This window comes from Phoca vitulina, unplaced genomic scaffold, assembly GCF_004348235.1.
Source record: "Phoca vitulina isolate PV1807 unplaced genomic scaffold, GSC_HSeal_1.0 scaffold54, whole genome shotgun sequence".
NCBI classification, from domain to species: domain Eukaryota; kingdom Metazoa; phylum Chordata; class Mammalia; order Carnivora; family Phocidae; genus Phoca; species Phoca vitulina.
The window spans coordinates 10,854,362-10,926,450 of record NW_022589757.1 but is presented as its reverse complement, the minus strand read 5'-3'; the positions used below and the strand labels follow the sequence as shown (position 1 = coordinate 10,926,450).

The window sequence follows — 72,089 nt, the reverse complement described above, 5'->3', positions numbered from 1 at the left end:
CCTCTGTCCCTACCCCCACTCATGTGCCGCACTCTCTCTCTCTAAAATAAATAATAAGTAAATCCTAAAGGGAAAAAAAAAGAACCTATAGATTTCTACTGGCAAGCTATTCCATATGAACATAGTATTCTATGTTTTCTGGCTCTCTTTAATGCTTTATTAAGGTTTTTAAGCTGATTTTTAGGACTCTTGAGTACGGAAATAATGACAGATGTATTTAAAGATACATTTACAAGAGTATTGTGAATATTTAGAAACTATGTGTTCAATAATAAAGGAATGGTTAAAAATTTGCAAATACTTTGAAGTATGCGTTAACAGAACATTGCCTCAAAAAAAAAAACATACTTTTGGGGTGCCTGGGTGGCTCAGTTGGTTAAGCGTCTGACTTAGCTCAGGTCATGATCCTGGGGTTCTGGGATCAAGCCCTACATCAGGCTCCCTGTTCGGCAGGGAGCCTGCTTTTCCCTCTTCCTCTGCCCCTCCCCACTGCTTGTGCTCCCCCCACCTCAAATAAATAAATAAAATCTTAAAAAAAAACCCCCAAAAACAAAACAAAAAAAACATACTTTCAAAGAATCTTTAATGACATGAGAAAATATTCTTGCTATAATATTACATCATTAGTTAATGAGATTACAGAGACTTCAATTCTCTTTATTATGTATTTTTGGGTATATTCCAAGTTCTCTAAAATGAACATGCTTGATTTTTGTGATAACTGTGTTTTTCTTTTAAAAAGTTGGTGGAGACAAATAAGGTTTGCATTTGCCATCTGACTATTCAGGAACATTGGGAAAATGGTTTCTGACTCATCTGATGAGCCCATCAGGCAAGAAACGATAATGCATACGAAAATTTCCTAGTTTGACTGCCTGCCTGCCCCATCTGTTGGCACTCCTCACAGTTTGTTAGGCTACCTGACTCCCTCAGCTAAGCATGAACCAATGTAATTTCACACATTGGCTTTTTCATGTAACAAATATTTAATAATCTGCTGCTATGTGCAAAGCGCTCTATTAGAGTCGTTGAAGACAAAGGGTCAAGTTAAAAAACCTCAGTCCCAAAGGGGCTCAGCATGGCATATTCAGACCCCAAGGGCTGCCTGGCTGTCAGGCCCGCCTCTGTGCCAACTCTCAAGTCTTCTCGGCTCCACGCGTTCCAGACTTTTTTCACCTTCCTCATGCTGTTCCCTCATTTGGAATTGCTTTCCTTCCTCGTCCACCTAAAAAATGCGACCTCACACATCTGTGAGGGCTTTTCCGACCCTCCCACTTTCTCTGACGTTCTGCCAGCACTTCTGATGTGGCTCACATTTGGCATATTTTTTGCACATTCTTGTCTTTTTAGTCATTTTTCTAAAAAAAGGCTGACTGAGAGAAATGAAAGGTTCAAGAAGTAGTGGACTGTCCTCTGGGATCAGAAATAATGGTGCTTGAAAGATGGGCGTCCACAGTCAGAGGATGAGTTATTTTAGTTCATTGAATCAATGGAACAATTCCAGATGGTAATTGCATCCAGGTATGATCTCAAGAATGGGTAGCTGAATGAAATGGAATTAGCCATCACTGAGTTATCAAGACACTAGGACACTCCAATGTTAGAAGGGTTATCCACTATGGATGTTGAAGACTTCCAAGATGATGCCCATTTACCAAGTAGTCTAAGAATGTGAGCATGCAAAGTAAGCAGATGTCAGAGATAGAATAACTCTCAAAAGTGGAGCGATACTTCAAGGACAGGGAAGGCCTGGAAGTGCTCTTGGGAATGAGGAAGAGATTAACCTTGCCCACCCCCCTTTAGGTACATCAGCTGCAGAAATGGCTAACCCTCACAACTAGGCTGCGGTGGTCTTAGACCAGAACCAGGCCTTCATTATGACTAAGGGATTGAGATAACGTTCCATGAATAAGGGATGCAAAGAAGCTACAAGGTATGGGAGGGAAAGAAACAGTAGAGTAATATGGGGATGAGGGTTTGGGGGGAATCTATTTTGGTTACTGGCCAATTTAGTCAACACTGTGATTGATGCCTAGCATGATTGCACAGCTATAGAGTTGTTCCCTGTAACTCTGTGTTGCGTGGTCCCTGAGTCTCAAGCACAGAGCAGAGGTCTGGATGCTGAGTCTGGGACATTTAAAGCTTTAGATGGTCAGTTGTGCACCTTATCTCTTAGAAATGTTAGGCTGATGTGGGCTGAAGCTTGGTAAATGAAGAATTTCATAGGGAAGAATTTCCTCACTCATCCATTTGACAAACCGAATAAATATGTTCCAGGCAATGTGAGATACTTAGGGCACAGAGATGAATAAGAAAGGATCATTATCTTTGTGTCTGTGAAAAGTTTAGTGTAAGAGTGTGATGAGTGGACACAATGGAGTATTGTGGAGGGTTGCATGGGAGCGCACGGAGGGGCACATGCCCTGTTGGAGAAGATCAAGGAAAGCTTCTTGATTGAGGTCTTCACCGAAACTCAGGAGATGATTTGGATTTAGGCCAAGCTGGGCAGAGTGGAGGTGCTGGGAGCGGAGGGAGAAAAATGGGGGACAGTAAGCAAAACAAAAGCACACAGGCCAAGAGGCTTAGAAGAAGGGGCCTGTGTGTAGGGAGCTGAGAATTTGGGGGTGAAATGGCTGATGGCTGGAGGAAGCATTTGCAGATGAGTCAGGTGCCCTGTAAGCCAAGTCTGGTCTTTTCTGTGAGGGTTCTGGTGTCATCAAGGATTTTTAAGTCAGGGAATGACATGATGAAATCATCATTTTAAAAAGTTCATTTGGTGGTGATGTGGAGCATGAACTGGAACTTTCCTTTCTAATCACTCACAATAATTGGCACTGTAATCATAGCACTTCCTGTGGCCTGCTTTATATTAAGATATTTGTGTAACCTGTCTTCTCTACTATTTTATGAGCTCCCAGTGCCAGGGAGCCTATTTTATTCAAAGGCATAATATTCCCTCCCATCACTTAGCATGTTCTTGGATCTACTAGTTTCTCAGTGAGTGTTCATGTGAAGATTAATATACTCTCTTGTAGACAATTATCTTTCATATTTTATCCTTGTTTCCTTCTTCCCCTGTCCTTATTAATGCCCCACACTCAGAAACCAACGTGGTCTGTTCTAGATAGGGGACCCAAAATCAAGTTAGATAATTTGGCAAAGATGTTTTTCTTTAATTTTGAATTTATGTATATAAAAAGTCTGCAGGGCGCCTGGGTGGCTCAGTTGGTTAAGCAACTACCTTCGGCTCAGGTCATGATCCTGGAGTCCCGGGATCGAGTCCCACATCGGGCTCCCTGCTCAGCGGGGAGTCTACTTCTCCCTCTGACCCTCCTCCTTCTCATGCTCTGTCTCTCATTGTCTCTCTCACAAATAAATAAAATCTTAAAAAAAAAAAAAAAAAAAAAAGTCTGCAAAAAGTAAGATACATTTAGTATATATTATTGCCTTCATCAAAAGGAAATTATATAAAATTGGACTGCTTTGGAAAGCCCAAATGGACAGTGTCTATGCTTTTATCCATCAGGCACTTGGAGAGAATGTAATGAAGTCATCCGTTTTGCTTGCAGGACAACAGTGGCTTGACATCAGGAAGAGGGAAGTAAGTGGGTTCTCTGGAGCTGATCTGCTAAGACTCCTGAGAATAATTCTGAGAAAAGGCTTAGCCTCTGCCTGAAAAATGGAGGCAAGGCGAGCACCCTGACACGTAGCAGCAGCAGTGAAAACAACCGATGATACGAGGTGGAGAGAAAGGAAGGAAAGGGAAGATCTACTTGAGTAGGGCTACTGGCTCGCAGCCAGGCTCCCATGAAGTGGTGATGGCAGGGAGGGGCGGAGGGTATGCAAGGGAATCTAAAGATTGAGGCCATTTGGGGCGCCTGGGTGGTTCAGGCGGTTAAGCGTCTGCCTTCAGCTCAAGTCATGATCCCAGGGTGCTGGGATCGAGCCCCGCGTCCGGCTCCCTACTCAGTGGAGAGCCTGCTTCTCCTTCTCCTTCTGCCTGCCATTCCCCCTACTTGTGAGCTCTCTCTCTCTCTCTCTGAAAAATGAATGAATAAAATCTTAAAAAAAAAAAAAGGGATTGAGGCCATTTGTAGTGACTGGGAAGCAACAGGACAGGCTCAGGTGGTGGGGCATAGGATGGGAGATATCACCATCCCCTAAACGAGATTTCAGGAGAGAGCAAAGGGCTTGGACAAGGTAGGAAGTTCCCAGGGTGTGGGAGAAAGGATGCAGAGTGGTGTGGGGGGTTGGTGAGGCATAGGGCTGGTAGGAACAGCAGAAACCCCATCTTCACTTTATCCATGGGTTCTTGTGGCCCAGGGGCAATTACATTGTGACACAGAAACTAGAAGAACAGAAGGGAATTTGGTTATTGTTATATTTGTATCTAATTTGTATCTAGAATTCCATCATGGCTGATAGCATAATAGGAAGCTTGTGCTCATTCTCCTGTATGAGAGAGCTGAGGTTTACTTCTAGCTTCTAGAATGGAGGTTTTAATACTAACAATAGCCAACATTTACTGAGCTGTTACTCTGTGCCAGGTGTCACATGTAATTATCCCAACAACTTTCAAGTAGATACATCCTTTTACAGATGAGAAACTGAGGTCCAGAAAGATTTATTAACAGCTTGGAATGGTTGAGTCAAGACTTCAACCCTGACCTATGGGTGTCTGAACATGGCTCCTAAAGGCTGGGTTCTGTTTTGCCTTTTGTGCTCACATAGTCAGGAGTGGTCTCTGTCCTGTCCTGCTCCATGTGGGCTTTGTTGTGTGCAAGGTGCTCTGACTTGAGACACAGGTTTTCGCTGGCTTCTCGAGGTGGGAAAGGAGAAGGCCTGGGATGCACTCAGCAGAGGTTCTGACTCGCATTGTCCTGAGGGGATCCCGTACCTCTGGGGACGGGAAATGGGCAGGGAGAGAAAATGGGAGGGTTTTGAGAGGAAACAATGAGAAAATCCCAGGTTGTAACTGTTCTCCCTGTAAGTGGTGTTCCCATAAACCCATCTAACTGTAGGGAACCCCTATCTTCATCTTGTCAAACTACCCCCGAACACACACACTCATTGCAAAATATTGATTGATGGCATTGTGTGAAATGTGAAGGCATGGAAGGGTTTTAAGCAGGAGAGTTTAAATTTTTATGTTTAAAAATAATCACTCTGGAAAAAAAAAAAATCACTCTCTCAGGCTGAGAGAAAAGCAACTCAAGATTTCTTAGAACCAACTCCTTTCCCATTCTCTGTCATCCAGGGTAAGGTGAGAGAGGAAGAACAAGTTCAATACCTCCTTCCTTCTACTGTCCCTTTGTTCAAGTTCCAAGATTTCCCAGAAAGCTTCTCTCCTTGCTCATTTCATCACCTTACCTGTCTCATTCTGGAATCTCAGCCGACTTTACCTTTACTGTGCACCCGCCCTATGGCCCTTAGGAACTTAACAGAAGGCTCAATGCAACAGTAAGCCATGCACTTGTATGGATGTGTCATTAGGTAAATATCTTGTATCAGTGGTTTTAATAAAGTTTTAATAATCAGTGGTGTTAATATCCTAATCAGTGGAAGCATCTTGGTGCATAGTGCTTCAGTGGAGACAAGAAGGGGGATTTTACCCATAGGTTGTTGGGAGAAGATTTTTTTTTTTTTTGAGATGTTTCTTTATCTTATTGATGACTCCTCAGGATAAACATAGCAAGAATAGGGGCGCCTGGGTGGCTTAGTGGTTAAGTGTCTGCCTTTGGCTCAGGTCATGATCCCAGGGTCCTGGGATTGAGCCCCGCATGGGGCTCCCTGCTCGGTGGGGAGCCTGCTTCTCCCTCTCCCACTCCCCCTGCTTGTGTTCCCTCTCTCGCTATGTCTCTCTCTGTCAAATAAATAAATACAATCTTTAAAAAAAAACATAGCAAGGATAGAAGCTAATGCACATGTGTACTCTTTATCTCATGCCTTTCACTATTCCAAGCACATGGATCAGTTATTCCTCAGTGCATCCTTCTGAAGTAGGTGCTATTACTGCCCCATTTTACAGGTAAATAAATGGAGGCATAGCATCTAAATTAAATAACTTGCCCAAGATCCTTGGATAATAAATACTCTTGACCACTATGTCATGCAAAGAATGTGCCAATGTCAAGCAAGTTTTAGATATATATAATATTATATTACTTAATATAATAGAAATACACTTTAATATATAAAATACTATATATATTTAAATATAGTAGTAAAACCACATAACATATGATCTCTTTCTTAACAGATTTTTAGTGTACAATACAGTATTGTTGGCTATAGGCATAATGTTGTATAGCAGATCTTTAGAGTCTATTCATCCTGCATAATTGAAATTCTATATGGGTTGACTAGCAACTTCCCATTTCCCCCAGTCCCGCCCTGACAACCACAATTCTATTATTTGTTTCCATGAGTTTGACTATTTGAAATTCCCTCTTATAAGTGAAATCCTGCAGTATTTGTCCTCCTGTGGCTGGCTTATTTCACTTAGCATAATGTCCTCAAAGTTCATTCATGTTGTTGTGTATTGTAGGATTCCCTTCCTTTTTAAGGCTGAATAGGATTTCATTGTATGTATCACCACATTTTATTTAATTTATTTATTTATTTAAGATCATTTATTTATTTATTTATTTTTTAACAGAGAGAGAGAGACAGCAAGAGAGGGCACACAAGCAGGGAGAGTGGGAAAGGGAGAAGCAGGCTTCCCACCGAGAAGGGAGCCCGATGTGGGACTCGATCCCAGGACCCTGGGATCATGACCTGAGCCAAAGGCAGACGCTTAATGACTGAGCCACCCAGGCGCCCTGTATGTACCACATTTTAAAAATCCACTTATTGGGGTGCCTTGATGGCACAGTCAGTTGAGTGACTGATGCTTGGTTTCAGCTCAGGTCATGAACTCAGGCAAGGTTGAGAGATTGGCCCCGCCTTCGGCTTTGCACTCAGCACTGAGTCTGCTCAAGATTCTCTCTCCTCTACCCCGCCCCTCCCCCGCTCTCAAAATAAATAAAGATTTTCTTTATTTATTTTGAGAGAGGGAGCGTGAGTGGAGGGGAGGGGCAGAGGGAGAGGGTTCTGAGCAGGGAGCTGGACCTGGGCTCGATCCCAGGACCCCTAGATCACGATCTGAGCCAAAGGCAGACACTTAACTAACTGAGCCACCCAGGCTCCCCAATAAGTAAATCTTAAAAAAAAGAAATTTAGGGGGGCACCTGGGTGGCTCAGTTGTTAAGCATCTGCCTTCGGCTCAGGTCATGATCCCAGAGTCCTGGGATCGAGCCCTACATTGGGCTCCCTCTCCCACTCCCCCTGCTTGTGTTCCCTCTCTTGCTGTGTCTCTCTCTGTCAAATAAATAAATAAAACCTTAAAAAAAAAAGAAATCTACTTAACTGCGGATGGACATTTAAGTTGTTTTTAGTTTGGCAATTGTAAATAGTGCTGCATTGGACCCCAGGGTGCCAATAGCTCTTCGAGATATGAAGAAGTGTATGAAAAAGTGCTCAACATCACTGCTAATGCAAATCAAAACCACAATAAAAAAGAACCACAATGAAATATCATCTCACACGCATTAGGATGGCTACTATCAGAAAACCTCCAAGGACCAGTGCTGGTAAGGCTGTGGAGACACTGGAACCCTGTACGTGACTGGAGGGAACGCAAAATGTGCAGCCAATGTGGAACAAAGCGTGGAGGGTCTTCAAAAAATTAAAAATAGGACTACCATATGATCTAGCCATCCCACTTGTGCGTGTTTGTTCAAGCAAGGTATTTTCAGGTGAGTTTAATGTTGTCCAAGTCTGTAGAGCTTTAACCACCTGGGTGGAGTTATTTCAGCTTTGCTCACCCCACTTGCTTTTCAAAGAAAACTGCATGAACACAGCAGAGGACTCAGAAATTCTTGAGTCACATCATAAGTATGGACCACGCTGAAGTAAAACATTGTGTTAAAATACTGGAGGAACCTGAAAGTTATGTAGATGTTTTAGGAGAAATTAATGTTCCGGAAAGACACTGGCTGGTGTCCAAACATAGTCTTATCACCTATGGGTGTGTCCCTGGCCCTTATTATCATAATTATTTCCTGTTTCACTTTGTTCTCACTCACCTGAGATGAGTCACTCTGATAACTCAGAAATTTTCCATTACTGCCAGAAGGCTCAAGTCAGGGATGGGAGGAACTGAACTCTGAAACAGACTTCAAAAGGAAACCTGTTGCTGAAACTTCAAACTTTGTTCCAAGGAGAAAGTCAGTAATGAAATCCTCTGAAAATAATCCAGTGCTACACCGTCTCAGGAATCCCACCGGATCGGGATTCTCTCCCACCAAGCCCACACCAGAGTTTGTTAGGTGCGGTGACCATTACAGTGCTGATTATGGTGTGAAAGGTCTCAACACAGTCCACTCAAACTTTCTGCTCACTGTTGCAGTGGTGTGATAGAGTTGGACTGATGCTACTCGTACAAATCAACAATTTGAACCTGTTGCTAGAACTTTAGAGCTGGGGTGGAAGGGGTCTCACAGGTCATCTGAGTAAACTGATCGTTTCCGTCGGGGTGATGTAGGCAATAAACATTTATTTCTCACAGTTCTGGAGGCTGGTGAGTCTAAAGTGCTGGGCAGTGATCTGGTAAGGACCCTCTTCCTGGTTTGCAGATGGCCCTTTTTTTGTGACCTAATGACCCAATTGCCTCCCAAAGCCTCCATTTCCAAATAGCATTACTTTGGAGATTAGAGTGTCAACACATGAATTTCGGGGGTGAGAAAAACATTCAGTCCACGTCCGCGATGGTAGATTTATTATTTTTTTTAATTTTAGAAGTGGAGTCCTGTTTTTAACTAATACTTTAAAGTTTTCTTTTTTTTAAATTTATTTATTTGACAGAGAAAGAGACAGTGGGAGACAGAGAGAGAGGAACACAAACAGGGGGAGTGGGAGAGGGAGAAGCAGGCTTCCCATTGAGCAGGGAGCCCAATGCGGAGCTCGATCCCATCATGACCTGAGCCAAAGGCAGATGCTTAACGACTGAGCCACCCAGGCACCCCTAAATAAGACTTTAAATGGACTCCAAATATACAAAGCTCACAATTTAATTTGCCTGCCTTGCCTACTCTCTCCTGAGTGGCCTGCAGAAGCACACATATCAAACACAGTATGAGGACCTCTGATCTAGTTTAAAACTCTCATCGTACAAATGAGAGGACTGAGACTCAGGGAAGAGCCCCGACATGTCTAAAGTCATTCGTTGTGTTAGTGGCAAAGCTGTGGCCATGCATGTGACTGCTTAGGAAATGGAAATTCCATTTTTCCAGTTATCTTGGTCAAACATATTGTCATCACCCTTTATTCTTCTCTTACATCAACAACGGCTTTCAAAATATATCCAGAATCAGACCATCTTTTGCCTCGACTGTGCTGACTTTGAGCCTAGTTGCCATCATCTTTCTTCCGCAATAGCATTGCAACTCACCACTCTGCTTCCATCTGATCCCACCTGCCCCCTGCCTTCTAGCTTCGCTCAGCAGACCAACCAAATCAGTCCTTTTAAAAACACTGTATTTAATTGAATCTGAGATGCCACCAAGTTAAGATGCATCATTATCGCGCCCCGCTGCCCCGCGAGGCCACCGCAACCACAGCCTGCCCGCCGCCCGGTTTTGGTAGTGCCCCCTCTCGCCCCCACTGCAGAGAAACTGCTCCTTTGGGACACCTCGGGAAGAAGTACCGTTTAACTGCTTCCCAGAATGCCGAGGACTCGTTTTTAGCTTTGTGTTTGCTTTATGGCGGGAGCGGAGCTAAGGAGCTGCCCTGCTCACCTGCACCGCGCTGCGGGCCTCGCCGGCCGGCCACACATTTTATTCTGTTCTGTTGAAGGTGCCATTTTAAATGTTATTTTTATACTTTTTTTGTAGGTGAACTTAAGCTCTGTAACTTACATCTGGAATGTTAGGATCGGCACGGCCAGCTGCCGGCCGAGCTGCCTGGTGGAGTTGGCCCCTGGTCTTTTCAGGTAATTTTCATATTAAAAAAAAGGAAAAAAACCTCATAAAAAGAAAAAAACAAAACAAAACAAACAAACAAAAAGATGCATCATTATCTTACATGTCATTGAGAAAGAAACGTTTCCAGGCATGTAATGATATAATGCTCTCCATCACTTACAAGTTTTGCTTTTTCCTTTGTACTTCACTCTAGAAAAACTACCCTGCCCTCTTAAGGCTGGGTTAGGTGCTCCACCTACGGACTCTCACAACTTCTACTTCTCTTTCACTTAATACTGTATTCTAATGAACTGTTTACTTGTCTGTCTTCTTATAGTATGCTAAGGTACTTGAGGGCAAGAATTGTGCCTCATTTATTTATTTATTTATTTATTATTATTTTTTTTTATGGTTTTTATTTATTTTTTTTAAGATTTTATTTATTCATTTATTAGAGAGTGAGCGAGAAACAGCATGAAAGGGGAGAGGGTCAGAGGGAGAAGCAGGCTCCCCGCTGAGCCAGGAGCCCGATGCGGGACTTGATCCCAGGACTCCGGGATTATGACCTGAGCCGAAGGCAGTCGCTTAACCAACTGAGCCACCCAGGTGCCCTGTGCCTCATTTATTATAGGATCTTTACAGTGCTAGTGTTACAGGATTTCTTCTTTAGTGTCTGTGGTTCTTGGTCATGCCACTTTGAAGAATGAAAAGGTAGACCAGATGAAGAGTGGTGGGCAGCAATGCAAGGTTTATTGAGCATTGGTAAAGTTTACTGAGTAATAGTACAAAGCTCCTGAAGAGGGAGGGGACCCGAGAGGGTTGCCACCTGAGTTTCTGAGTCTAGGGGTCTTTATGGGCTTGTTGGTGGGAACTGTTTTAATCTGATTAACCCTCCATGTGCCTGTCACTCAATCAGGTGATCTATCTATCATGTGGGAAAGGGTGGAAGGCTCCTTCCAGGGTGGTGTAATATCATTTTGAGGGTGGTTTCCTCTTAGGGCAAGGGACCCTGTCCTTGCCTGCCTTTCTTCCAACTATCATTCATTGCTAGTACATAGCAAGTGATCAATTAATATTTGTTAAGTGAATGAATGTTATATAGGCTGATTGGATTGTCAATGTCTAGCATTGTATGAATACCTTAGCCCCCCAAAACTTTATTTACTGCTTATATCAGCAGTTATTCTGTCAAAGTTAGGCTAACTAAAAAAGTTAGGGGCACTATCATGTAGGGTGACTGTCTTCCTGGACAAACTACTATGGTTGGTTATCCTATCATCATAATATAGCACATACCTTTCTAATTTTATCATCATCCTGTGGAGCTTCTGTATTTGTGCTTGCATATATTTAAGAGTTTGAAAACAAACTTTGTGCCCCTGAACATGCTTAAAACTTTTTCTCCTTAAAATTAGGCTTTTTATTTTTAAGTACACATGATAAACTACAGTCATCTTTGACTCCCAAGATGGTTCCTTCTACATAATTACTGTTTTCAGTTTGCATGTAGCTTTTGGGTCTTCATTTATGCACGTAGGTGCATATTTACAAAAACAAACTTATGGAAATATACAGTATTATTCTAGGGGTACTTATTTCCAAATCTATTATGCAAATTGCCTTTAAATTTTAAAATTCATTTTTAATGAGAATTCTATGGCATTTATCATATATAATTAAATGCAACTAAATATAAAGGACAAACCAGCATGGCTAAGGACCCACTTAAATGTATTTAAATTCTGAACAGTCTGGACACTAAAAAAATATATAGATTCTGAAAAAGAGATCAGGAAGTCCAAGTATTAATGTAAAAATAAGTTATATACTTGGAACCTGGGAGGAGAATGTCTTTTTTTTTTTTTTAAGTGATCTCTATACTTAGCATGGGGCTTGAACTCCCTACCCTGAATTCGAGAGTCAGATGCTTTACCCACTGAGCCAGCCAGGCACCCCAAGGAGAATGTCTTTCTCTCTTTCTTTCTTTCTTTCTTTCTTTCTTTCTTTCTTTCTTTCTTTTCTTCTTTCTTTTAAGAAATCTCTATACCCAGTGTGGAGCTCGAACTCCCCACTCTGAGATCAAGAGTCAAATGCTCCGCTGACTGAGCCAGCCAGGTGCCCCAAGGAGAATGTCTTTTTAAAAAATATTTATTTATTTATTTATTTGAGAGAGAGAGCAAGAGCGAGAGAGAGAGCACAAGCAAAGGGTGAGGGGTAGAGGGAGAAGCAGAGTCCCCACTGAGCAGGGAGTCTGATGTGGGGCTCGATCCCAGGACCCTGGGATCATGACCTGAGCTGAAGGCAGATGCTTATCTGACTGAACCACCCAGGCGTCCCAAGGAGAATGTCTTTTTTTTTTTTTTTTAAAGATTTTATTTATTTATTTGACAGAGAGAGACACAGCGAGAGAGGGAACACAAACAGGGGGAGTGAGAGGGGGAGAAGCAGGCTTCCCGCTGAGCAGGGAGCCAGATGCGGGGCTCGATCCCAGGACCCTGGGATCATGACCTGAGCCGAAGGCAGACGCTTAACGACTGAGCCACCCAGGCGCCCCGGAGAATGTCTTTTTAAACCATATCCTTCTATAGAGAAATTCAGGCAATTTTGTAATGCTGTTCTTTGGTTCTAAGCAACATAAATAAATTTGACTCACTTAAGACATAAGGCAATTCCCTGAAGGGGACGGATACTGTAGAGTCTGTAGACATGATGGAAAGTTGGAAAACCAGGCTTAGGAACATCTGCTGTCTCAGTGTTGCTGCTGCAATACATGTCCTCCAAACACATTTTCAATCCTTTCAGTCACAAATCTCCATGTACAAAGTCCTGGAGGAAAAAAAAAATCTCATTATTCTGACTTGTGTCATAAATCCACCTCTTAGCTTGGTGTGTGTTTATGTGTGTGTGTGTGTGAGAGAGAGAGAGAGAGAGAGGTCAGGGGAGAGAGATAGAGGATAGTGTGGTAGGGTAGAGTGACAAGGGAAACTTAATTTACAGTCCCATCAAGATTATACACAACGGAGAGCATCCTTTCTGTAAAAGAAATGAGTTGTTGTCAGGAAGAGGGAAAATATGCTGGGTGGCCAAAATTTTCAACAATTGTCTCTGTGGAAATAATGTACCCTTAAGCAAAATTTTTCCAGATATTCAAAATGCTCAGCATATGCTTGATTCATGCAGTTATGATAATTTTTCTAGAAGGGAAAGTAACTTTTGCCTAATAAAGAGGTGCCCACATATTCTCCACCCGATAATGACCCATTTATCTATGTAACATATATTTATTGAACAAAAAATCTATGTATCAGGCATGGTTTTATGTGTGGTGACAGTGGTGGAGACTACATTCTAGTGGGTGACTTAGCAAAATGTAACTAGACCCACATGACCATTTCAGATAATAAATCAGGATAAGAGCAATGGGGATATTTTAGATGTAGGGATCAGAAACGACCTCAATGGAGGTGACATTTCAGGGGAGAATTAAATGATATAAAAGATCATGGCAAGCAAAACTTGGGGAATGCTCCAACGGGTGAGAACAGTAAGTACAATAGTGAGGAGCAGGAAAAGCTTGGCGTGTGAAGGAAATCCGATTATGCCACCCTGAAATGGGCTACTTTGGCATAAGGATTATTTTGAGCTGAAGGCAATTGAAAAACAGCAGATGCAGGAAAAGCTGTCTATCCTCCCGCTTTGTGTCTAAGACAGGGTATACATTTCTCTGTGAAAGTGTACCCCTCCCCATTCCAAACCAGAAAGAAGAGGACTCTAATCACTAGAAACAATCTTATTGCCAAAGCTGTGTGAGCTTGAGTCTGCATAACAAATCTTACTAAAATAACCCTTATCTTATTCTATCATATATTTAACTTCCTGCAATTTACCAGCCCTTGAAGACTAAGCCATTTTCTTTGTCTTGTCACTTCTCCATAGTTCATTGCTTTTTGTTAAAATAGTATATAGCCCCTTGTTCTACCTGTATCCGCCCCCCTACTCTAAAGGCTTCCGTATGTATCCATAATAAATATTTTCTCTTGTTAATCTGTCCTTTGTCAGTTTGTGGGACCCCAGGCACTACACATAAGAGAGTAGAGGGACAGTTAAACCAATATTTACTCAGAACCTTTTGTATGCTAGGTACTGTGCTCAAGGCTGAGAATACAGTGGAGACAAGGCACAGTCTAATGGGAACTAGGGACATTTTGGATAGATTTGAATATTATGTATCTATACACATTAGACATGTTGATGCTACTATATTATTAATGAGATGATAATAGTCCTAAAAATAAGGTCTGTTATTTAAAGCATGCCTCAGTGTGTCAGATTCTGTGACATTATGTTTCTTATCTTACTTAGTTCTCATAATAACCATGTGAGATATTGACCACTGGCCCCATTTGATATATGAAGAAATTAAGAATTGGCTCAAGCAACTTGCTCATGATCAAACATCTAATGATTAGAATGGATGCATATCTAATTCTAAAGTCTTAATTCTTTCCACTACACTGTGTTTCTGATATCTCTTTTGTAATGCTGTATATATTTCCAAACATTCCTTGGATATTGATAAATAAAAATTATGTAAACTAGATACATGGTCAAAATCAATGACTCCAGTGCTTCAATTTAAAAAGCATAACAAGCAATAAAGATTGTATGTTGAGAAAAAAAAAAAAAAAAAAAAAGAGAGTAGAGGGAAAAGTGATTTTCCTCCCATACACATGTTTAGGTCACTGCAAGAAGAGCAAGGAGGATGGAGCCAGGTGAGAGAACAGGAGAGGGGCAAGAGATGAGATCAGCATATTATACTAGTCACTAGAGCATGAAAGCCTTATATGGAGTCTAGAATCTATTCTAAGTGGGTGCAGAAGCTATTGATGATTTTCAAGTAGGGAAGTTTATGTTTTACGGCAGCCAAAGGGAGAATGGAATTCAGAGGGCGAGGGTGGAAGCAGGGAGACTATTGCTTTCGTCCAGATGAGAAATGAAGGGTGGGGGCTTGGGCTCCCATGGCAGCTGTGAAGGTATTGAAGAGTCAGTTTCTATTCCTAAGTTATGAAGTACCCAGATCCTGTTGGCAGATTGGATGGAGGGAATGAGTGAAAGAAAGGAACCAAGAATCACTACTATGTTTTTGGCTTGAGCAACTCAGAAAATGAGATGGAAATAATTGGAGAGAGGCAGAGTTTTGGTGTGGGAAACAGAGATTTTGGCTATGGTAAATTTTAGGTGCCTTGTGGACATTCAAGGGAAGCTGTTGGTTGGATGTCCAAATCTGGGGCCTCGAGGAGAAATAAATCTTGGTGCTCACTGTACAGTTGGTGATTAAATCCATGGCCTGGGTAAGTTTTGGGGAGAGTGTAGGTACAGAGAGAAGAGAGCTCAGAACCAAACCACATTCAAAGGAAGAAAGACACAGCCAAGAGGGGCTGGGAAAATGGGCTTTGGAGAACTTTGAAGAGAAAGAAGTATGAAATAGACATTTGGACGATAGGGAAAGTGAATTTACTAGGGCACAAAGTGAGATTGCTCCACAATGCTAAGAACCCCGTTGAGACCTGTGGCCATGATTTTAAAGTTAGAAACAGTCAGCATTGCTGTGTGTTAGTTAATTGAACCACTTTTGGCTGTCTGGGTGCAGGTGCTAGGTAGGTAGAGATTGGGTTTTCACCAGATCCAAGTTTTGCTTCCAACTAAGAAAAATAAAGAGGGGGGTGGGGCAGTTGATGGTGCGATCAAGGAGTGATCATGATGATGAACCGTAAGAGTACAAGCTAGAGAAACGGGTAAGAAGGAGGGTAAACCTGGACAGTGAAAATGCTGGAGTATTGACTCCAGTGGATTTCTGGGGAGGCTGAAGGCTTCCTGAGGGGAGCAGGAAATCTGGAGATTTGGAAAAGTGGTGATCTGAGAATAGGACGGCTGGAGCAAGATTTCAGAGACAGGACATAATCATCTGAGACGAAGAAGTCAAGGACCTGAGAGGCTAAATTGTTGGTTGGCTCATATACTTGGCTATGGAGTCACCAAGATTGGTGACAGCAGTTGTGCTAATGAGGGACATAGAAAACCAGGAGCTTTAAAACCTCAAAGAATAAGGGTGAGCAATGGGAGGTTGATGGATGGTTGTGAAACTAAGAGGTAGTGGAGTCTAGATTCCAGTGGCATGTTCTTTAAAGAGTTGATTTTTTGTGGGAGCAGAGAGGGGAACCAAATCCAGGCATTGTGGTATATTGAATGTGGAAAAAAAATCTCACTCACTTGAGAAGGATCCAGGAGTAGCAGTATATCCACAGGTGCTGCTGGGAGCACACAGAGTAGGGGACGCTCAGAGAAGTATTGGAAAAAAGGGGATTTTTGCCATTGACATCTGTGAGTTCCACAGGACGTAGTAGAAAAGTTTGGGTGCTTCAGGAAGATTGGACCAGTCAGGTAGTACAGCCTTGTATGGGGAGAAGAGTCTGGTGATGATGGATGATCTCTGGAAACCAGACTGTCATGAGTCACTAAGGTAAATAGAGAGGTGAGGCAGACTGACATTGGTCCTGGTGATCTTAGGAGAGGCTGGCCAATCAGACCATGTACAGCTTCTTTCTCTGGTTTGGACTCCTAGGTAGTTCAGGATGGTAAGCCTATGGGAGGATCCTTCTCACCAGGAGCTCCAAATATTCCCTAACCCCCCAGCCTTCTGGTGTTCTTTACCCACAAGGTGTCCTCATGCCTCACCATCCTGATCACCCTCTTCTGATTACATTCCACTTTATCAGTATCATTGTTAGGATGTGTTTCCTAGAACAGAATATGAGATTCTGAATGTAGATGGGGAAGTACAAAGTGCCCTTAATGTGCTACCTCTTCTGTTTTAGGTGCTATTCTTATATTCATCTACCTATTCATGTTTCTCAGGTCATGGTGAACAATCATTCTGGGAAAGGTTCCCCTTATCCTCTCAGAAACTGCTATTGTGTCAATTCTTCCTACAATCCTACACTTATAGAATCATATAAGTTCTTGAGCAAGATGGGTTCAAGATATCATTCAAGCTAACACATTTTTTTTTTTTTTTTTTAAAGATTTTATTTATTTATTTGACAGAGAGAGACATAGCGAGAGCAGGAACACAAGCAGGGGGAGTGGGAGAGAGAGAAGCAGGCCTCCCGCAGAGCAGGGAGCCCGATGTGGGACTCGATCCCAGGACCCTGGGATCATGACCTGAGCCGAAGGCAGACACTTAACGACTGAGCCACCCAGGCGCCCTCAAGCTAACACATTTTTTTAAGAAAGATTTTATCTACTTATTTTTGAGAGAGATGAGAGAGAGAGCAGGAGTGGGGGGAGGGGCAGGGGGGGGAAGCAGACTCCCCACTGAGGAGGGAGCCTGATGGTGGGGCTCTATCCCAGGACCCAGGGATCATGAACTGAGCCAAAGGCAGACGCTTAACTGAGCCACCCAGGTGCCCCACTAACACATTTTATAGATGGGAAACAGACTTCTACTTAGAGTAAATGATGAGTATGATTTGATATTCTGAATCAAATACTTAGCTGGTTTAGAAAAACAAAGGATTAATGAAATCACTTGCAACTGTCTCAGTTTAGGACTATGAATCTAAACCTCTTTCTCTTGGATGAATTTGAGCTATTCTTCAGGGCAAAGGGACATTTTCCTGATGGTAGAGGGATTTACCTTTGCACAGTGGGATTTCCTGGCAGCCTTGAGAACTCAGGTGCCTGACCAGGAATCGGGGCGCTGGTCCCACCACTTTACAGAAGGTGACCTGCCTTGGCATTGTGCTTTATTTCCTCTACCGTCTTAGCATTTTTTTTTTTTTTTAAGATTTTATTTATTTATTTATTTGAGACAGAGAGAGAGAGAGAAACAGCATGAGAGGGGATAGGGTCAGAGGGAGAAGCAGGCTCCCTGCCGAGCCGGGAGCCCGATGCGGGACTCGATCCCAGGACTCCGGGATCATGACCTGAGCCGAAGGCAGTCGCTTAACCAACTGAGCCACCCAGGCACCCCGTCTTAGCATTTTTATCTGCAAGTTAACAGTTAGACAGTCCTGGATTTCATTCTGTCTTTTAAAAATTGTCCCATTCAGCAAAGTACTTCTTTTTCCACCTAATGCGAATTTTAATTTTTTTTTTATTTTAAAGATTTTTATTTATTTATTTGTCAGAGAGAGAGAGAGAGAGCGAACAAGCAGGGGGTGCCACAGACAGAGGGAGAAGCAGGGTCCCTGCTGAGCAAGGAGCCTGATGTGGGATTCCATCCCAAGGCCTGGGATCATGACCTGAGCTGAAGGCAGCCACTAACGCAGGCATCCTGCGACTTTTAGTTTTTGTCAGGTACCCTGAGTATATGCCCTGGCCCCTACTCTGTCCCACATGGCCTAACCTGGTCTATTACACACATTTGGTTAAAGCCTACTGCTCATAATTGCTGCTTGTGTGATCACAAAACCAAGTTACAGACTGTACTATAGATGTCACCTAACTTTAATAACATTAAATAAGAAAACATGCTTAAAATGAATTTAATGTGTCTGTGCCAACTTTAAATAATAAACACTAATTTTGAGAAAATCATTGTCAACTTAGGCTGGTTTTGTGAGCCCCGCCTTTTGTTGCATAAGAACAAGAAAGACAGCAATAAATGGAAAGTCGTCTAAATTGCTAAGAATCAACTTCTTAAATTAAGAACTATAGTGGTAGGATGATTTATGTACCTGGGTTTATTGAAAACAAACACTGCTTCTTCCTCTTATTTCTCTGTAGAGGAATTTAGATAAAATCCATTTTAAAAAAAAGATTTTATTTTTAAGTAATCTCTACACCCAATGCGGGAGTTGAACACACAATCCCGAGATTAAGAGCTGTACACTCCATTGACCGAGCCAGCCAGGCACCACTAAAATCAGTGTTTTAATAGTTTCTAATAGTTTCTTTGTCACACAAGGATGACAACCTACTTAGTGAACATCCAATACCCTTCCATCCATTCCCTACTTTAGCTGGTGTGGAATCAGCTGAACCTAGATTTCAATCATGGTCATGCCATGCCCTAATTTTTTTTTTTTTTTTAAGATTTTATTCATTTGACAAGAGAGAGACACAGCGAGAGAGGGAACACAAGCAGGGGGAGTGGGAGAGGGAGAAGCAGGCTTCCTGCAGAGCAGGGAGCCCAACGCGGGGCTCGATCCCAAGACCCCGGGATCATGACCTGAGCCGAAGACAGTTAACCGACTGAGCCACCCAGGTGCCCCACCATACAGTAATTTTATGTTATTTAAATTCTTTGAGCCTCAGTTTTCTTTCTTTCTTTTTATTTCTTTCTTTCTTTCTTTTTCTTTTTCTTTCTCTCTTTCTTTCTTTCTTTCCTATGTAAGCTCTATGCCCAATGTGGGGCTTGAACTCACAGCCCAGAGATCAACAATTGCAGTCTCTTCTGACTGAGACAGCCAGGCACCCTGAGCCCCAGCTTTCCTCATTAGTAGAAGAGAGACAATGATACTTAAAGGAGCTATTTTGATATCATGGATTTTGTCAATTGCTCTGCTTTTGAATAAAAACATTGGAAAAACTGATTCAACTCAAAATCTTCATTCTTATTTTCTTAGGAATAGAATAATAAAAGAACACCAAACAAGGAAATCAACCCTAAACCTTTTTCTGACTGAGAACACCCTCACAGTGATGAGGGAGCAGGAAGCTAGCTGAAGACAAAGCATAAGCAAACGCTCTGCAACCTCCCCTCACCCCCCACTCCTGGATGGGACATGTGTGACATTCCTCCAGGAATCTCCCAACTATCTTAATGTTAATACCTTGCCAGAGGAAAAAACTATCTTAGCTTGATAATAGCCAGGCCTCCAGTATCCTGAGGGTCTTCTTTAACATATGAAAATCCCTTTGAAACCTCCTTTTCCTTACTTAACCCAACTCCTGAGTATATAATCAGCCGCTTCTCAAGACCCTGGTGCAGCAGTTCTTTCTGCCCAGGCGTCCTGTCCTCTGCTTTAATAAAACCACCATTTTGCACCAAAGACGTCTCAAAATTCTTTCTTGGTCTTCGGCTCTGGACCTCACCCCACTGAACCTCACCTATATTCCAAAACCACATCAATAGAGCATAGCCCCAAATAAACAGAGTGTCTGGTGGGAATTTCCTGCCTCTAGGATATTCAAGACTTGTGGAGCAATGGCTTTAATTTGTAGCACTTGTTTGTATTTTAACACCATTAGAACAGTCCCATCTGGCTGGACTTAAAGTTTGGTCTATCCCATTTTTTAAAGGCCAATTCTCCATTCCCCACAGATTATAGACCTTGAACTCACTAAATCTAAAATGCTGACAAGTCTTCTCCTGGATAAATTCCAAGTTGGGGTCGCTCAGGTAAATAGTTTACAGGACAAAGCAGAGAGAATTAGGCACTGCTCTTCCATTATTGACCACCATCTTATTCATCACCTTATGCCGAAATCTCTCTTCTAAGCACACAGTTATTTGCAGTTTTTATTGATCTTTCCTTGACCTTTGCCTCTGTGGTCAGGAATCTATTCTGAACTTTGCTGTTTAGCTTCATAGACTCCCCAGAGCTACTGAAGCTAATGTAGAACCTGTACTTTAATAGCATCATGAAAATCTGGGTCAATAGATAAATTTAATTCAGTTGGAAGTAAAATGGAATGTGATGGCCTACACCTTCCTTTTAAAGCAGCTCTTCTGCAATGGCTTGACATCATCTCTTTCTGAGCTGGATAGATGAGCCCTTGCTAAGGAGATAAGCACTCCTATATGCTGATACCTTAATTTTATTATCAGGAGTTACGTAATCTCTTACTGTAAAATAGAATGTCTGGATCTTCTTTAGAGAATCCACTCACAATTGTGTGTGTATTTATGGGAATTTATTATATTCAGGTGGCATTTCAAAACAAAGAGGAAGGATAGAATATTTAATAAATGCTATTGAGAAAATCAGGTATTATTTAGAAAAAAAGTTTATTTTATCTCACAGCATGCCATAGAATAAATTCCAAACTGTTTGGAGGCTTATGCATAAGAAAATATACTATAATGTGTTAAGATAAAACAAAGATTACTTTAGTAATTTTTGGAAGGGGAAGGCACAAACAAGGCACCCAACTTAGAAGCCACAAAGAAATAGATAAACAGAAGTACTCTTATAAAATTAAAAGTGTTTTCATGATGAAACTTACCATAAACAATATAAAAGATAAGAGGCAGACTGGGAGAAAATCTGTGCAACATACATCATAGACAGTGCGTTAATGTTTCCATAACAGAAAGAGCTCCTACAGTCATTAATTAAAAACAAACAAACAAATAAACAAACAATCAGTAGTAATTGTGGAATCACAAAGGAAGAAATACAAATGGCCCTTTACTTAAAAAGTTGCTAAAAGTTCTGCATCTAATTCCAAAGTGTGGGACCAGTTCCAATGTGCGTGGAGAGGGGGTTTCCCACACCACCACCACCAAGCAATTCTCAGACTCCAGCTGGGTGTACTACAATTCAACTCAATGCTGACACTATCTACCCAGAGACAGCATCAGATCACACAGGTTAAGGGCTCAGTCCCACAAGACTGCTCTCATCTCAGATGCCAGTCACAAGTCCTAGGTTGTTACCGGTGCTTCTGACCCACTGGTTATAAATGAGAGGTTTCCACGACCCCTACCTTCGGTCTGATTAATTTGCCAGAGTGGCTCACAGAACTCAGAGAAACATTTTACTTACTAGATCACTCATTTATTATAAAAGGATATAACTCAGGAATAGCCAAAGGGAAGAGATTCATAGGGCAAGGTATGTAGGAAGGGCATGGAGCTTCCATACCCTATTAGAGCATACCATTCTCCTCAAATCTCCATGTGTTCACCAGCCCAGAAGCTTTCCAAACCCCTTCCTTTTGAGTTTTTATGGAAGTTTCATTGCATAGGCATGATTGATTCAGCATTTACCCCTCCCCGCTCTCTGGAGGTCAAGGAATAGAACTGAAAATCCCAATTTTATCATTTAACATCATTAACACAAACCCCGTTGTGGTGGAAAGAAACTTATAAATAACAAGACACCCATTTCACTTTTATGGCTCTGTAGCAATGAGTACAGGAGATCAAATATTATGACAGAAAATGTTCCCACTGTTCTTATTGCTTAGGAAATTCCAAGGGTTTTGGAATTTCTTTGTGTTCAAAGACCAAATATATAGGGGCACCTGGGTGGTTCAGTCTTTAAGCGTCTGCCTTCGGCTCAGGTCATGATCCCGGGGTCCTGGGATCGAGCCCTGCAACAGGCTCCCTGCTCTGTGGGAAGCCTGCTTCTCCCTCTCCCACTCCCCCTGCTTGTATTCCCTCTCTCGCTGTGTCTCTCTCCGTCAAATAAATAAAATTAAAAAAAAAAAGACCAAATATATATATGAGAAATATATTTTGGTAATTTGAATGGCCATATATATATTTCTTACAAATCACAATATCACATTTGCTCAACCAAGAATCAGGTAGATGTGAAATCAAAATAAGATTTGTTTTTTTCACCTTTATTTATAAATTAAAATACAAGAGATAGAAATTATATAAAGGGTCATTTGAAAAAAAGATTGGTACTGGTAGAGGAGAGTGCCATGCCTCAGTCTGGACAGGCTTCTGAAGCTGTCAGGCTGTGTACCTTTTCATACATAAGCAGAAAAGTCTTGGGTACAGACACACTGGGAACGTGAGCTACGGGCTCCAATTGACCTCTTCCTGCAAATTCCTCTGCATCTCTCCAACTCTACTGTGAGTCCAGGTGGAGATATGGGAGATGGCCCAAGTGCCAGCTACCTCCTGGCCAGCTTCTACCAGGTATGATGCTGCTCGCTTCCTCATCGTCACAGCCTCATTGCTCAGCATTCTACTGCCTATGTTGCCCCAATTCCAGGGAGTTCATCTTTGGCATCAACAAATACAGGGCTGGGGCTGGTCATGAAGCTGGAAGAAAAGGGCTGCAACAACCTTCCCTTCTCTATACTGACTTCTAGATCTCGGAAGCCTGAGAATCATACAACCTGTTCCAAACTCCCAGGAAGAGAACAGATTGGAAAATGGCACTCCCTGGGCCCAGCCCTGTTAGGAGCAGGTTTCTTTGAATCAGGAAAAGCAGGTGGGATAAAGGACAAATCACTTTCCTCCACAGCAGGAAGCCATGTTTGGCCAGCATGTTTGGTGATTTAAGTTTTTCCAGATCTTCCACTCCCACCACCTGCCAGCTCCATTTTGCTGTGTATTTTCCTTATAATTAAAAAAAAAAAGAGAGAGAGAGAGATTGATACTATCTAGATTTGCAAGGGTGTGAAGGAGAAAGGACACTGAACAGTGAACAGCGTTTGATTGTGTTAAAAACAAGACAACAGGCCAAAATGGAGTCAGGAATGCTTAGCCCATGTCACTAAACCAAGACTTAACTTAATTACAGTTTCGGCTCTCCCAGAAATGGAATCTTAAACCAGTCAGTCAGGAATCACCTGATCGGCATGAGTTAGGTAATCTGTCTGATACACTCCTGCCATTCCCTAAAGGAAAGTGACCTTGCAATAACCAACAAGCTTTTTTGTCTAGTACAACTTCCCTGTTCTGCTCCCTTCTGACTATAAAAGTCTTTCATTTGGTACAGCTCTTCAGAACTCCTTTCTGCTAGATTAGATGCTGCCCAATTCATGAATCATTGAATAAAGCCAATAAGATCTTTAACATTTTCACAGTTGAATTTTGTTCTTTTACTAGCAGTATCTATCATTTTATCTATTGGACCAACAATCTTGTTTCTAAGAATCTATACTATAAAATTATTATTCATATTATTCACTATTATTCATTGTCTCTGAGCTCTAGATCCCCATTTTCATTTCTAATTGGTCACTGGAGAGCTCCATTTGGATGTCTCGCAAACAGCTCAAAACCACACGTCCCATCTTATTACACTGAACTTATCGTGCTCCCATTCTCAAATCGGACTTGCATTCCATCTCTCCCCATATCAGAAAATAGTGCCTCTATCCAATCTATTTTCATACCAAAAAATCACGAATATCTTTGATATTGTTTCCTTCATATCATATGTCTAATCTATCTGGATTCTATCTTTCAAATGTATCTGAAATCTCTCAGTTCTCCTCTACCTTGACTGTCCCCATTAAAACTAACATCTTTTGGGGGCGCCTGGGTGACTCAGTCGTTAAGCGTCTGCCTTCGGCTCAGGTCATGATCCCAGGGTCCTGGGATTGAGCCCCGCATCGGGCTCCCTGCTCCGCGGGAAGCCTGCTTCTCCCTCTCACACTCCCCCTGCTTGTGTTCCCTCTCTCGCTGTGTCTCTCTCTGTCAAATAAATAAATAAAATCTCAAAAAAAAAAAAAAAAAGACTAACATCTTTTGCCTGTATTAGAGCAATAGCTTCAATACTTGCATACTGTTATCCCCATTTATTTGAATTCCTATATAGTAAGAGAATGAAAAGATAAGCCACAGACTGGGAGGATATATTCACAATCATGTCTCTGATAAACTTATATTCAGAATATATAAAGAGCTCTTACAACTCGATAATAAGACAAACAACCCCATTTAAAAAATAGGCAAAAGATTTGAATAAATACTTCACTAAACAATATATACACAGGGGAAATGAGCACAGAAAAAAAAAGATGTTCAACACTGTTATTTGCCAGGGAAATGCAAATTAAAACCGCAAAGAGATACTACTCCGCACCCATTAGAATGACTAAGATACCTGTACCCGTGAAACAAATAATACATTACATGTTAATAATAATAAAAGAAGAATGACTAAGATGAAAAAGTCAGACAACAAGTGTTGATAAGGGTGTAGAGAAACTGGGAACCTCCTGCATTTTCAGTCGGAATGTAGAATCGTACAGCCACTTGGGAAAACAGTTTGTCAGCCTCTTGAAAAGTTAAATAGGAACTTACCATAGAACCTAACAATTCCACTTCTAGGAATCTGCCCAAAAGAAATAAAACATATGTCCATAGGAAAACTTGTAGATGAATGTTCATAGTTCATAGACCTTATTCAGAACAGACACTCCCTGGTAAAAATCCAAATGTCCATCAACTGGTGAATGGATAAACGTGTTTTATGCACATCTTGAAATACTGCTCAGCAATAAGAAAGAACAAACTACCAATACCCACCGTGACGTTGATGAACCTCAAAAATGTTGTGCTCAATGAAACAAACCAGACACAAAAGTATACATAGTATATGATTCTTTTTATATGAAATTTCTAGAAAAAATAAAACTATGGAGACCGACATCAGATTAGTGGTTGCCTCGGGCTGGCAAAATGGGCACGAAGAACTTTTTTGGGTGATTGTAATGATGGTTGCACAACTGTATAAACTGATTAAAACTCATCAAACTGTAGGCTTACAGTGGATAAACTATAGGTCAGTCATACCTCAACAAAGCTGTTTAAAAAATCCTTCTAGTACTTTTTGTTTACGACATTTAGGTAAAAACAGACATCTTTCCCATGACCTATAAGGTCCTAATTTATTTGGCTTAATTGTCTTTGATTCTTCCAAATCCTCTTCTACCAATCTTGCTCACTGATTTCCAGCCGATAGTACTTACTCCCAGCCTTGTGCTGTATAGTATTTTGCCTCAGGGACTTCCTACCTGCTGTCCTCTGCCTGAAATATCCGTAATCCCCCACTCTTTAGCTGGAGAAGTGTTACTACTTTTTACATCTCAGTTTAAATATCACATCCTCAGAAAGAGCTTCCTTAACACATCCCTTTGCAGCTTAAATTAGGTCATTCTGTCATTCACTCTACCTGGACTGTTCCTTCAAAACATTTTTCACAATCTGTAATTATGTATTTATTTGATGATGATTTGTTTGATTTCCATCTTTCCACTTGAATGTAAGCGCTAAGAGGGCAGGGGCCACACCTGTTTTATATATTCATTTTCAGCAGGTATCCTCCAACATTTAATTGGTTCATCTAAAATTAACGAGCAGGTTAATTCATGTAATTACCCAGGATTACATATTGTGATTGGAATATCTCCAAGGGTCCACCACAAAGTCCACTGCTAAAATGAAAATAAAAACATTTCATTGAAGTCTTATTGTTATTATGATTCTTTCTCTTACCACCTGGACAGTTGGCAACATGAGCTCATAATTTTTCAGGCTAAAGTTATTATAGGCAAGCTCTGTGGGAGAGAAGTTTGGGTCCTCATAGTTGTAGACTGTTTCTATATACATTGGCAGAATTGTTTCGTCAAAGTGCAGACACTCCCTTAACTGATCACATATCTGTAGGGAGCTGAACTTTTGCCAAAAGCTCATTTGAGAGGAATCGCATTCAGGAAAGATTTCTACAGACTATGTGTAGTCTTTGCAGAACATCACTACCTGCTTACTTGTATTGGGCTATTTTGGTCCCTAAAGTGACTTGTACCGTCAGTCAATACACAAAACAACATTATAAGAAATACTCCTGCTGACTTCATTGCAGAAATGCGGTGTTCTTTATTGCCAATGCTCTCTTTATGAGACCCTATTGTCTTTCAGGAGCGCTAGATGGGAATATCCAGCTACCCACTAGGCATCCCAGTTTGGATGCAGAACCAGGGATGAGAGTAAGCAAGATGACTGAGTTTAACATTTGTGCATAGAGTTCTTTTCCATTAGTTCTTTTCCAAATTTTTATCAGGGTGTCATTTTCCCTAATTACTGGGTACTTCAATACAGAAAACATAAAAAAGCAGGAATGTGTGTGGGGGTGTGGCTGACTCATGCTGTAGTTTTTTTCTCCCATTCAAGGTTCTTTGGCCCTTGAAGTAGGCGACAGGGGAGTTGAAATCCACTGATCTCGTCCAATCCATCCATTTGGGATTGTGTCTGCCCCTGGAATACAGGGGCACACAATTCATTTAATAAAGCATAGCCTCTGTAAATGGCTCCCCGGGAATACGTAGGTGAAAATCTCCTCAGATACTTAGCAGATATTAGTACTTCCTACAATGACAGGAAGCTGCCCGAGATGAACATAGTAGGTAAACTGGACCAGATTGGCGAAATGTCCATCAATCCTGCCTCCAGGTGACTCTAGAAAGCTTCTTTAAGAACGGGGTCAGCAGGGGGAGCTCTTTGTTAATGTTTCCGTGTTGCAGGTGGGGTTTCTCAAACTTCTGACACAACAGTTCAGGCATTAATATTACTAAAGGCCTGGCCACTCAGCAAAGTACTTCTGAGGGTTGGGAGAGAAGCAGAGCCCCCGCATGGCCCAATTTCTTTGAAGGGGCCCGATCTATCTCAAAAATTGATGCAAATACTGTATTTTGTTCCATAAATTGTTCACATTTATTTTAGTGTTAAAACAATGTTTGATATTATTTGGCATTTAAATGATTGCCATCTTGTATCTCTCACATCCCGCCCTACCTCAACTCTAATCTTTGAGTAAAATGAATGCTTCTGAAAAATGTGTGGTTCTTACTAAGATTACCGGTGCTTTCCTACTCACTAAATCCAACACGGAATCTCCTCTGTACTCCTGTGTCTGTCCATACTGGTAGCCTTTGACAAGTGGACCTCGTTCATTTTCCGAAGTGTTTTCTCCTCTGGTTCCCTGAGATGTCACGTTTACCTCAATACCACCTACCTCCCCTGCAGCACTGTGCTCTTTGCCCTAATCTCTTCTCTCTTGTCTTGTTTCTCCTTCGCCTTCTCCCCTTTCCTATCGAACTCTCCATAGGCTTCAAATACTTTTGTAAGCTATGGATCCCAATTTACATCTCCAAGCTTGACTTCTCCCCTGAGCTCAGCACTCTTGTATCTAACCATTGATGTGAAATTTTCACTGGTGTCTGTAACAGCTGCTCAGACTTCATGTACCTGAACAGACCTCTGTTGTGCTTTGCTTTGTTTTATTTATTTATTTTTTTGAGTTTTTTTATTCATTGTGTTGGGTGCTTAATGGGCCCTTCCAGTCTGGGTCTTCAGTTTTGGGGAAAAGATTTTTATTATTTCTTTGAAATAAGTCCTGGAAAGGATTGTTATTAAGATGTTCTGAAAGTCTATTAAGACGTTAGGTTTCCTAGATGGGTCCTCAAATTTTCTCAGTTTTTTTTTTTTTTTTTTTAAGATTTTATTTATTTATTTTTTAGAGAGAGAGAGAGAGAGAGAGAGAGAGAGAGAATGCATGAATGGTGGGTAGGGGCAGAGGGAGAGAAACAGACTCCCCACTGAGCAGGGAGCCCGATGCAAGGCTCCATTCCAGGACACCGAGATCATGACCTGAGCTGAAGGCAGACGCTTAACCAACTGAGCCACCCAGGTGCCTGATTTTTCTTAGTTTTTTAATTATCCATAATTTTATTTTTTTGTTCCGCTTTTTGTGGGAATTCCTGGACTTTATTTTTCATTCTTATTTTTTAATTTCTATAAGCCCATTCTTTCTCTATTTTTCCTTTTTTAAGAAAAAAAGATTTTATTTTTAAGTAATCTCCACACCCAATGTGGGGCTTGAACTCACAACCCTGAGATCATGAGTTACACATTCTACTGCCCAAGCCAGCCAGGCGCCCTTCTATTTTTCCTTTTACAATGATATTCTGTTATTGTTTCATGGACCCATTACTATCTTCTATCTCTCAGAGGACATGGATTACCATTCTTCTGATGTTAACTCATGCATTATTTTATTTCCTCCAACTACTTTTCTTCTGTGTTTGTGTTGGTCTCTGCCTTCTGTATTAGATGATTTTCTGAAATAAGTGTGGACCCTAGATTTCTGTTCATGTTTCAGAGCACAGCCCCAAACTGTTGATATGTGACTCTGTAGGCTTTTGCAGGACTTTTCAACTGGTGAGATGGGTCATGGAGTAATCAGGCTGGGATGTCTAAGCTTTCCACTGTTTTTTTGCTGGGGAGCCTCTAAGAGTTAGAATCCAGAAGTTTTTCTCTGGATCCAATCAGATCTTCTAGAGAGGAAAGTGCCACTTTTCTTCCTGGTTGCTGGTATTCTGGACATAAGGCAGGTGGAAGGGATCTCTGGGGCTCGTTCTTCGGAATGGAGGCTTTTTTTTGCTTTTTATTTAAGTTTTTATTTTAATTCCAGTTAGCTAACCCACAGTGTGATATCAGTTTCAGGGGTACAATTTATTTTTTTAAAGATTTTATTTATTTATTTGAGAGAGAGAGAGAGAGAGAGAGAGAGCATGAGTGGGGGGGAGGGGCAGAGGGAGAGGGATAAGCAGACTCCATGCTGAGCAGGAGCCTGATGTGGGGCTCCATTCCAGGACCCTGGGATCATGACCTGAGCTGAAGGCAGACGCTTAACCTACTGAGCCACCCAGGCGCCCTCAGGGGTACAATATAATGATTCAACAATTCCTTACATCACCCGGTGCTCATCAAGACAAGTTGCTCTCCTTAATCCCCAACACCTTCCCACCCCACCCCTGACCCTGGCCCATTTAGTAACCATCAGTTTGTTCTTTATAATTAAGTCTGTTTCTTGGTTTGTCTCTCTCTCTCTTTCTTTCTCCTTTTGTTCATTTGTTTCTTAAATTTCACATATGAGTGAAATCATACAGTATTTATCTTTCTCTGATTTATTTTTCTTAGGATTATTCTCTCTAGCTCCATCCATGTCATTGTAAATGGCGAGCTTTCATTCTTTTTTGTGGCTGAATGATATTCCATTGTGTATAGATATCATATCATTATTCATTCATCAGTTGATGGGCACTTGGGCTGCTTCCGTACTTTGGCTATTGTAGATAATGCTGCTATAAACATAGGGGTGTATGTATGTAGTGTTTTTGTATCCTTTGTGTAAATACCTAGCAGTGCAGTTGCTGGATAATAGGGTAGTTCTATTTTTAACTTTTTGAGGAACATCCATACTGTTTTCCGGTGTGGCTGCACCAGTTTGCATTCCCACCAACAGTGTAAGACGGTTCTCTTTTCTCTACATCCTCGCTAACACCTTGTTGATTTTAGCCATTCTGACAGGTGTATCTTATTGTAGTTTTGATTTGTACTTCCCTGATGATGAGTGATGTTGAACATCTTTTCATGTGTCTTTGGCCATCTGGATGTCTTCTTTGGAAAAGTGTCAATTCATGTCTTCTGCTCATTTCTTAATTGAATTATTTGGTTTTGGATGTTGAGTTTTATAAGTTCTTTATATATTTTGGATACTAACCCTTTATCAGATATGTCATTTGCAAATATCTTCTCCCATTCTGTAGGTTGTCTTTATTTTTTTTTAAAGATTTAATCATTTATTTTAGAGAGACAGAGAGAGAGAGTGCACACGAGAGCGAGTAGGGGGAAGGGCAAAAGGAGAGAATCTTCAAGCAGACTCCCCACTGAGCACAGAGTCCGACCTGGGGCTTGATCCCATGACCCAGGAGATCATGACCTGAGCTGAAACCAAGAGTCGGATGCTTAACTGACTGAGCCACCCAGACACCCTGGTTGTCTTTTAGTTTTGTTGATTGTTTCCTTTGCTGTACAGAAGCTTTTTATTTTGATGAAGTCCCAATAGTTTATTTTCGCTTTGTTTCCCTTGCCTAAGGAGACATATCTAGAAGGAAGTTGCTATGGCTGATGTCAAAGAGGTTACTGCCTGTGTTCTCCTCTAGGATTTTTATGGTTTCAAGTCTCACATTTGGGTCTTTAATCCATTTTGCATTTATTTTTGTGTATGGAGTAAGAAAGTGGTCCAGTTTCATTCTTCTGCTTGTGGCTGTCCAGTTTTCCCAACACCATTTGCTGAAGAGACTGTCTTTTACTGATTGGACATTCTTTCCTGCTTTATCAAAGATTAACTGACCATATGATTGTGGGTTTATTTCTGGGTTCTCTAGTCTGTTCCATTGATCTATGTGTCTGTTTTCGTGCCAGTACCATACTGGTTTGATCACTACAGCTTTGTACTATAGCTTCAAGTCTAGAATTGTGATGTGTGCTTTTCTTTTTCGAGATTACTTGGACTATTCAGGGTCCTTTGTGGTTCCATACAAATTTTAGGATTCTTTGTCCTAGTTCTGTGAAAAATGCTGTTGGTATTTTGATGGGGATTGCAATAAATTTGTAGATTGTTTTGGATAGCATAGACATTTTAACAATATTTGTGCTTCCAATCCATGTGCATGGAATGTCATTCCATTTCTTTATGTCATCTTCAGTTTCTTTCATTAGTGATTTTTAGTTTTCAGAGTACGGGTCTTTCCCCTCTTTGGTTAGGTATTCCTAGGTATCTTATATTTTTGATGTAATTGTAAATGGGATTGTTTTCTTAATTTCTCTTTCTGCTGCTTTGTTATTGGTGTATAGAAATGCAACAGATTTCTGCACATTGATTTTATATCCTGTGATTTTTACTGAATTCATTGATCAGTTCTCATAGCTTTTTGGTGAGTTTTCAGGGTTTTCTATACAGAGTATCATGTCACCTGCAAATAGTGAAAGTTTTACTTATTCCTTACCATTTTGGATGCTTTTATTTCTTTTTCTTATCTGATTGCTGTGGCTAGGCCTTCCAGTGCTATGTTGAATAAAAGGGTGAGAGTGGACAACCTTATCTTGTTCCTGACCTTGGGGGAAAAATTCTCAGTTTTTCCTCATTAAGGATGATATTAGCTATGGCTTTTCATATATGGCCTTTATAATGCTGAGGTATGTTTCCTATAAACCTACTTTGCTGAGGGTTTTTACCATGAGTGGATGTTATATTTTGTCAAATGCTTTTCCTGTATCTATCGAGAGGATTATATAGTTCTTATCCTTTCTTTCTTTCTTTTTTTTTTTAGGGAAAGAGAGAATGTGTGTGCGTGTATGGGGGGAGGGGCAGAGGGAGAGGGAGAGAGAGAATCTTAAAGCATGTTCCATACCCAGGGTGGAGCCCATGACTCTGAGATCATGACTTGAACCAAAACCAAGAGTTGCATGCTTAACTGACTGAGCCACCCAGGCGCCCCATTTTGTTGAAGCTTTTTACATCTATGTTCATCAGAGATATTGGCTTGTAGTTCTCTTTTTTGTAGTGTCTTTATCTGGTTTTAGTATGAACGTAATGTTGGCCTCATAGAATAAATTGGGAAGTTTTCCTTTCTCTTCTGTTTTTTGGAATAGTTTGAGAAGAATAGGTATAAACTCTTCTTTAAATGTTTGGTAGAATTCACCTGTGAGGCCATCTGGCCCTGGACTTCTGCTTGTTGAGAGTTTCTTGATTATTGCAGAATGGAGACTTTAACACACCTGATTTTATCTACTTTGCCTTTTGCTGTGCTGGGTGCCTCTAGATCCTGAGCTTTTCAAAGGTTCTGTGGCTTCTTATGATATTTGTTGTAAAAATAAAGAAAACCTCATTTAAAGTGGAGTCAGATGCCCTGAAGGGGAGCTCGCATGTATGTACCACTTGTTGCAGCCTGCATAACCAGCAGGGAGAAAAAAGATAAGAATTATTTTGACAAGGGAGGGCACTTTTCACATAGAAGTTTATCTCTTGCATTTAAAAAAAGGAAGCAAAATCCTTCCCTCCCTGCCCCAGAAACAAAGCACTAACCACTAGTGCAGCCAAGGAGAAACGGCCTCAACCTCAAACTCTTGTTCTCCAATAAACTTTTGTCCAAGACAACCCTCTCTAGTTTCCTCCTAAGACCTGATCAAAGCTGACCTTCTCTTTGTCTCTTCAGACTTGCCATGGTTCATCAATTGCAATTCCTCTGTTATTCTTGAGTAAACTCATTTTTTTAACTTGAATAAAATTGCTCTTTGCTCTGTTTAAAGTTAACAGTGTAATAGTTTAGGTTGTAAACTTCCTCTGCTTGGTTAGTTATTACTCTTGCATCTGCTTTTCATCTACCTAAAATATGATGACATTGCCCATCAGCCATTGTCTCCCATTATTTTTTGTTTTTCTTTACTGTTGTTTTGGTGGGGTTTTAAAGAAATGAAATAAACAATAACATATGTTCTATCTGCCATGTTTAACTGGAAGTTTTAGTAAGACTGATTTTTATCCAATACCCTAAAAAATACTTCAAAACAAAGTCCTGGGGGGTAGTCTTCTTAGTTTAGCCAAGCTGCCCTTTCTCCATTTTTTGAACACCTTGTTTGGAATCACGAAAGCAAAAATCAGGTTCATTATTTATATTTTCTTATTTTTTAATTTTTTTTGGAGAGAGAGAGATTGCAAGTCAGGGAAGAGGGGTAGAAGGAGAAGGAGAGAGAGAATCCCAAGCATGCTCCATGCCCAGCGCAGAGCCTGATGCAGGGCTCAATATCATGACCCTGAGATCATGACCTGAGCTGACATCAAGAGTCAGACACTTAACCTACTGAGCCACCCATTACGTTTTATTTTTAATTGAAAGGTAATTTCTGAGTTTGCTTTTATAGCTTTTACACCCATGGCGGGTTCTTAATGATTTTTAGCTGCTGTCAGAAACCAAATTTCCTCTCGGAGGAAGATGATTTAGTCCAATGAATGTGTCTTAATTATAGATCTAGGCTGTCACTTAGCATTTCCCTCCTAGATTGTTAGAGAGGCTTGGGTGCCCCAGAAAGTTTATTATTGTGGTTGACTGGTTTTCTGCCTTTCAAGTTAATGGTGTTCTCCAAAGTTATGGAGAATGGTTTAATTCTCCCACATGATTCCTGTGCACTCTTCTGTTGGAGCTGGAGTTCCTGCCTCTCCCTGTCTTCCTTCTTGGTTGCTTCTCTTCTCTGCTTTTGTCTTTTTTTTTTTTTTTTTTTTTTTTTTGCTTTTCTCTATTATTGTTTTGGCTGTTGCCAGTGGATCGGTACATCTGATTTGTTGACTGTTGTTCACCGGCCGCATACCTGAAAATTAAGTGAGGATGGTAGAGGGAGGCCAGATTGCCTGGTGTGAGTAAAGTGAGGTCAGATGAGCTCTATGCCTATGGGGGTGTGCATGTGTTTCTGTTTCTGTTCTGCAGAATGAATGGCAGGCACGCTGCTTACTGTGTCCACGGGGACTCAAGAGTCTGCTTAAAGAGCTATAGTGAGCTCAACTTGAAGAGGATCAAGATGTTAGAACTTGTGTGCATAAGGGTAGTCCAAGAAAATAAATGCCTTACTTATTTCCTCTTAAAGTTATTACATGTACTGCTTTTAAGCTAGAAAGTGCAATCTCTGAAGTTTAGTCCTTTTTTTTCCTTTTTAAATGATTTCCTCTTCATTTGAAAGATTTCCTTTTGGGGAGATAAATTTTCCAAAATTGCATGGCAGAAGTATCTAATTGTAATGCTGAGCATTGCAACACATTTTATTATTCAGCAAGAGACTTTTACAGCAGGTTTATTTTTAATTTCCTTGATCGATCTTGCAAAATGTGGTTTGCCTCACAATGCTTCTTAATATTGCATTCTTTCATTTAAATTATACTTTTAAAAATATAAATTATATGATAAGTGATAGAAGATAAAGTGACTTTAGTCATACTTTAAAAATGTTGTGGAATTATGAATTATCCCTGGAACCTTGTTTCATTCTCAACCGAGGAAGTGAAAAGCCACATAGCCTGCAGCTCTGAGGAAAACTGCTTCAGTGTCAGCTTGAACCATGACCCCTTAGAAAGGCTCAAGTCCAGGACCAGACTGGATTTTTCAGTTGCCTTTCCCAGGGAACTGCACACACAGCAGGTTGGACACTTTATTGGTCCTTCCCCATTGGTGAGATCTGATCAGAAATACTTGATCAGCAAGGGTCAGACTAGGGCTGGGCTGAGTTTCTTTTTTCTTTTTTAAGTAGGCTCCTGTGGGGTGCCCACTGGCTGGACTTGAACTCACGACCCTGAGATCAAGACCTGAGTTGAGATCAAGAGTCAGATGCTTAACCAACTGAGACACCCAGATGCCCCTGAGCTGAGTTTAAGTACATCTCAGTTTCTCCATTACTAGGATTCAAGGGTTCCTCAAATTAGATTCCATGCTGCACTGTAAGCTTTGGAGGTCACACTTTGTACATAAGGGTGCTAAATGGTCAAAATTGCAAAAATCTGCCAGAAAGAATTTTGCAATGCCAGATGAAATATTTACAGTCTCATGAAGCTGTTTACTTAGGTGACTTGCATGTGTACTATAAAGGAAAAACACTCTTCTGAGTCTCCTTTGTTCTTTTTTTTAAAAGATTTTATTTATTTATTTGAGAAAGAGAGAGAGAGAAGGAGAGCACAGAGGGAGAAGCAGATTCCCCGCTGAGCAGGGAGCCCGATGTGGGGCTTGATCCCAGGACCCTGAGATCATGACCTGAGCTGAAGGCAGATGCTTAACCGACTGAGCCACCCAGGCACCCCATGAATCTCCTTTGTTCTTAATGCTTTGCTACAAACATTTCCTCACTTCTGACACCAGGTGTGTGGGTTCTCCACATATCAAGCAATTCTGGAACACAAGAATCCCTCTACCCCACCCCCCAACATAGGAGGCCAATCTCTAGTCTAGGTTGTCACCTGTGTTTCTGACCCACCAGCTATAGATCAAGAGTCTCACACCCCCTCCTCAGGTTCTCTTAATTTACTAGAATGGCTCACAGAACTGAAGAAAAATTTACTTGCTAGGTTACTGATTTATTAAAAAAGGATATAACTCAGGAACAACCAGATATAAGAGATGCATAGGGCAAGGTGTGGGTTGTATTGGCCAATGAAAGGCCACCCCAGAATGTGGCACTTTGCATATTTATTATTTTAAATAAAAGTTACTTAAGAAATAGCTAATACAAAAAGAACATCCTGACCTCCCCATTCCTCTTTGTAACCAGAAAGCAAGAAATAAATCTCCCATTTAAAATGTACCCTCCCTCTACCAGAAGGTAAAGAGACATCCTTATCACCAGAGATAGGAAATTTAGAGCCAAAAAGGCTAGGTAAACAAACCTGGTTACTTTCTATTAATTTACCACCCTCACCCAAATTCTGTTTAGAATTCCTTACTAAATGGAGCTCCCAAAGTTAAATTTTTCTCTGTCCTGTCAATTCCTCACAGATTTCTCTTCGTCTAAGATGTATAAAAACTGCCTGTCTTGTTCATTTCTTTGGGTCTCAATTTCATTATTGGGCCTCTGTGCACATGTAATAAAAGTTTGATTTTGTCTCTTGCTAATATGTCTCATGTCAATTTAATTTTTTAAAATATTTTATTTATTTATTTGAAAGAGCGAGAGAGAGCGCTCACATGAGCAAGGGGGAGGGGCAGAGGGAGAAGCAGACTCCCCAGTGAGCAGGGAGCCTGACGCAGGGCTCGATCCCAGGACCCTGGAATCATGACCTGAGCCAAAGGCAGGCACTTAACTGACTGAGCCACCCAGGTGCCCCCATGTCAATTTAATTTTTAAGCCACCTGGAAGGCCTTGAGGGTAGAAGGAGAAATTTTTCCTCCCCTAAGGGGAAAAGGGTACAAAGCTCTCATGCCATCTGTGGGAATGGCTCTCTCCCAGCACCTCCATGTATTCATCAACCCAGAGGCCCTTGAACCTTGTCCTTTTTTTTTCTTTCTGTTTTTGAGGTTCCACTACCTAGGCAAATTTGTTAGATCATTGGTCATTAGTGATTATTAACCCAACCTCCAGCTGAAAGTTCCAACCCACTAATTAATTGGTTGGTTCCCTGGCAAATAGTCCCCATTCTTAAGGGCTTTCCAAAGTCACTGCACTAACATAAACTCAGGTGTGGTTGAACGGGGCTTGTTATGAATCTAAAAGACATCATTTTCACTCTATCAATCACTTAGGAAATTCCAAGGGTTTTAGAAACTGTGCCAGGAATGAGCACAAGACCAAAAAGATGTTTCTTATTATAAATTGTAATATAATATCACACATACCTAATTGACCCCTTGTACAAATTATTTTTGTTTAAGCTTTGGTTTTTTTCTCCTAAATTTGTATATGTTAAAGCCTATATAAGAAGATCTAAATAGGTAGAGCTCTTAGGTTCTTAATTAATAGTAATAACTCCTTACATTCATTGGAATAAATTCCTAGGCCACTCCTGCCTGGGGTGCCATGTTAGCAAACTGCAACTTAGAAAAATTTCATGTTTTTGTAAATGTTCCACTTCACTGGGAACACAATGTATCCAGTCAGCCAATCCCCAAATGCTAAGCCAGCTCTGGGCTCTATACTTATTTCCTGTTCCTTCTCATCCTAAAAAGGTTGACTATGTGGCCCAGCCAATCAGATGTTTTCTGTTTTTCTCCTCTTATTCTTTATCCTATAAAAGCTTCCTGCCTTCTGCCTTGCTTTGCACTTTTCCCGATGGAGAATGTCTGCTTCATGTATTAAAGTTTGTATCACCCAAATTATTTTCTTCATTTTTCATATGTTTGCTCCGCACTGGGCCAGAGCCTGCTTGAGATTCTTTCTATCTCCCTCTGCCCCTCCCCCTTGCTCTCTCTCTCTAAAAAAAAACAAACAAACCAACCCATTTTCAGAAAAAAATATATCTGTAGATAGTGGAGATGGTAATATCTGACTACGGGAAAATATTTCTGATTACAAATGAAAATTATTTCTCTGGAAAAGTCAAGCTGAGCAAATGTTGATCTTAATCTGTAAGTTGGATAGATGGCATTATGTATGAGTAGTGGTAAGAAACATATGCAGAAGGGAAGGAAATTGGATATGGACCCAAGTTCCAAGGGGGACCAAATGACAGAGGCTGACTTTGGAGGCACAGTAGGTGGGAGGCAAGCTCACAGTCAACGGAAGCAGTGGTTGGCACCGGAATATCCATTTCACCTTTGGAACTCAACCCTGAAGAAATCAAGTGACACTTAGTCCTTGGGTGTCAAGTAGTCAGATGAAGTATGTCCACTGTATTCAGGACATTTAGGACATTCAGGAAGTATGCCACTGTACTGTGGTTCTCCAGACATCAGAAAATGTTTTGCTTCTAAAGAAGACTGATTTGAGCAACTTCGTGCAAAAGCATTCAGTTAGAAGGGCAGAAACTGTAAAATTTGGAAGAGGGACAAAACTCAGTTTCATCCATCAAGCCATCCTTCCATCCATTCATTTAACCATCCACCCACCTATTCATCTTTAATTGCTTATTTGCTTGATTAATTCAATACATATTTATTGAGCCCCTTCTTTGTACTAAACATTGACTTAGGTACTGGGGATATAATGGAGAGTAAAACAGATATGGTCTCTGTCTTCCTGGCACTTACAGTCTAATGGTGTGATAGAGGTAATTAATAATCCTAAATGCATGATTACAAATTGTGAGAAGGGTCTGAAGAAAAGACACACAGTACTGTGAGAAAAATAATAGGACACTTGACTTAGTCTGGGGATCAGGGCAGCTCCCCTGTTGAAGAGGTGTTTGAGCTGAGATCTGAAAGAGGAAAAGACGTTACCAGATGAAGAATGGGAGGAGAGTGAGTAAGCTTGTGCAAGGACCAATTGTAGGGATTTCTTCCAAATTCTGCATTCAGGTTGGTGGGTGGGGTGAAATCAGCTATGGTGGGAATATTTGCACCATGGAAATTTGCAAGCACCACAAACAGGGCTTTCTTTTGGAAATCCAGTTGTGAGACATTTGCTGGCATCCCCTTAGGAGAAGGGGAATGCAACTGATGTGTGTACTAATCACTCACTAGGACCCAGGTGCTATGTTAGATACTGGATATATTACTTCACTTATTGCTCACACTAACTCTGTGTAGTTAGTTATTTACCCTTGTTTCATGGACATAGAGGGGACTTTAAGAGAGTGAATTTCCCCCAAATTGTTGAGCTAGAGAGTGGACAAGGTCATATTCGAACCCAAGTCTATTAGGCTTTAAATAACAAAAAAGACTTATTTAGAAGAGCCCTTATAAATGGTTAACCCACTTCTGGAGTGTGTAATTTTCAGAAGTTAAAAAACAACTTTTTTTTGCAAACATAGAATGGATATCTGTCAGAGATTTAATCATCTCATTAATTAGTGAGGGAACCAGTACAACGATCAGGCCAGTTCAAAGAGCATTTATGGAACCGAGTATTCATATTTAGTTGAATAAAGAAATCTTCAAATAAATGATCTAGGTTAGAAACAAAACTGATTAATGTTTTACAGGGCAATAAACCATAACCTTTGGGATTATCTCTTCAACTAGAGAGAAATCATTTGCATCTTTATTGGACATAAATCTACAAGCTAACATAACTTCACAGAATATGAGCCCCTAATTAATAGTAAATAGAAAAGTCGGAAAATGGTATATTTTCCCAGAAAATGAAATAATCCTTGAGGGGGGATTGTTAAACAATCCTTTCGTATGAAATTGAAAGGGCATGCAGGTATTTTCTTGGCTTTATTTCTATAACTCTTATTCTAACCTGTATGTCTAACTTTAGGATGACACAGGACACGCTATCCCAAAACATGGCACCCTGGCACATTGAATATCTTAAGCTGGAAGAATCTGAGAAAATGGCAGATGTAGGAAGGTCTTCCCTAACCCTTTTCCCCTTCCCTGAAACAGGTGATGAATCTCCCATGTGAAAGGGACCCTCTCTCCAGCAGGAAGGAAGACATTGTTATCACCAGAAACAGGGAATTTGAGGCTTGGAAGTCTGTACAAACAAACCTTGTTAAACTAGCCCTGATCTTCCTAGCTACTCCTTCACCATTTACTACCCCTAGTCCAAACCTCTCTGTCTTGTCGATTCTTTTTTTTTTTTTTTAGTTTAATAAACTTTCTTTCTTTCTTTTTTTTATTAATTTTTTAATTGTTATGTTAATCACCATACATTACATCATTAGTTTTAGATGTAGTGTTCCATGATTCATTGTTTGTGCATAACACCCAGTGCTCCATGCAGAACATGCCCTCTTTAATACCCATCACCAGGCTGACCCATCCTCCCACGCCCCTCCTCTCTAGAACCCTCAGTTTGTTTTTCAGAGTCCATCGTCCCTCATGGTTCGTCTCCCCCTCTGATTTCCCCCCCTTCATTCTTCCCCTCCTGCTATCTTCCTTTTTTTTTTTTCTTAACATATATTGCATTATTTGTTTCAGAGGTACAGATCTGAGATTCAACAGTCTTGCACAATTCACAGCGCTTACCAGAGCACATACCCTCCCCAGTGTCTATCACCCAGTCACCCCATCCCTCCCAACCCACCCCCCACTCCAGCAACCCTCAGTTTGTTTCCTGAGATTAAGAATTCCTCATGTCAGTGAGGTCATATGATACATGTCTTTCTCTTTTTGACTTATTTCGCTCAGCATAATACCCTCCAGTTCCATCCACGTCGTTGCAAATGGCAAGATCTCATTCCTTTTGATGGCTGCATAATATTCCATTGTATATATATACCACCTCTTCTTTATCCATTCATCTGTCGATGGACATCTTGGCTTTTTCCATAGTTTGGCTATTGTGGACATTGCTGCTATAAACATCGGGGTGCACGTACCCCTTCGGATCCCTACATTTGTATTTTTGAGGTAAATACCCAGTAGTGCAATTGCTGGATCATATGGTAGTTCTATTTTCAACTTTTTGAGGAACCTCCGTACTGTTTTCCAGAGTGGCTGCACCAGCTTGCATTCCCACCAACAGTGCAGGAGGGTTCCCCTTTCTCCGCATCCCTGCCAACATCTGTCATTTCCTGACTTGTTAATTTTAGCCATTCTGACTGGTGTGAGGTGGTATCTCATTGAGGTTTTGATTTGGATTTCCCTGATGCCGAGTAAGGTTGAGCACTTTTTCATGTGTCTGTTGGCCATTTGGATGTCTTCTTTGGAAAAATGTCTGTTCATGTCTTCTGCCCATTTCTTGATTGGATTCTTTGTTCTTTGGGTGTTGAGTTTGATAAGTTCTTTATAGATTTTGGATACTAGCCCTTTATCTGATATGTCATTTGCAACGTGGCAGGGATGTCCACTATCACCACTGCTATTCAACGTAGTATTAGAAGTCCTAGCCACAGCAATCAGACAACAAAAAGAAATAAAAGGCATCCAAATCGGCAAAGAAGAAGTCAAACTCTCACTCTTTGCAGATGACATGATACTTTATGTGGAAAACCCAAAAGACTCCACCCCAAAACTGCTAGAACTCATACAGGAATTCAGTAAAGTGGCAGGATATAAAAATCAATGCACAGAAATCAGTGGCATTCCTATACACCAACAACAGGACAGAAGAAAGAGAAATTAAGGAGTTGATCCCATTTACAATTGCACCCAAAACCATAAGATACCTAGGAATAAATCTAACCAAAGAGGCAAAGGATCTGTACTCAGAAAACTATAAACTACTCATGAAAGAAATTGAGGAAGACACAAAGAAATGGAAAAACGTTCCATGCTCATGGATTGGAAGAACAAATATTGTGAAGATGTCAATCCTACCTAGAGCAATCTACACATTCAATGCAATCCCCATCAAAATACCATCCACTTTTTTCAAAGAAATGGAACAAATAATCCCAAAATTTGTATGGAACCAGAAAAGACCCCGCATAGCCAGAGGAATGTTGAAAAAGAAAAGCAAAGCTGGCGGCATCACAATTCCGGACTTCCAGCTCTATTACAAAGCTGTCATCATCAAGACAGTATGGTACTGGCACAAAAACAGACACATTGATCAATGGAACAGAATAGAGAGCCCAGAAATGGACCCTCAACTCTATAGTCAACTAATCTTTGACAAAGCAGGAAAGTATGTCCAATGGAAAAAAGACAGTCTCTTCAACAAATGGTGTGGGGAAAATTGGACAGCCACATGCAGAAGAATGAAACTGGACCATTTCCTTACACCACACACAAAAATAGACTCCAAAGGGTTGAAAGACCTCAATGTGAGACAGGAGTCCATCAAAATCCTAAAGGAGAACACAGGCAGCAACCTCTTCGACCTCAGCCGCAGCAACTTCTTCCTAGAAACATCGCCAAAGGCAAGGGAAGCAAGGGCAAAAATGAACTATTGGGACTTCATCAAGATAAAAAGCTTTTGCACAGCAAAAGAAACAGTCAACAAAACCAAAAGACAACCGACAGAATGGGAGAAGATATTTGCACATTGTCAATTCTTTACATATGTATTGTTTCTTTTTCCAAAATGTATAAAGCTTCCTGCTTCGGTCACTTCTTCAGGCCTTCATTCTCTTATAAAAGCTCCTGTGTACGTGTAAAAATGCTACAAAAGTTGTACACTTTTCTCCTATTAATCTGTCTTTGTCAGTTTAATTTTTAGGCTCAGCCAGGGACCTTGAAGGGGTCGAGGAAAATTTTTCTTTTTCTTTAGGGATATGTAGTTAAATACGGGGACTCTAGAACAAAGATCTGCCCTGGTTCAGTCCCTTAGTTGCTGTGAGGCTTTGGGTGAATTAAGTAACTTCTCTTCCTCAATTCCCTCATCTGTACAATGAGGGTAATAACAACCATACTTACCTCCCAGGTTGCTGAGAGGATTCAGAGGTGATGGCAGCTTGGATTAAGGTGGACCCATCTAGGCTTCTCCTGTCAGCCTTTACCCACAGCTGTTTTCTGTTTCCAAGGTAGAGTCAACCTGTGGGCTAAAGTATGTTGACAACCCTTTGAGGTGGGAAGCTTATAAAGCAGCAAGCCAAGAAATAAAAGGGGAGGAATGTGAGAGTAGAGGGGTTTTTATTGGGCATGTTGATGATGTACTAGCAAAGTATGTAACTCCCAAAGAAAAGACAGAAGTGGGACATAGAGGTACAGTGAAATGGCAGTTTGTTAAGGTACAGTGTTGGGGTCTCAGAGTCCCTACCCTTAAATAGCAGCTAATTTCTTCACCAGGGTTCTGCACAATTTATAAAATAAAACAAAGGGTGAAGATTGAGTCCAAAATACTCATTTCATTATGGATAGAGGTTAAGCTAGGATATATGGGTCTGCTAACCAGACTTCAGAATTAGGAGACTTGCCCACCCAGTGCCTGGAGCAGTGCAGAACATAGGCCTTCTTTGGGCAGCAGAGCTGGTGGGGGGAGTGGTTATTCTCCCCAAATTTGTCAAATAAATCATTGTACCTGCCCAGATCCATAAGCAGAATGAGTAAGGGGATGGAGAGACGCCCAGGGCTATACTAATTGAAGTCCTTTCCCAGGAAGGAAGCATAAGGAATGGGGAAGAAGAGTATCTGGGAACATACAGGATCCAGAAGAAGAATGATACATTTCATGGGGGCTGGGGGTGGGGGGACAGAGATGCCATGTGGACCACTGCAACTCTCCGTCTCCCTATAAGCAATATCGCAAGCAAAGTCAACTCCTGGACCCTGTTTGGTCAAGTTAGAGTCAAGTCTTATCCTCCTGGATAAGTTTCGGAGTATGAGAAAGTTATCTTTAGTGAACACTGACATTGACCTCTCTTTTCTCCTGCTGACTTCAGAGAACTGATAATGCGTTTCTTATACACAGAGGTACAGACATTGGAATTGCTTAGGGCCCAAAGACCTCAGTCCCACTGCTGTAGTCATTAGACTGTTCCCAGAGCCTACTGAAAATAAATCTATGAGACTTTAAGAAGCCTTGTCAGTCTGGGGAAACCCAATTTAATTCAATGAACTGCTTTATTGAACTGCCTTTCAATCAGGCTTTCTTTCTTTCTTTCTTTCTTTCTTTCAAGATTTTATTTATTTATTTGAGAGAGAGAGAAGGAGAGTGAGCAGAAGGGGGGGCAGAAGGGGAGGGAGAAGGACAAGCAGACTCCATGCTGAGTGTGGAGCCCAACGTGGGGATCGATCTCATGACCCTGAGATCATAACCTGAGCTAAAGCCAAGAGTTGGACACTTAACCGACTGAGCCACCCAGGTGCCTCTCAGTCAACCTACTTTCTGTTCCTGCCTTCAAAGAGTGCACAATTGGAAGGATGCAAAGAAATAATCACAAGGAGTCTTTCTTGTCTGGGGATTTGTTACCTGAATCTCTCATGTTACAAGACTGTAGGAAAGTGAAATTGTCATAGTACAAAAATATTCACTAATAAATGTTTTCCTATTCCTCTTCATTTCCTTCCACTCTCTTTCCCCATCCATTCCACTTTGTCACATTTTCTCCTTACAGATATGCTAAATACAAAGCTTCCACCCACTATGTTGGAGAAGCGGGTCCCATCAGCCCCGTTTGGCCAGCTGAGATCAGGGTCAACTGGAGTGTGTGCACAGAGCCCTGAGACTGGGAGCAGCCTTTCTGACAGCAGGCTGTGCATCGTCCCCTCTAGCAGCACGCATGATGCGGGGGTGCTACATTTGCTGCTTTCCCCAGCTGCTCTGAGTTTTGAGCTGGACCTGCAGCTCAAACCTGCAGAGTTTGCCATTGCTCACTATGGACAAGGGACTGTAGGCTTGCTGGTGGAGTTGGAATGGTGGATTACCAAGGTGGTGATGGTGGATGGGTTGTTGAGGGGGCAGGGAGTGGGTGGGGTTTTTCTGGTAGGTGTAACTCCCAACAGAGGCCTGAAATTCCTACCTTCACAGACAATAGCTAATTCTGTGCATTTGTGGCCGATGTGCCATTTTAGTGCACATCCAAGGTGCCTGCAGAGGGAATGCTCTTATTGAGCACACTCCTTCTACTAATTTGAGCTATGTCTTTATGTCTTCAAGATTTTATTTTTTAAGTTATCTTTATACCCAACATGGGGCTTGAATTTACAACCCTGAGATCAAGAGTCAAATGCTCAACCCACTGAGCCAGCCAGGTGCCCAAATTTGAACTATGTCTTATTTTGAATTACTTGTTTTGCAAAAAGTTTGATTGGACTTGAATCTATTCTTATAATACAAAAACCTTTCAATGTTACATTTATCAACAAAAGAAAAGAAAGAATTGTTACGTTCTTTAAATAGTTCCACTGTTATGATTTTTTGAATGACTATAAAATGGTCTTACATTCTTTTCACACCAGGCTGTGGCAACTTGAAGAGATTGTCCTTAAAAATATTAATTAGGAATTAAGCCCCTACCCCTTCTAGTTTATCCCAGGGTGGCATACATATAGCATGTTTTTCTATGTGGACAGTGTTACCATTTAAAATGATTTACTTGCAGTGACTTTTTCATGACACATTTGTTTTTCGAGAACTGGGGTCATGGAATATGATAAGCACAGTACTTAGAAGTCTATCCAAGGTGTAGGGAGGAGGTGTCCAGCTTGGAGCTTCATCCATAAGCAAATCAAGGTGGTAAGAAGTGAATGGAGGAGTTCTCTCTCAAGGCAACTGGTGAGGCAGTCTGGGCATTAGGGTTGCATATGTTTGGCTTCAAATCTCTGTTCTGTCTCCTACTCGCTCTGTGAGTCAGGGAAAATTACTTAACTTCTCTGAGTTTGATTTCTCATCTAAAAATTAATACATGGGAAAAATCACAACATTACATCATGTAATGAGTAATAAAGACATCTTGGCTCTGCTTTCTCCTTCAAGAACTTGGGTACAGATGACTTAAATATGGCATTGCTGCAGTGGGTCAGTTTTAGTTGGATTTGAAGATTTGGAGTTAGGTGCCCCTTCTACTGGGTGATGTTGTTAGTAAAAATCTAGATGCATCAACAAGTTATGTCAAGAGGTCCACTCCTAAAGGTTGAGAACAATTCCTCCTTGGCTGATGTTTACCTGCTGTATTCTGGAGAGTCCATCTGAGTAGCACATGGGTAGTGTTGTGGTGGTGACAGCCATGGTAGTGGCAATAGGTCTCAGGGATTTGGTGAGGGGTCACAAGGACAAAAGAGTGATCCTAGCTGGAAAGTGCTACCGGAGAATTTATGGAGACCCAAGGCCATGCTTTCTGATGAGGCAAGAGGGAAAAGAACTAGGCAACAGGTTTCAAATCCTTTAATTTAGAAAACTGAAAATGTCCTCAGACTCTTCAGCTATTAATAGTCAAATTACTGTGTGTCTAACACTCTATCCTGTCTCACTGTGCACTTTCTCTTCATTTTCCGGATGAAGGTACTGAGGCTCAGAGAGTCACTTGGCCAAGCCCTCACAGCTAGTGCAGAACTGGGATTATAATCCAGGTCAAATTATAGAGTTAGTGTTTTCAACCAGTACACATGGCTCTCAGTTACTGTGTAGTTATATTTACTCCAATTGCCATATGGATTTCTTGCTGTTGATGGACTATCCTTGTTCATTTGCATGGCTGAGGTAATCTGAGGAAATTTATCATGTTGGCAGGAGAAAGAATGTGGGTAGAAGAGCACAGACAAGAAATGTCAGCTGGTGAGGGCACTGCTAAATCAGCAATCATTTATTTAGCAGTACTTTGCATCAGGCAGTGTTTTAGCTGAACAAGTTATGGTTCCTCTCGGTAACTCACCATTTGTTAGGAGACAGATTCAAAAAGAATATTCCAGTTGATCCTTAAACAATGCACCCCTGCACAGCCAAAAATCTGAATAACTTCTGACTTCCCCCAAACTTAACAGTACAGTTATACTAATAACCTACTGCTCACCGGAAGCCTTACTGATAAACATAGTCAATTAACATGTATTTTGTGTGTTATTTGTATGATAGACTGCATTCTTATCATCAAGTCAGCTAGAGAAAAGAAAATGTTATTATGGAAATCATAAGGAAGAGAAAATACATTTACGGGACTCTACTGTAGTCACTGAGAAAAAAATCCACTCATAAATAGACCCATTCCATTCAAACCCGTGATGTTCGAGGATCAACTATATGCTACAGTGAGAAAGGGCAATGACAAAGCAGTGCATGAGGTGCAGTCATTACAAAGTGGGGCCAGCTCTGCTTTGAGGATTCAGGGAAGGCTTCACAGAGGGAGATACTTGAGTGTCTCTCGAAAGACAGTTGGAGTTGGAGTTCCCAGCGGAGGCAAGAGCTTGAGCCAAAGTGAGGAGGTATGGCGCAGTTCAGGGGTTGGTAGTATTGGTTGGGAGGTTTGAAGTGGGGCTGGGGGTTTCTGGAGATTGGGCAAATGGGCTCAGATCACAAAGGGTCTCCTTTTCCAGGCTAAGGAATTTGGACCATTATCTCTGATCAAAGAGACATTTTCAGGGATTTTATTTTTTTATTTTTATTTTTTAAAGATTTTATTTATTTATTCATGAAAGAGAGAGAGGCAGAGGGAGAAGCAGGCTCCCAAGGAGTGGGGAGCCCGATGCGGGACTCGATCCCAGGACCCTGAGATCATGACCTGAGCCGAAGGCAGATGCTTAACCATCTGAGCCACCCAGGCGCCCCATTTTCAGGGATTTTAAACTGGAAAGCAACATGTCTGCACTGGATCCTTTTCATATGCTCTCCATTGTCTGCTCAGTCTGTACTTTCGAAGGCTGACCTCCATGGATGACATCAGTCCGTGTGTTAGTTTCCTAGGATCGCCAAAACGAAGTGTCCCAAGTGGGTTATTTGTTCACAGTTTTGGAGGCTAAAAGTCTGGAATCCAGGTGTCAGCAGGGTTGGTTTCCTCTGGAGTTTCTGAGGGAGAATCTGTTCATGCCTCTCCCCTGGCTGCCAGTGTTTGCTTGCTGGGTGATTCTTGTAGGTCCATCACTCTAACCTCTGCCTGTCTTCACATGGCATTTTCTACCATGTCTCTGTCTGTCTTCTCCTTTTATAAGGACAACTGTCATATGGGATCTAGCTTATCTTGCTCCAGCATGAGCTCATCTTAAATTGATTACATTTGCAAAGATCCTATTTCCAAATAAGGTATAGGTACCAGGGGTTAGAACTTGAATATATCTTTTTGAAGGGACATGATTCAATCTACAATAGTCGGCAACCTTGCCCTTTGAGTTTTGGTTGGGTTAGGCCATTGGGGAGCATGGACAGGGGATGAGAGGGAGGGAAGAAAATAAAGTTAGAGAATTTATTCCCAAGCTCTGTACTTTTGGAGTTACCACAGACTGCCTTCCTCTGTCATCTGAAGGTCATAACTCTTGAGAGGTGGCCCTCTTCACAAAGAAGTCTCTCTCTCTCTCATTCATAATTGTTTTCTCCTCTTGCCTCATTAGGCCTAGGAGTGGTAAAAATACCTCATTGTTACCAGTCTGGGAGTATTTTATTATCCCTATGATTTCCCTACACTCTGCTCAAACCTTTTGTAATCACCTCCATATTAAAATGTCCACAAATTACCTAATTTGAGTGTCATCTTATTCCTATCAAGATCTTGATGGAAACAGTGACAATATTTTTATTTTAGAACAGTTGCTTAGGTAGCAGAGTAGAAGATGGATTGGAAAAGGAAGCAAGAAAGGAGGCACTGAGACCAAAGAGGAAGACAGTATAATAATTCAGATAAGAGATGACTGGACCTGAACTTGGATGATAGCAGTTAAGACGGAAAGGAGAGGAGGAATGCACAAAATATTTAGAGATAGAATTAATGTGGCTAGGGACAGCTTTTATAATGAATCAGATTCATCCTCACCAAATACTTATTAGATAAGGGGAAATTCTATCCTGTAGGTTATCTCGGACCGATTTCAAAAAAAATGAAGATTTACAGATCAGTAGAAGAGAGGCAAGGAGGATAGGTGCCCCCCAAACTTTTAAATAATGTGACATGGAGGCAGGCTTGGTGGAATCGGGAATGATTCGAGTTTTTAAGGGTTTCAGCGTCCTGTCCCACTGGGTCAGGATGGCGTTTCTGGCTCCATCCCATTTTCCAGGGCCCATGAGGCGGTACTGGTAAGGAGTACAGGGTCCAAAGAAAACTTCCCAAGCTAGCCTAGGATCCTTGAGGAACAGAAGAGGGATACTGGGCTTTGCGCCTATGCATGCAGCAATGTCATCCAGGTACAGAATGAACTCAAGTTTGTCTTCACTGGTGTCTTTCATCATACCCCTGAGAGGAAAAAAGATGGATCATTTTTCATTTTCAAGTTATAAGTCATCCCTCCTCCCACCATTTTGTTTCTTTTTATCGGAGTCAAACCATGTTTGGGAATGTTTTTCCATGTTGCAAAGAAAAAAAATGAGAGGAGTTTATCTACAAAGGGTATTTGTGAGGGTAATTAATTTTGTTAAAGGGAATGGTAAAAGGAGGCAATTGGAAGAGGAGCTCTAGATAATGGTTTAGGTTCTTGAATTTGATATGAGGGTAAAAATCTGGTCAGTCCAAATACAACAGTTGAATGAATGAACATGATCAGAAAGCATCACATATATGGCCACCTAAATTATTTTTATTGATGTTAATTGTGGGCCATCTGTGGTGTACCAGCTCTGAACATGACACAGATATGAGTGTAATGTATATGAAAGCTTTATTCCTACCTATTTCTCCTGTTAGTAAACTTTCGTAATGTCCCAATGTCATTCATTCACTCATTCATTCATTTATTCTTTCAATAAATAAATATTAAGTGTCCATCACGTGACAGGCATCATCCTAGGTGCTAGGGGTCCAGCAGTGAATAAAACAAAGGCCTTGTCATCAAAGCACTTACATTCTAGTGAGGAAATTAACAGGCTATAGAAACCCCCAGACGGGGCACCTGGGTGACTCAGTCGGTTAAGCGTCCGCCTTTGGCTCAGGTCATGATCTCAGGGTCTTGGGATCGAGCTCTGAGTTGGGCTCCCTGCTTAGCGGGGAGTCTGCTTGTCCCTCTCCCTCTGCTCCTCCCCCCCACTTGTGCTCTCTCTCTCTCTCTCACTCACTCTCTCTCAAATAAATAAAATCTTAAAAAAAAATTGAAAACCCCCCCAGCCAAATAGATACATAACGAATCAGGTGGTAATAGGTATTATTAATAAATATAAAGGCAGCTGGGGGGAAGATGCAATGAAGGGACTGGCTGGGCTGCCGTATTTATACAGTGTTGTGAGAGAAGGCTTCTCAATTATGAGGTGATATTTGACAGAGTGAGCCTGTAGCTATCTGGTGGGGAGAACATTCCAGGCAGAGGGAATATAAGTGCAAAGGGCTGTGCTTGGCATGTTTGTGGACAAGGGAGGAGGCTGGAGTGACTGGAGCAGTATGGGCGAGGTGGGAGGACAGGGGGCAGTGAGGGTGCAGAGCTAGCTGGTTGCTCCGGAGGGCTGCAGAGTTGCAGGGAAGTTTCTGGGAGTGAAATGGGAAGCAATTGAACAGTTTTGAACAGAAGTTTTGAACAGAAGAACAGTGTGGTGTTGCTCACTCCTGCTGTGGTGTCAAAATCTGACTGTAGAACAGAGTGGAAGCAGGGAGACCAGAGCAGGGGTGACAGGAAGTGTCCTGGTGAGAGATGACAGTGACATGGTCGGGAGTGGCTGTGGGAGTAGCTGGAAGGGTCTGGATTCTGGATTTATTCAAAGGTAGGCGCTGACAGTATTTGCTAACATGGGGTCTGAGAGATAAAGAGGAGGAAAGGATCACTCTAGGGTTTTAGATGGACCAACTGGAATGAGTAGCGAGCGACGAAGAAGGGGAGAGAAGTCTCAGAGCAGCCCATAGGCAAGATGGGTGGGGCAGTGATGGGGGTCGAGAGTTGGTGTTTAGACATATTCAAATTGAGATACCCAAGTGGTATGGGAGCCATGACTATATGAAGGCATTTAAAGCCCCAGGCCTGGAAGAGGCCTCCTAGGAGTGAGTGTTAATGGAAGTGAGAAGAGGTCTGAGGGTTAAGGTCCGGGTTCACCAGTCTTTAGGTGTGAGGAGGAGGAGGTACCAGTAAATGCAGGGAAAGAGCATCCTGAGAGGCAGGAGGACAAAGACACAGTGGAGTTCTGGGGGTCAAGGGAACCCACCATTGCCATCTGCTGGGGGCCAGGCTCTCTGCTCTGCTGAGGTGATGTGGTTGGTGCCCCCACTGATACATCTAAGGCCACAAATCCAGTTGGTGGAAGAGTTAAGATTAAAAACATATTCTTCTGACTCTAGTGCAGTGATATCCAACCTGCTGTAGCACTTCTCTAGGAATGGCTCTTATACTGAGGGGGGGTGTGTGTGTGAGGAAATACATCGGTAGGTTCTGCTGGAACAAGCTGCATGTCATGCATGTCATACCTTTCTATGAGTTGTTCCTTTTTAGTAGCCTCAGCCATCAGTTTTTGGGATGGAGGTATCTTACAGAGTCCTGTGAGAAAAATTGGAAACACATTAACATCACACGTATTTTCCTTTGAGTTCTCCTCCTCATTTCTGGCCCCCCACTGCTCTATCCTTAGGACATGTAACAGTCAAAGCTTAGCCTGGAATTAGAGGTAATCTCCGGAGGCAAAGTCCTCCTCCAAACCCACTTAACTAGGGTCCTCTGCTGCCAGAATTATGAGGATGGACACCCACAGCCCAGCCCTCAGCCTGCATGGGCTCACTGGTCATCAGCACCTGCTCCAGCTCATTTATCTGCTCACACATCACATATATCCATATATAATATTATTATTTGTATTATATGGTTTGTATATGCCTGTTTGTATTTATATGTGTGTGTGAAAGCCATTCGTTGGTTAAATGGAAATACTAATATTTGACCTCATTTTTATAACCCTGCTTTGACATGTCTTCACTTTCGTCACACCAGGAGCCTCAAGCGTGGAAGCCCCTGATGGTCTCTCGGCCTCACAAAGCTCTGACTGCTTGAGTGGTGGTGAGGATGTGCTCCGTTTCAGCCTCTCACCTACACAGTCCCAGGGCGTGGGCTCTGCTCTTCTGGTTAGGAGCCAAGTGCTGACTCCAGAGGGTGGGGTTACTGTGTACTTGAGCTAGGTCTGACTTCACTCTGTAGTGTACTTGTCACCAGCATCACTTTATCCTGTAAAAAGTGGGCAAGACTTTACTTGGTGTTTCCCGGATCGTCCCCGGAGGCTCTCTGGAGAAGCATGTAATTACTCCTGGGGTGTGATCTAACCGAGTTTCATTTTGTCAGCTCTATCATTCTGATAGGCATTTTTGACCTCATTATAAAACACTTATAAAAACCCCACCACGTACTTAAGAATCTTTTGTGGTTTTAATATAATCAGATAATGCTGTGAAAGCACCTTAATTGGCCTTAAAGAAATAAAAATTTGTGATCGCTTAATGGAAATGTGTGGATTTGATGTCTATTACATTTGAACAGTGTGAAAGAAGTTGACACTCCTTAGTACTGCATTATATCCTATTTATAAATTATTGGTGATTGTTTTTATCCACTAATGACACACATCTGCTAAAGGATAGCTCGTTGGCCAAACTGTGATTGCTGTTTATATTTAAAAAGTCATACAAGTGCAATTGTTTAAAATGCTCACTAATCTAAAACTTGCCCTGCTTTAACGAGGTATGATAATAACAGCTGTCAATTTATAGCCTTCACTGTGTGCCAAGAAGGGTGGTAAGTGCTTGGCGGACGTCCATCCTACAAAATCCTTGTGAAAGAGGTTTCATTATCCCCACTGTACAGATGAAATGGCTGAGATTCGGAGAGGTCCTCGCAAAGATAATGAGTTTTAGAGTTAGGATCAGACCCCGGTAGCCCTGACCCCATCACTTGTGCTCTTACAGTGAAAACGGACAATTTGGTGTCCAGTGTCTAAAAAATTTTTTACAGGCATTTCTCAAAGGTTACCATCTCCCCAGAACTCAACTTTATCACACACAGTGTGCATTATTCCAATAACTTTCTTTGGAAGCGGCACAAAATTCTACTTCCAGAAATAAATGATAAGATTTAGAAGCAAATAAACTAGACTAGACTAGAGTAGAAGAGAATAGAGGATCCTGAAGCTTCAATAATTTCAGTTAATCTGAGAAATGTGATTATATCTCGTCCAAATTTATTCCATCCACAGAATCAAAACCTTTTTCCCACTCTATCACGTTAGCGATATAAGCACACCTATGGTAATATTACCCATATATGAAGTTAAGTATCCATTAAACTCTTTTGATATTTTATGTTACTTTAGCTCATATCTGTTCCATTTGGGCTAAATCACAAAGCACTAATTTGAAGACTCAGTTGATCACGTAGGGCTTTAAATAGAGTCAAGTACCTTTGAATACTCTTGTGGCCCAGCGTGCTTGGAGCTCTGTGCCCGCTAAGATGGATCCTTTAAGGCTGATGAGGCCAATGAGAGCTAGTGTTGTTCTCTCTAGGTTTGAAGGAAAGACCTGCTTGTACAGGAATATCTTCTTTGTACAAAGGCTTTTAAGAGGTTCTTCGAGAAAGGGAAAAGAAAATGTGTATCCTGTAGCGAAGATCACAATATCGATGTTTTCTTCCACTGTTCCATCTTCAAAGAGAGCAGAGGTTTCTGTAAATTCCTTCAAGCTGGTTTTCATGGTGACTGTCCCACAAAGGATACAGGTTGGCAGTTCGTCATTCACAATGAATTTTGATTTTTTCCTTTGACACAGAAGAGAAAATTATTCATTGTAGTTATATCTGTGAGATACTTGAGCAAACTATTTATTTGGTCAGTTCAAGGAAACTATCTGCCAAGCCAAGGGAGTGAATTGACCAATGTCTAGTTTAAAGTTTCCTATCCAACTTACTGTTGCAATAACACGTTTTGTGTTCCTACTTCCAGTAGAAGGCATGTGGACAATGTTTAAACCTATTCTTTCCTGCTTGGGGTTTAAAATTCTCTTGAAATTAATTTCTGGAGCAATGCTTTTCTTGAAGCGTCAGGATCGAGTATGCAACAATCCATTTAATAATCAGTTTTGGGTCTCACCTCACCCAGGCCTCAAAGGATTGACATTAGGCAAAGAGGAAGTTACCAAGAAACTTTTTGAATAAAAATAAAAATCTGAATCGATTTATGCTGATAAATATTTTCATTGTGAACATCATTCTATCTAATCACAGCAGACATAATGTCTTTGTAAAATTGACATATCTGGGTACCCGGGTGGCTCAGTTGGTTAAGCGACCGACTCTTGATTTTGGTTCAGGTCATGATCTCAGGGTCATATGGTCAACCCCACATGGGGCTCTGCGCTGGGTGTCGAGGCTACTGGGAATTCTCTCTCTCCCTCGGCCCCTTTCTCCCTTCCCCGGTCACACATGTGCACACATTCTCTCTTTCTCACTCTCTCTCTCTAAAAAAAAAAAAAAAAAAAAAGACAAATTATCCATTGCCATTAATTTTCTTTATAAGTTGAGAGCTGTCTTACCAAAGAAAAATATTTGGGTCAAGCATAAAATAAAAGTCACATTTAATGACCTTATATTCATTTCAAAGGCTTTCTTTCTCTTGCCATGTGCAACTTTATACAGATATATATTAAAATATGTAATTCTAGGAATTCCTGTTGGAAAGGTATCATCTAATCATTCAGCCAGAGATTTATTAAAAGTTATTTATTAAAAGTTAGCTGGCCATCTGTACTTATGATGCTGCAAATATTCCATTTGTAGATGGCAGCCATTCCAAGATTCCTCAAAGCCAATTTTAATTTCCTGATTTTCAAGCTCGAAATGTAAAGTTTTTATCCTACGTTTTCTTCTAGCTTAATGAATTACTTACTACTTTTGTTACCAGAGAATATTCCCATTTCAAGGACTGCTGTGGTACCTGATGGACATTGTCTTAATTAAGGAGCTAAGCTCAGAACAGAATAAACAAAGCAGCATGATAATTATTGAAGATTTTGAGTTCTGAATAAAGCAGAATGAAAAATAATTTTCCCATTAAATAAAAAAATTTACGTACCCCTTTGTAATACTTAATCCATAATTCTCATGGTTAAGTCTTTTATTCAATTCCCTCTCTTGAATCCAGTTTAGTACACACGAGGGCAGAACTTGTGCAATAAAATTAAGGTATCTTCTTGTAATCACCATAGTAAGTGGGTAGCCCCCAACTGAAGAGCGGTGGAGAACCCAGGCACCAGTTCTGGTACTGAGAAGTACCTAAAAAGTAAGGAAGGATAAATATATATACATCATTTTGTAGTATTTTTCCTTGGTGTATTTCAAATGTTGTTATAACATCTGTCCTTTTTTAAAAAGTTTTTAAAATTTTATTTCCAGTTAGTTAACATACCGTGTTATATTAGTTTCAGGTGTACAATATAGTGATTCAACAATTCCATACATCACCCGGTGCTCATCACCACAGGGGCACTCCTTAATCCCCATCAGCCATCTCACCCATCCCCTCAACCACCTCCCCTCTGGGAACCATCAGTTTGTTCTTTATAGTTAAGAGTCTGTTTCTTGATTTGTCTCTCTTTCTCTCTCTTATTTTTTTTCCCTTTGCTTGTTTGTTTTGTTTCTTAAATTCTACATATGAGTGAAATCATTTGGTATTTGTCCTTTCCTGACTGACTCATTTTGCTTATCAGCATTATACTTTCTAGCTCCATCTATACTGTTGCAAATGGCAAGATTTCATTCATAACATCTGTTCTTAACTGGTAAATTTGTACATAGATCTATAAATGACTGTTTCTGTTGTTGCCGTTGTTTTTGTAAATCACTTTTATCTGATCTATATATCTGTTAAGTATTTTTATCATATTCAGTATAAAAAATTATAGGACTAGTAGATATGCACTATTCATCTGGCAGGTTTTTTTTTTACATCTAAATAATATAGAATTTAAAGCGATGTTTTGAGAAAACTATTTTAACTGAGTTAAATAAAAATCTATTCTTTCCAAATCGAATCATTGTCCTATAATTTATGTTAAAGTGGAACAGATTTCTAATTTGTGAATCTACGCTTGGACATTCTAAAATCATTACAGACACTTCGTGGGCAGAGTAAAGGTTGCTTTTATTTTAAAAACAAGCATGGTCAGAAAACAACTTCCCTTTTCTATGTTTCTACGGGGGTTTCGCCAGAATTGCAAAGGGAGAGCGTAAAAGAAAGATAATTGGTCTGGGTGGAATCGTTTGTCCATTTGGTCTTGTTTCTGAAACAGTGCCTCTGAAGGATGCCTAGTGGTCTGACATCCATACAATTTCCTAGACCCCTCTTGGAGATGGTTCAATCCCGTCACGTGTGGATTTGTTGCACTCATGCTGTGTCCACGTGATTTAGCCGTTGGCCACTGTGTTTTATAATCGTTATACCTCTCTCTGGCCACCAGAAATGATGGTGGGGTGAGGGTGTGGATTCACCCAGGTGTACCTGAGCTGCCGTTCGACTCAGCTCCACTGCCACGTCCCCTGCAGTGTTCCCAAGACCGATCACTAACACGCGCTTGCCTTGAAAGCCTTCTGGGCTCTTGTACTCCTGACTGTGCAGGATCTGGCCTTTAAATTTATGAATACCTGAGGGGAAGGAGGGATCAGAAAATCAGAAGTATCTAAAGCTGTAATTCCCTAGGAGGCAGGCATGGGGTCTGTAGGAAGGGGGAAGTTCCAGAAATATGTCAGCCTTTTGCTCCTGCTGCTAATTGCAGGAAGTAGAAGCAGCACATCATCTCCCTCTCCACTGGATTCTGTGAGCCCAGATATAGATTTAGTACAACCTGCAGGAGATTGACAAGTACAGGAGAATTTGTATTCCACATGAGTGCTCCCTTTGAAAGCAATTACTTGGGGAAATCAAGCTCACTGCAGACAACAACAAACCTTTCATGCATGACCCTGAACATCGTTAAGCAAGAAATAGACTGCATTTTACCCAACAGATATAGTCTATGAGAATATGGTTTGTGTACATAACATATTTACAGATTGAATTTTAGTTCAATTACAATTTTCCACAAAAGAAATTTTGTGGCAAGTTCTTTTGTACATAAAGTAATTATTTTTGTGGTTTAAGCTTGCTACTTATACTTTATTATACTTTTACTTTATTGTATGCTTAATGCTTTATTATACCGTGCGCTCGTTTATACTCTTTTCTTACATTATTTATATTTGTATATTTGTTATACTCTTTTCTTACATTATATATATTTAACCTTTCAAGTTCCTAACACTCTGTTAATAGAAGTATCACTATTATGGTATTTATGTATATGAGAAGGGTTCTCAAATATTTCTTCTCTTATTTTTGGTGACTATCTCCTTGGCCTCTATAAAAGACATAAACCATGGATTCATATAAATGAAGACTGGTAGTAACAGAAGAAGTAGAGGTGTTTCCAGTGGCGGCTGCAGCCACGGAAATTATGAGGTGGCAGAAGGAACAAGAGTGATGGGGGCAGTGACCGTCAGACCCACAGATGGGTGAGACGAAGTTCTGACAATGAATCTGAAAGGGAAGCTCTGCAGTTCAGAGGGTTTGACAGCTTCTCACCCCAATACTTCAAGTATTTCTGAAATTTTAAAATAAAAAGATGAAACTAGGGGTGCCTGGTTGGTGCTGTTGGTTAAGCGCCCAACTCTTGGCTTCAGCGCAGGTGGTGGTCTCAGGGTTGTGATCTCAGGGTCATGAGATCGAGCCCGTAGCAGGCTCTGCACTCAGTGGGGAGTCTAAGACTCTTTCTCCCTGTCTCTCTGTTCCTTCCCTCACTCTCTCTCTCTAAAACAAATAGACATAGGGGTGCTTGGGTGGCTCAGTCAGTTAAGCGTCTGCCTTCAGCTCAGGTCATGATCCCAGAGTCCAGGGATTGAGTCCCGCATCGGGCTCCCTGCTTGGCGGGGAGCCTGCGTCTCCCTTTGCCTGCAGCTCCCCCTGCTTGTGCTCGCTCTCTCTCTCTGACAAATAAATAAATAAATAAGTAAATTAATAAATAAATAAAATCTTAAAAAATAAAATAGAAATAAATCTAAAAAATAAAAAGATGAAACTGTCTCCCAGAATTATCATTCTCCTATCATACATTGATTGATTGATTGATTTACTTAATAACATTTTTTTAAATTTTTTTTATTGTTATGTTAATCCCCATACATTACATCATTAGTTTTAGATATAGTGTTCCATGATTCATTGTTTGTGCATAACACCCAGTGCTCCATGCAGAACGTGCCCTCCTCAATACCCATCACCAGGCTAACCCATCCTCCCACCCCCCTCCCCTCTAGAACCCTCAGTTTGTTTTTCAGAGTCCATCGTCTCTCATGGTTCTTCTCCCCCTCCGATTTCCCCCCCTTCATTCTTCCCCTCCTGCTACATTCTTCTTCTTCTTTTTTTCTTTCTTAACATATATTGCATTATTTGTTTCAGAGGTACAGATCTGAGATTCAACAGTCTTGCACAATTCACAGCGCTTACCAGAGCACATACCCTCCCCAGTGTCCATCACCCAGTCACCCCATCCCTCCCACGATTTACTTAATAACATTTATTGCACAGGTAATATGTGTAACACAATATTTTAATTGGATTCTTTGTCTCCTAAGGCCCCCCAAGCTGGAAACTGAATACAATGCTGGCCGTATTCCAAGGGACGTGTTAAACCCACTGTGCAGGATTTGCAAAGAATGTGTGTGCAGACCCGTTTTGGCAGGCGAGAATTCTACCACTGAACCACCCATGCTGCAGACCCGTTTTGGGATCCCTAGCCCCTCACTCACTTTGGGGGATTGGAGTTGAAGTGGCCAGGAGCTGGAAATTGGAGAATTTCAGGAATGAACTTAAAGTGCTGTGACGTTTTCTGTCCCCTGGACATGGGGGCACGTTTGAGGGGCTGCAAGGAGACCACTGTGAGACCTTGACCCTTGGAGTCTCTGAAGCCTGGGGCCTGGTGTTTGACCCAAGCTTGACAGGCTGTGGCTACAGCTGCTTGCAAGGGGAGCTGGCTGCCCTGGTAGCAAGTTTTTCCTCCCCCAGCTCAACATCAGTCTTACAACTACTTGTGAAAGATCCATGGTGATTAGTGAAAAGCAGAAAAGGCATCTTTTTTTTTTTTTTAGAATCTTTTGAAGATTTTATTTTTTTAAAATTTTATTTATTTGTCAGAGAGAGAGCACAAGCTGGGGGGGAGAGGCATAGGGAGAAGTAGGCTCCCCGCTGAGCAGGACTCGATCCCAGGACCTCAAGATCATGACCTGAGTTGAAGGCAGATGCTTAATCGACTGAGTCACCCAGGCGCCCCAGCAGAAAAGGCATCTTAAAAAGAGTAAACCTTGGCCAGATGTCAGAGGGGTTTTGACAGCATTTGAAATTATTACCCAAACAGTTGTATCTCTCTTGCATTCTGGTCTAAGTAAAGATTGACAGAAATTCTGGTATTTATTCCCAAACTGTTCAGATTTTGGCCAGGGCTTTGTCTTCCAATGCCTTGTCATTTCCTTGAGGAAATTGTATGATGACTTGATGTTATTTTTTTGGATTGCTGTCATGTTTGAAATATTTACTTTACCACTGAAGGAGTACAGGACATGCTACCCAAAATGTGCCGCTTTGATATATTTATTATTTTCAAGTGAAGGATCTTGAAAAACAGCAAAGGCAGGGAGAGGCTTTCTCTGAACTCCTCTCATCTGCCTTGGAAAGGACTCCTATGGTCATAAATCTCTTCCCTGGCAGTTTCATCAACCAGGGAAGATCGGTTCTTATATCACAGAAGAGGACCGTAGAAGTCTATATCCAGACAAACGTTGTCACAGATGATCGTATCTCCCATCCACTCTTCTAGGAGCCCATTCATCTTTCTGGAAACATTTGCTCTCCCCTGGATGGCCTACATCCCCTCCCCTTTCCCTATGAAGACGGTATATAAACACTCAAATCTCACAGCTTTTTTTTGGTATTCATTATTTTCCTATGGTGCCCCCACATTAGTATTAAAAATTAATAAATCTGTATACCTTTCTCCCTTCTAATCTATCAAACTGAGGAGGGTAGACGGAAAGTCTTTTCTCCCTTACAAAACAGAGCTGTGCATTTCAGCATACATATATGCAGAGTGGGGGTCTTTTTTTTTTTTGACAATTCACCTGTAGTTTTTTTTTTTTAAGATTTTATTTATTTGACAGAGAGATAGCGAGAGCAGGAACACAAGCAGGGGGAGTGGGAGAGGGAGAAGCAGGCTTCCCGTGGAGCAGGGAGCCCGATGCGGGGCTCGATTCCAGGACCCTGGGATCATGACCTGAGCTGAAGGCAGAAGCTTAACCGACTGAGCCACCCAGGCGCCCCACCCATATTTTTTTTTTTTACAGAAAAAAGGCAACGTCAGCTAGGACACATGTATGTACATCCTCCTTTTTCTAAACCAGAGCAATAAGAAACTTTAACATTAATAACTTCTAAACTCAGGCAGATGGAACTTCAATTTAATGTTTCATCTGAATGGAGTGGGGGTCGTTTTAGAAAGAAAGAGATTATAATCTTTTCCCTCAGAATAAATTGAGGGCAGGGAATCCTTAATAGATCCAAAGGACATTTTGTATTGCAGTTCTAATAACACTTATAGAGTGATTACATGGATTTTTCTCACAATAACCCTTTGAAGTCGATACTATTTTTACACATCTTACATATGTGGAAACAGATTTGTAGGGATTATGTGATTTTTGTGACATCACACTTGTCAATGAATAGAGAGCTGGGAACTTACTTCAATTAATTAATTAACAATTAATTAATTAATTTATAAGTAGGTTCCACATGCAACGTGGGGTTTGAACTTGTGACCCTGAGATCAAGAGTTGCACAGTCCACTGACTGAGCCAGCCAGGTGCCCTGAGAGCTGGGAATTTATCTATCTATCTATCTATCTATCTATCTATCTATCTATCTATCAAGATTTTATTTATTTATTTGACAGAGAGAGAGATGGCAAGAGGGGGAACACAAGCAGGGGGAATGGGGCAGGCTTCCTGCTGTGCAGGGAGCCCGATGCGGGGCTCCATCCCAGGATCCTGGGATCAAGACCTGAGCCGAAGGCAGACGCTTAACGACTGAGCCACCCAGGAGCCCCGAGCTGGGAATTTAAATGCAAGTACTCTGATGCAAGATCCTGGACTTTTAACGTCCGTGTTATGCTCCAGTACCCTCCCCTGTCTCTTCCAGTATCATTCTGTCATGGCTTTGTGCACGGTAAATTGCACTGTTGTTACTCAAAGAATGAATTCGTGTTACAGTTTAGCAGGAAGTTACCTTTTACAAAAAAATCTTAATGAATTGTGCTCAGCCAGGTGCTTCCATAGTTATTCTCTCAAGTCAGATTTGCAGCAGTCCTCCTGGAGGGGGGAGTTATTCATCCTTGTCTTACAGGTAAATCCATTAGTGCTTAGAAAGGTTAAGTGATTGACTTAAGGCCATATAATTAATAAGTACCAGAGACAGGATTTAAATTTCAGTTTTATGACTCCAATTTTGTGCTACCTTTCAAGCTATTTTTTTCCCTCAAATGACTTAAGTGATTGAGTTTGCCCTGGAAATAGAAAATAATTATATTTAATTTGGCACCAGTAATTTTTTTTCCATTTCTTTTTCTGCAAAAGAGTGGGTAGAATTCTTCCATACCAACACCCATAAGTTCCACTGAGCTGTTCTAGGTCCTGTTCTAGGTCCTGTGCTAGGCACTCCATGGCTAGCAGCTGATTTCATCCTCAAGCAACCCTAAGAAAAAGGTGCTATGAGTACTTCATTTTACAGGTGGAGAAATAGGGACTTAGGACACAGGATTTGCCCAGGTGCCAATAAACGTCAGAGGCACAACTTGAACTTAACCACATGGTAACCACAGGGCGAGGCTGCCTCTACTCGGACTATGGAAATGATTCTTAACCTTTAGTTTCCATGAGAATCACATTGCTGGGGAAACATTAGGATTCCAGGGTCCCACTTTCGGAGGTTCTTATTCTGTAAATACCACATTAACTTGCTTTTAAAATAAGCACCTCAGGTCTTGGTGGTTGTTGGGAAACACTGTGCTGAGGTCAAAGCCTACGTCTATCATTACACTAGTTCTTTTCCTTCAGGCTGTTTTCATAAAAGACTGTTGGGTAACTGACTTCATTCAGTAAGCACATATTAAACATATACTATTGTCACGGAAAATTACTTCAAGGTTCAGCTTTCATTTTTACTGTATTTTCCTTTTTCTATCTCACAACCGTGTATGGGGATGGGGACAGGGAGAGGAGAACTGGGGACTACTGAGCACTTCTGGAGTGCCATCCCCTCACTTTGGGGAAGTCTAATGCAATATAATAAATGCATCATTTGATGCCAAGGAAATGCAACATTTACGGGAGAGAAGTTTTCAGACAACTGGGCAATTTAACACAGAAACATCAAAATCTTAATTTTTTTTTTACAGAAATCTTTCTGAAGGGTATTATATATTTTATGTCCTAAAACTAGAACATACTGATAATTCAAGGTCATCCTTATAACCTTCGATTATTACATTGTCCTCTTATACAGTGACACCCTCAGGGTCTGCCGAGGGGCATGGGGCTTAGTCTGCCTTGTCACTAATTATCTCTGGAACGCTTTGCTGCTGTGGTTTGTTCATCTTGTATTTATCGCCCTAAGGTTATGTGTTAGGAAATGCACTTGAATTCCATTTACCATGCTCACAAAGTTTAAAGAGATTTATTAATAATTGATCAAACACAATTAGGCATTCACATCACTCATCTATAACTAACGATCACAATTGATATGTGGTCGGAGAGTCACTCTTACACACCTTCTGTGTGTGGGAGAGGGATGCGGAACTCGTGTCTGCGTTACCCGCCCAGGGGTTCCCACCTGGGATACAGGAGGAGCTCGAACTCTGGGGTGGGATGGCTGCCGAGGCGGGAGTTATAACAGAGGGATGGATAGTTCTTAGTCTGGAGGAATCACATGGCTCTTAGGAAGCAGCTCCTTCTGAACAGTTCTCAAAGGGTTCATACCAGTTCCCAGGGGGTCATGAGTCACAGCGCTGGTAGCTAACGTTGATGGAGTGCTCCTATGTGCTCTGTCCTCCCCTGAGTGTTTTACGTGGACGATCTCATTGAATTCTCATGACCGCTCTATGAAATGGAGTCATTGGGTGAAGTTTACCCAAGATTCTGCAATTAGAACCGGGATGTGCTCCAGGCTGCTGACTTTAGGATTTTGTTCATAACTAGTATGCTAAAGGTCACTTATCATCAAGGGTCATTGCCCTGAGGGAACTGGAGCAGATCAGAACTCCTTAGAAAACTTCCACTGTGTCCACTCACCAGGATTCCTCATTCTGGGAACACAGAGGAAACTGGGGTATCTGTCCTGGTGTCCTGCTGTCACAAATCCTTCTAGAGTCTGGTCATAAACTTAGACCTCCTGAGGAGGATTGCTGAAATCTGTTTGTGTGGATTTCTTCCTTTTCCATAATCTGGGCTTTGGGGCAAAAGAGAGGGGCACACCAATACTTCTAATGCAATCATTTCTTCTCCAGAGATCATTAAGGTATAGAGAAACGTTTGCTCTCGAAATGATCTCAAACTACCTTGCAATTCTATTATATGTTTGCCCAGTCTCTTTTCTTGGAACCAACTCTTCCAGATTATACACTTTTAAACTGCCACAAGGATCCTCACCTCTCAGTACTTGCCTGATCTTTTGCAATAGCATCTTTTAGTCAGAGTGTAAGTGAACTGAGGGTAAGCCAAGCCAAACCTGACAAGACACTACATTCCAAAAACATCAATTATTTGACACTTGTAACACATCTCCCTGTAGAAACTTCTTTATAAAAGGTGCTTCTATATTTCTTTAGTCCAGTGCCATTGTGTTTTTAGCCCACAGGCTTGTTGCAAGTCTGAAGCCCAACCACCATTTATACAATTGCTTCTTCGCAAAATTATGCACTGAAGTCTCACTTGATCCCTAAAACATTTGTTTAAAGTGGGATATTTTGTTAATTTGAGATTACGTTTATAAGATTTACAAACATTTTGTTTTTTTTTGTTTTATTGGCCCAGGTGTGCAAGTTTTATTCTTCACACTCTTCCTTAAACGTTCTTTCAATTCCTTAATGAAGTTTCCAAACTTCACTTACTCAATTGCCTTTAAAGCCACTTATAAGTGACAGAAGAAGAGTAGCTGTACTACATTTTAATAATCCTCATTTGATCTCAAAAGATGGAGATCTGCCAATCATCAGTATAGCTGCCTCTTGAACAACAATGGGTTTGAACTATGTGGGGCCACTTATACATGGATTTTTCTCAGTAAATACCATACAGTACTATAAATGTATTTTCTCTTCCTTATGGTCTTCTTGGTAACACTTTCTTTTCTCTCACTTACTTTGTTGTAAGAATATGGTATATAATATATAACATACAAAATATGGGTTAATCGACTGTTTATATTATTAATAAGGCTTCCAGTCAACTGTAGGCCATTACTAGTTAAGTTTTTTGGGGAGAGTCAAAAGTTCTACGGGGATTTTTGACTATGTCGGGGGTCAGCATCCCTAACCCCTGGGACGTTTAAAGGCCAACTGTACATTTCAAAAAATGTGCTGCTGGAGTCAGAAGCGTTTCCAAAAGGAATTTCTAAAACTCCTTTGTGGTGACAGCCTTGGGATAAGAGATGTATGGATTATTATTGTGGTGACTGTTTTGAAGGATGAAACTATTTCTTTGGATGTATAATTGCTGCTCTGTTTCTTAAAAACAAATCTGTCAAGTTTCTTTATACTCTCACTTCCTTTAAGTTATTGAATTACAGATCACTCCCAATTCAAATGACCTGTAATTCAATGACAAAATTCAAAAGCTTGCATTTTTTTTTTCTTATGACACCTCAGCCTTATGTGATCATTGAACTTGAATCAGGCAGGCATGATAAACTTCAGTAATGGCAGCATTTACATTAATAAGTAAATAAGAAGACACCTACATAGTGCTTTATACCTTTCAAAGAGCTGTACATATTATTTCTTAGGGTGAACACAGAGTCGTCTCTAATCATTAGGAATTATTTCCAATTCAAATAAATGACTTTCTTCAAGGAGAACCCAGACGAGTAGACATGGTCTCAGGTAGAAATGACTCACCAGGAAAGGACTCCAAAGGTAAATGGGGCTTCAGGTAATGTCCGGTGCAAACCATCACAGCATCAAAGACAGCTCGTTCCTGCTTCCCCTCTGTCTCTGTGACAACATCCCACTGACCGCTTTCAGAGAAGTCTGGACGCTTCGTTATGCTGCACACCGTGGTCTGAAAGTGGCAGACAAACACTCACTTTCTGTCAGTCACCTTGGGACCTCATGAAATGGCTGGTATGGTAACCATGTTTGTTACTTCATGTGGGCCAAACCTGTCTCAGGGTAAGAGGTCTGTCAATATTGGTTTGTCTTCTGATAAAGAAATTAAGTAACCTGTACAAAGTCTCAAAAGCTGTCCTAGTGTAGGACCCAAAACATCTGCATGCCTTCACTGGAAGGAAGAAACACTTAGTTCTTATTCCCAGTGAGGAAATGAGTTACAATACTGAATGCATTGGGAAAATGTAGGAAGAGTTTTGGCTCATTATAATTTCTGTGGTTCAGATTCCTAGTCATTTCTTCCCAGCAGGTTTCATGAACAAAATTCATTTTTCCTTTCGTCTCAAGAAAAAAATTTCTAAATCGCATCCCGAATAAGAATTTGGATTCAGAAGAGGACTCAGGAAAGTCAGTATCTTAATGATTTATTTGAGTAAAACATGAGAAATGGGAGAAGTGAGGAGCCTTTATTATCTACCTTATTCACATAGAGATAAAATCAGGAATAAATTTACTTAGGATCCCCTTTCCATTAGATTGCTGAATGGGCAGCCCCCATTCATTAACCTTCCATAGCCCAAGTTGTCTTACCCTAAACCGAATGTATTTCAGAAGGTCAAAGTGCTCAGCAAATTCTTTGAGATAGTCCCAAAATTTTCCTTGGTTCATGAAATTGGGATAATCTTCTTGGAAGGGGAAGTCGCTATAACATGACATTTCTTTGCAGACATTTGTCACTAATGATCTGTAGACCCTGGTCATCCCATCTTTAGAAGTTTCCTGTGGTGAAACATAGTTAGCTTGATGGGGTGGGGGAGGCAGGAAGAAAAAAGATTCCATTTGTAATTCCAAAGAGTTCCAGGAAAACAGCATTGGATCTCCATGTTATAGTTGTCAGAAATCATTGGTGGGATTGGAATTATTAAACACAGTATCCTTCTCAAACTACAAAGAAATTAACAAAATTTAGCAGGCCTCTCCAAGACTAGCATTGCCATTCAGTGATTCCATGAACATGGGGCCTACGGTCTGACTTGCTTATTTTTTTCTTCTTTTCTTTTTGCCATCCTCAATCTCTCCAGTCATGAGGACTTCTTCCTCTTGCCTTTGCTCACAGAACTGCTCACTGATTTTTGTATTTATTGTCTAGGTATATTTTCTTTTTCTTGTTTTTAGATTTATTTATTTATTTTAGAGAGAGAGAGCACATGTACAAGTTGGGGGGAGGAGCAGAGGGAGAGAGAGAGAATCTCAAGTAGACTCTGCACTGAATGTGGAACCCAATATGGGGCCCGATCCCATGACCCTAAGATCATGACCTGAGCCAAAATGAAGAGCTGGACGCTTAACTGACTGAGCCACCCAAGTCACCCACCATGTATATTTTCAGTCACTTTCTCTTTATTGGCTCCTTCCCATCAGCACTTATACTGGACTCTAATTTTATTTTATTTTATTTTTTTAAGATTTTATTTATTTATCTGACAGAGAGAGAGAGAGAGAGCACAAGTAGAGGGAGTGGCAGAGGGAGAGGGAGAAGCAGGCTTCCCGCGGAGCAGGGAGCCCGATGAGGGGCTCGATCCTAGGACCCTGGGATCATGACCGGAGCCGAAATCGAGAGTCAAACGCTTAACTAAGCCACCCAGACACTCTTATTTTCTTTTTCTTTTTTTTAATAACTCAAAATTATTTTCTAAAATTTATCTATATTACTTTAGAGTGGGGGAAGAAAACCAAATCAACCGTGGGGTCAAATAGCAGAAGGTACAAAAACCAGACCCAGTGTTTTCTTTCCACATTGACATTTGGTGGCTCAATCAGGGTCACAGTACATCAGAAGAAGCTTTTTCCCCTAGCACACTATAATCCTAGGGTTGTGACCATACCTGCTTACATACATTTGCTATTTCTGTTTTCTTCACCGTGTATCAAAGACTGGCCCATGCCACCTTCTCCATGAAGGCTTCCCTCATACCAGTTTGAAGTACTCTCCTCCACCATGAGCTCCCACTGAATGTTGCTTTTCAATTACTACTGAAACATCCAGTACTTAGACCGCCTATCTTCTGACACTTTATACTCCACCAACGGGATGGATCCCTAGGTCCCTGCTGAAGATCCTGCTACTCCCAGTTACCAGGACCAATCCTGGCCCAAGGCAGGTGGTATTTGGCCACTTCCAGCCCTTACTTCTGTTGCTCAAGTCACCTAAAAGCTGGCCTAGCCCTAGGTATAACCCCCCCAGGATGCACATTCCACTCCTTAGAAGGATTGATCAGTGCCTTGGCTGTTTTTATTGTGATAATGTGAAAGCTACCCAACCGCCTACCCCAGCCTTTCAGGGTCTGGATTCTTGCTTCACTCTTGCCAATTCTCTTCCCAAAGACCTGAATAATCCTGTGGGCTGGAGCTCCACTCCCTGATGCCAACTTCCATCCTTCCAAAAGCGTCATCTGCTCCATATTCACAAATGCCATTCAGCCTAACCTATGCGACACTGTTACTTTGTCTCAGAATGTCCATGGTCTAGAAATCACTGTAACTTCCAATACTATGTTTGTGTATCAGACTTAACTCTTCCTTCCTCCCTCTTCCAACTGCCCCTGCCCTGCCAAGTCTCTAGGTTCATCACTATGCTGCACACAAGCCTGTGGTGTTGCAGTGAGCTGCTTTTTTAGGTGATCGTCAAGGTAGGCTGAAGCCACCATGCATGAGCAGGGACAAAGCAGACTACCAGATTATGACTGATGGAGGTGGGAGGGTACAAACTACGTACAGTAAACTTCCATAGTCCCCCGATGTCATTACTTCTCTCAAAGCAGGTGGGCTCCAGGTCCTCATCCAAGCAGCACTTGATGGAGGACAGGCCACTCACACCAGCTCCAATCACTGCAACTCGCCTGGCCATGGTACTCTGTTGGGGGAAGGTTGGGCTGAGCTTCTTTATATGACAAGACTGGAAGGAACCTCCTGTCATAGAACCCAACTCTTATAGTGGTATACACACCCTCTTTGAGCTGAGGCAGATTCACATTTTGGTTAAAAATGAAATCAGACTCTGGAAATCAGAGTGTTTGGTTTAAATCTTAGTGTCACTTACTAATAGTGCGACCTTGGACTAGCTGTTTGTCTTCTCTGGGCCTCGGTTTTCTATTGAGTACAATGGGAATGGAAATAATAATAATAATAATAATATCTTAAATATTTGTTATGAAATGAAATGATTGATATGTTGGAAGGATTGTAGAAGTGTGTCTCCTACATAGTAAGTGCTCATTTAAATTTAGTTCTTATTATTAATTAGTATAGTCAGGACCTTGATCCCCTTGAGACTTTATTTATTTTTGTTTAATTTTTAAACATGTTTTATTATTAGTAGTAGTGTTTAAGTAGGCTCCATGCCCAACGTTGGGCTGGAACTCATGACCCTAAGATTAAGAGTCACATGCTCTACTGACTGAGCCAGCCAGGTGCCCCTTGGGACTTTAGATCCCCTCAGTATTAAAAGGGCCCTTTGCTACCACCTAGTCCCTCTGGACCCTAGGAACTGCAGCTAGCAAAAATGTTAGTTTTATTCAAAGCATCTAGAGTCCTGAAGAATAGCTGGCCATGGGTCATCTCCTGCCATACAACAAAGATATTCCATGAGTTAAGGGCGGGCCTTAATCTTGCACAGAGGCAAGACAGACTGACCATAATTTAGAAGAAAGCCCCCAAGGAAAGTTATATGGGACATTCTAGATGAGGTCTTATAGAAATGTGGATGCCCATGTTTGTCAGTAGAGACTGGAGGAAGTACGTGTCCCAGGGATTTATAGCCAGTTTTTCTTGGTATTATAATTTGGATTTCTGCAAACATCGATATAGCTTTTGTATTGACAGATGGGCTAACCACTCAGTTAATCCCAGCAAATTGGCTATGTTGAAGAATTGTCTGAGTTTTAAATGAAGTGACATTACTTATACAAAAGTGCCTACCACCAAATATTTATCAGTGTTCATTCCCTAGCTCCCTAATTGTCTCCCTCTTTCCCTCTCTTTCTCCTAGAAAAGACAGCTCACAAAGACAAAATTAATCAGCAAATTTGGAAATAAATAGGCATACATACCTGTGGGTTCCTTTGGGTTGAGGAGTCGGATTTCTAGACAGCTTTTCATCAGAAATGAATGGCCTCCGCCAATAAGAACACTGGAATTTCCAGGCCACTAGGTAGAAGCCTGAAGTTGGTACATCTCAGCTGTGCTCTGTCTTTGCAGTAATAACATAAAAGAAATGGTTGCTTAATTGAACTGGTAAAGTGCAAAATGGGCTACAGTGAATAGACTGGCAGCAAACTGATTCATTCAACAACGCACCCTGGGTATCTCTAAGTGCAGTTACTGAGTCAAGTGTGAGGGACCCAAAGATGAAGACCCGATGACTAAATAATAGTACTAAATAGACCCAGTGACTGTCCACAAGGAGACGCCACCATATGGAGAGATGTGGACACACATGATATCACATGGTATGTTCCTGTAATAGCAGCGTGCTCTGGGTACAGACGTTTGCAGCACTGTTGGGCTGTTTAACTCTGCCTGGAGGCCTAGTTAGAGACGCTGAGTGGGCTGTGTTTTTCTGGGGTGAAAACACCTTGTCCTTTACAGAACAACTTAAGAGACTGTTCAGGCCGCAAAAACAAACTGGGAATTTATGTCTCTTAAAATTACACAACACTTGCAGATTACAAATCTCCGAGTGAGGGCAGTGATTTAAAAAACAGGCTTCGAATCACTGAGGGAAGTTGGTGAGAATTGGAAATGGGCAGATGTGGGTTCTAGTTCTCCCTCCGCCTCTAACCAGCTGTATCCATTTAAACAATATCTTTATTTCCCTGTGAGATTGTTCCCACATTTGTAAAACAGAGGTTTCTAGTAGTTTTCCCCTTTTCCCTTCCAGCCCAAGAGAATTGTTTTTATGTCTGAATGACAAGTATTTGGTACCAAAATAGGTGTGAATTGAAAGGTAGGAGAGATACTGCAGGCTTGAAGGATGGGGGGGGGAACGGTGGGGGTAGGGGCTGGGGGCTGGGTGGGGTGAGGACATAAGGTGTGTGTAAGCTCTTTGTAAACTAGAAAGGGTGCTATGAATGGAAGGTCCTCTGTAGCTCAAAGGTTGCTTATAATGAGTTCCTTGGTAGAGATGAGCCCTAAACTATTGAACTGGACTTTTGAATGACATGAAAACCCCATCCCAAACCTGCCAGACCAGAAAATGTAGGAATCATTTTTGAGACATGGAGAGATTTGGGTGATTTGCAAATCATGCGGTGGATTATGATTTATTTGAATCTCATCTGTTCATATTTCTTATCATCACCCACCAATGCCCTTACATTGTTATAGAATTTCCTAATACCAAACTGTGGAGGATTTTATGTTTCCCAATGCCTGGCACTACCAGCTCATCCATCAGATGAAATCAGAGGTGAGAAGAGAATTATAGAAAGTCCCATGATTCTATGATTCCAACCAACACCTTTCTTTCAGATGGTTTCTCCCTACAACCTAACTTTGTTTCCTTACAATGCTCCTTTGCTTTCTGACTTTCTCCTTAATTTAACCCTAATCAAGAGGCTCCTGAAGAAGAGAATCACATACATTTTTAAGGAATGCACTTACCAAGGAGAATATTCATCCTCTGCAAAAGCAGTTTCTGGAAACATCTCCCCATGAAAAAAAAAAAAGACAACAGCAAAGAAGAATAATCCAGGACACTTACCTTGTTGGCACAGAGCAGATACTCTGACAAATTATTTCTCAAAGCAAATAGACAAAGACAGTGTTTGCCTTAAATTATTTTTTTCAAAACTCAAAGTCTTTGTTCTAAAAGGAAAACAAAGGAAAGCTGACTTTGATCAAGTGGTCTCAGTGAAACAAAACCATTTGCCTTCCCAGTCATCCTGGTGACAGCAGAAAGTGTCCCACTCACCGAGGATAAAAAGTTGTGTAGGACAAGAGCTGGATACTTCCGTGATCTCAGGGGAGGGCTAAATGACGAGTTACAAAACTGGCTTTGGAATCGAAGAACATAAACTACTTCTGCCCCTTTTCCCCACCCTCTTAAACGTCACAGTTCCGGTAAAGCCGGAAACTTCAGGGAAAGCTTGTTCAGCGGCTGCTCTTCTCATGGTAACCTTTAGAGGGCGCCAAAGTCACCTCCAACGTCACAGCCGTTCCTGAAACAGGCCTGCGGCCTGCCGAACACTTTTGCATCATTAGTCCTTTGAGCCATCATAGGGGCAGTCCAAAGAATAAAGTAATTTAGGTGACTGTCACCTCATCAAGTTCTTTCATGTCTAGAGCCCTCTAACCCCAGAAATATGATTTTAAAATCCAGAATTTATAAGGGATTTAAGCAGTGTCATCCTTTTAGAAAGGGTCAGCAGAGGGAGCTGGTAAAACGAGTTTGAGAAAGCATAAAATTAGTTTTAAATATTAGCCTAGGGAACCGTACAAAAGAATAATTACAGAAGCAACAATAGAATACTAAATAGGCACCATCTTTTTTTCTTCTCCATCAAGTGCTTGGAAGCTGGCCATCTTAAGTTCATTGAATGGTTTCTGGACCAGGAGCACAAATGCAATGTCCACAGGGGTCAGGAGGGTAACTCAAAGGAGGAGAGGGCCAGGTTAAGATCGACTGGAAAGCACATCTCCAGTCTGTTAGCTTCAGGTAAATGGTGCTATTTGAGAACATGAGCCCCAAATTGCAATTTTAGACTCTTCAGTAGAAAATGAAAATCCAGATTTTTATATGAAATCTTCAGTTGGTAGCAAATTAATTTTTTCTTTTGAAAAATATTATGCTCTCAGAAAAGTTGAAAGAACGGTTTTGTTAATGAACAACAATGTATCCCTCACCCATATCTTCAGCCATCAACCTCTTGGTACATTTTCTTCTCTTAATATACACACACACACACACACATGTGCACATACACACACCCATCTGAGTATAGTCTTTATTATTATTTTTGAATATTTTATTTAT

General features: G+C 41.2%; 1 protein-coding gene across 4 annotated transcripts; it reads right to left on the bottom strand.

Moving 5' to 3' along the window:
- Positions 1-47,259: 47,259 nt before the first annotated feature.
- On the bottom strand, positions 47,260-71,132 carry FMO4 (flavin containing dimethylaniline monoxygenase 4). Of its 4 annotated transcripts, XM_032389479.1 has the most exons (11): positions 71,028-71,132; positions 70,818-70,921; positions 69,166-69,305; positions 67,833-67,970; positions 65,648-65,836; positions 64,847-65,009; positions 56,092-56,234; positions 54,667-54,866; positions 53,002-53,354; positions 51,029-51,098; positions 47,260-48,883 (listed from the first exon to the last, which is right to left on the bottom strand). In XM_032389479.1, the coding sequence occupies exons 4-11, from the start codon at positions 67,962-67,964 to the stop codon at positions 48,463-48,465; spliced, it is 1,671 nt and encodes a 556-aa protein (XP_032245370.1). In that variant the 5' UTR covers positions 67,965-67,970; positions 69,166-69,305; positions 70,818-70,921; positions 71,028-71,132; the 3' UTR covers positions 47,260-48,462. The 4 variants fall into 4 exon arrangements, with proteins under 4 accessions (XP_032245370.1, XP_032245369.1, XP_032245371.1 ...); XM_032389478.1 differs by having other exon boundaries at positions 69,166-69,301; positions 70,818-71,132; XM_032389480.1 differs by lacking the exon at positions 70,818-70,921 and having other exon boundaries at positions 69,166-69,301.
- Between the last annotated feature and the right edge of the window lie 957 nt (positions 71,133-72,089).

Bases quoted from the DNA above. Each gene is read 5' to 3' on its own strand.
- FMO4 (XM_032389478.1), bottom strand. From the start codon at position 67,964: ATGGCCAGGCGAGTTGCAGTGATTGGAGCTGGTGTGAGTGGCCTGTCC. The intron at 56,235-64,846 runs GTGAGTCATTTC...CCTTCCCCTCAG, and splicing joins ACCTTTGGAGTCCTTTCCTG to GTATTCATAAATTTAAAGGC. The intron at 53,355-54,666 runs GTACGTAAATTT...TCTGTGTCAAAG, and splicing joins GGATTAAGTATTACAAAGGG to GAAAAAATCAAAATTCATTG.